Source organism: Scyliorhinus torazame, chromosome 1 (assembly GCF_047496885.1).
Source record: "Scyliorhinus torazame isolate Kashiwa2021f chromosome 1, sScyTor2.1, whole genome shotgun sequence".
Taxonomy (NCBI): Eukaryota; Metazoa; Chordata; class Chondrichthyes; order Carcharhiniformes; family Scyliorhinidae; genus Scyliorhinus; species Scyliorhinus torazame.
The window spans coordinates 61,452,910-61,524,998 of record NC_092707.1 but is presented as its reverse complement, the minus strand read 5'-3'; the positions used below and the strand labels follow the sequence as shown (position 1 = coordinate 61,524,998).

Here is a 72,089-nt window from a genome sequence, read left to right as displayed (position 1 = left end):
ACCACACAGCCCATTTCCTGGTCACCCCCCACTACACCCCCCCCGGCCTTAGCACAACTGTCAGCAAACTATGACGATGTTGGACACTTAATATACGCCTTCTCTCTCCCTCAGCAGCCGCCACGCCGGTTTCACGATTTTTAAAAGCACAAGTGAACTGCGTCGTCGGAAACCCGGCCCATTGGAGGCGGAGAATCGCAGAGGCCCTGGAGAGTACCAGGTCACGCCCGCTATTAATATACAAATGGTGCCTCCTGTATGTGCGGAGTGAAACGCATAGACGTCGTTTTCGAAGTGACGGAGAATCGCGATTTGGTGTCAAATCGGCACCTGTTGCGATTTTGCCGTCGGAAGCTATTCTTCCCCCCAACCGATTTCGGCATCAGCTAACGGAGAATCCCGCCCAATAGATGTGGCTGATGAAAGATGGGAGGGGATTGAGTGGAGCCTAAACACTAGCTTGAACTGGTGGGATCAAATGGTCTGCTTCTGTGCCAAGTCTCCCGTACGTAATCCAGAATAAATAGCCTCACACTCAACTGCATTGAAATCCATGTGTCACAGCTTTGCACACTGTTGTAATGTAGGAAACCTGCTGACGTGTCTGTGCATAGCAAGGTCTCACAAATAGCAAGGTGACAATTGCCCAGACAATCCTTTTTAATGATGTTGGTTGGGGGACAAATATTGAGCGAACACCCATGCGGTTCTTCCAAATGGTACCATGGGTCTTTTACATCTGCCCGAGAGGACAAGAATTATTTCATTTTAAGACAGCAACACTCCCTAAGTACTGCACTGAAGTGTCTGCCCATGTCTCTGGCGTGGGAGTTCAATCCACAGCCCGCTGACTCAGAGAGAAAGCACTACTGAGCCAAGTCTAACAGTGAAGGAGGAGGGCATTTTTTTTTTTACACAGTGAGAAGCTACTCCACCAACGGTTGAAACTGGGGCAGAGGCTGGATCAGGTCCATTGACCAAGGTTGGATAGCTTTGCAGTGATATAGGCCGAAACAAGAAATGATGTGCTTTTGCATTGAGAATTGCATTCACCACATATTTCCTCACAACCTCACTACACAATATAGGAATAAAGAAAAATGTATTAATCAAAGGAGACTCGCACTTTTGTTATCGTTTTCTATTACTGGCATACTTTATCTTCTTGTGTGTCTGCTGGCATTTACGTCTCACTTCCTGGAAACCGTGTAGGACCACTGAAAGAAATAATCAGAGAATTGTGTGACTGAGCTTTAGAAACATCAAAGGCTTGTGCTTCTCCAGGCTGCATCTTGTGCCAAGTAAGGTTCAAAAATGCAGATTTTGTTTACGCTGTGTCTTCCTGATACGGGGCAGAAATAGCAACACAAAGCTCAGAAGCAGAACTTTTGAAAATAAAAATCTTGTAGATCTATTTCTCAATGTCTCCCACTATTGTGATTTGGTTTGTCAGATCAGTGGGATCTCTCTGCTGGAGAGGCGAAATGGAAGTCTGTCTTTTATTTCCATTTATACGTAACGGTGATATTATGGCTTTTACTAATTTAATTTCACGAGACTTATTTCTCTTCATTGTGTAACCCATACGGCACATGAGATAGTTTGGACCTTGCTGCCAACATAAAGGGATGCTTTGAATTTGTGCGTTTTCTAAAGCAAGCGGGCGTTCTGGTTTTATTTACTTCAGCTTCAGAAGTTCTAACATTCGGGAATTTGCCAATCCAAACGCAAAAACAAGCACATGAATTGTGATGTTTGACAGAGCGTGCAGTGGCAAGCACGTTGCTGTGGCTCATGCGACTCAGACTGTGCTGCTATTGTGACTGTGCCGCAATGCAGACTATTGTATTGCTGGGCTGCGGTTTCCAAATAATATTTTGTCCTTATATTTATTCAATTTTTGTCAAATTTCCAAGTCTAGTTCAGCCCAACTCACAGCATCAGAACAACAAATTGCTGCTAATTTTCTGCCTGTACAATGCACCTATGACCCTCCAAAACGTAACAAATGAATGTAAAAGCTGTTGGTTAGCCTGTTGCTTGGCTCTTGGCAATTCAGAATGTCCAATTCACCTAACACCTATTTTGGAACATGTGGGAGGAAACCGGAGCACCTGGAGGAAACCAACATAGACACGGGGAGAACGTGCAGACTCCACACAGACAGTGACCCAAACCAGGAATCGAACCTGAGACCCTGTAGCTGTGAAGCAACAGTGCTACCTGCTGTGCTACTGTGCTGCCCCATACAGTATAGAGACAGTATAGCCAACTTATTCAGCAGTTCTGGAACATGTGGTGACTCAAGTGATCAATATGTTACTAGTAAGAAGCACAAGGTACGTTTGCTGCCATCTATATGAAAGATGATGATGATGATAGGGATTTATTGTTGTGCATTTAGATCTTCAACAAGAGAGAAAAACACATTACGTTTTGCCGACCCAAAATGGTGTTACAGGTATTTTGCAAATGGTGATTCGATTTTATTTGCCACCCAGAGGAATGTCTGTTAATTTGTTGTTGCGGTTAACAACTTCCATGGCTATGGGAATAAAGTAACTGCCAAGAATAGCAAAATCCATGCTCTCTCCAGCCAAAGATCTTGCAGAAATTATTGAAATCCCGAGAATTCAGAGATAGATCTCCGTCCTATGCTTCCTCACTCGTCACAGTCAAAAATAGAGACTGGCATTAATATGATACCTTTCACAACCTCAGGATATCCTTAAATGTTTGATAGCCAATGAAGTATTTTTGAAATAGGGGGCGCCATCTTCCGGCTGTTCACGCCAATGGGATCTTCTGGTCCCGCCAGCGGTCAACGTTCCGCCTCCTGGGCCAAGAAACACACCTAGGGGAGGCCAGAGAATCTTACCCGTAGTCACTGTTGTATTGTTAAGAAAAAGGTTAACCAACTGGCGCACAGTAAGATCCCTCAAACAGCGATGAAATAAATGATCAGTTTTGAGTGTTGGTTCAGGGATGAAGGTTGACCAGGAGACCTCCCTGTTCATCATCGGACACTCTATGGCTACTTGAGATGGCAGATAGGCTTCACGTCCCATCCAAAAGAGGACCTCCAACAATGCAGCACTCCATCAGTTCTGGATAAAAGTGCTGGGCGAGATTACGTGCTCAAGTCTCTTTAGTGGGGCTTGAATCCCTAAACTTCTGTTTTAGAGGGAAGAGTGCGGCTACTGAGTCAAGGCTGACTCAAATTATGTTATTTTTACTAGAATTGGATGACCCCCACCAACTGCAGAAGGCACTCCATACCAAAATGCTAACTTTAAGTCTCGGAAAAGCATTATTGAAAACATGTATTTAAGCTACTTCAGATCTGATCTTTAATGTGCTTTAAGCGTATGAAACAAAATATAGAAGATGCATTCGAATTGGATATTATGCCATGAGTCAAATTATAATCAGGCACATATTGTTGCTGGAATTAATTTACCATAGACTGAAACAAATTTGTTTCTCAAACAAATTGGCATCTTTAAATTCAGATAGCATCCAAAAGTGGTCAATTCAAAATATTCCATTCTTTTTGGCTGCAACTTATTTCAGTCTTGCGGCATGGCTCACCAGACAATATCATTTGTCATTTGTACAAAAAAAATATTATCCTTTGAAAAATACACATTGTGAATGTGCCACATTACAGAATGAGAGGCTTCTTCCATTACTATGGGGCGTCAGCATGAGCTGCCTCAATCTCTCTGTGCAACATCATTCTCTATTCAATCAGATGCAATTCCTAAGCAAAAACATGTGCTAGCGCTTTCTTCATCTCACTGAAACACTCCCTCAGCTGATGAATCAATCCCTCTCCACATTGAACGGCACTTGGAATTTACACTGAGGGCACCAAGGACACAGAATCTATTCTGAGTGGCAACGCCAATGTCCAGCATTAAGAATGGGGTTGGCAGCACCACTACTTGACTGAGCTGGCTGAGTGCTGAAGAACATATCTGCCAGGCTGGGCTTACGTCAGCTGGTAAGAGAACCAACCTGAGGAAAAATCCTACTTGACCTTGATCTCACCCATCTAGCTGTCAGAGATGCTATATATCCATGTCAGTATTAGTAGGAATGATCAACACACAGCCCTTGTTGAGGAGGAGTCTTATCTTCACACTGAAGAAACTCTCCATCATGCTGTGAGACATGGATGGCAGATTCTTAACAGATAAAGATCACGGGAAGCTTGTCTCCTTGATATTTGGCATGATTGTTGGTGACTGATGAGGCTAATTTTTCAACTGTGGGCTCATGAGCAGTTCGGGTACAGAAATCCCTGGTTTTGAAGAGCTCTGCTACAATCAGACCCCTTCTGTTGTCCGCGCCTTTTTTCAGCAACCCCGGTTCTGTTTGTTTTGAACTTGGCAGTTGCTTTCGTAAGCAACTTGTGTGCTGGCTGTCTCTGTCAGCAGCCATCTGCTCCCAGAGACATTGGGCAATGGCAGCAAAGGAGAACTGTCTTCTGAGCTGCTCTTTGAAGCACTCGCAAAGTGCAGCTCAGTCTTGCTTATTGGGACATAGTTCAACATGAAGCACAGCTATTGGCATTCTGGAGTCCTCCGTATGTGATATGTTTCCATAAGACCATAAGACATAGGAGTGGAAGTAAGGCCATTCGGCCCATCGAGTCCACTCCACCATTCAATCATGGCTGATTTCAACTCCATTTACCCCCTCTCTCTCCATAGCCCTTAATTCCTTGAGAAATCAAGAATTTATCAACTTCTGTCTTCAAGACACTCAACGTCCCGGCCTCCACCGCCCTCTGTGGCAATGAATTCCACAGACCCACCACTCTCTGGCTGAAGAAATTTCTCCTCATCTCTGTTCTAAAGTGACTCCCTTTTATTCTAAGGCTGTGCCCCCGGGTCCTAGTCTCCCCTGCTAATGGAAACAACTTTCCTACATCCACCCTATCTAAGCCATTCATTATCTTGTAAGTTTCTATTGGATCTCCCCTCAACCTCCTAAACTCCAATGAATATAATCCCAGGATCCTCAGACGTTCATCGTATGTTAGGCCTACCATTCCTGGGATCATCCGTGTGAATCTCCGCTGGACCCGCTCCAGTGCCAGTATGTCCTTCCTGAGGTGTGGGGCCCAAAATTGCTCACAGTATTCTAAATGGGGCCTAACTAATGCTTTATAAAGCTTCAGAAGTACATCCCTGCTTTTATATTCCAAGCCTCTTGAGATGAATGACAACACTGCATTTGCTTTCTTAATTACGGACTCCACCTGCAAGTTTACCTTTAGAGACTCCTGGACTAGGACTCCTTTGCACTTCAGCATTATGAATTTTGTCACCGTTTAGGAAATAGTCCATGCCTCTATTCTTTTTTCCAAAGTGCAAGACCTCGCACTTGCCCACGTTGAAGTTCATCAGCCATTTCCTGGACCACTCTCCTAAACTGTCTAAATCTTTCTGCAGCCTCCCCACCTCCTCCATACTACCTGCCCCTCCACCTATCTTTGTATCATCGGCAAACTTAGCCAGAATGCCCCCAGTCCCGTCATCTAGATCGTTAATATATAAAGAGAACAGCTGTGGCCCCAACACTGAACCCTGCGGGACACCACTCGTCACCGGTTGCCATTCCGAAAAAGAACCTTTTATTCCAACTCTCTGCCTTCTGCCTGACAGCCAATCATCAATCCATGTTAGTACCTTGCCTCGAATACCTGCCTGGTACAATTAGTGTTGCAAAAGAATGCATTGAATGTTGGGCATGTTGGCACTGTTGAGGACTTAATTGTTTTTGATGTAGATCTGCCATCTGTTACTCATTATAGATCCAAGATGGAGACACTTTAGCAGCCACAGTATCTTTTAAACAGAACCCATGATACTCTGACTGATACAAAAGGGTGATGATGACAGCCACTCTAGATTCTTGGGTTTGGGTAGAGATGCGTAGCAACTGGTTTTGCCAGACACACTTCAAGAAACAGCCAGAGGAGCTGCTAGCTTGGACAGTCTATGTCCTTGTTGACAGTGGCACCATTCATGATAATGGGTATATGGATACTATGGATAATGGAAAATGAGATAAATGGGTAAACTGTTCTGTTGTATTGAGATTGTTGATATGCGGTATATTGTAATTTCCTCTGGGCCGGGGCTGTTTAGCACAGGGCTAAATCGCTGGCTTTGAAAGCAGACTAAGGCAGGCCAGCAGCACGGTTCAATTCCCGTAACTGCCTCCCCGAACAGGTGCTGGAATGTAGCGACTAGGGGCTTTTCACAGTAACTTCATTGAAGCCTACTTGTGACATTAAGCGATTTTCAATTCATTTCATTTTTCATTTGATAGAATCATAGAATTTTACAGCACAGAAGGAGACCATTTGGCCCATAGTGGCTGCACTGGCTCCTGAAAGAGCTGCCTAGCTAGACCCATTCCCCAGCCCTATCTCCATAGCGCTTTAAAATCATTACTTTCAAATATATATCCAGCTCTCTTTTGAAACCTACAATGGAATTCACCTTCATCACTCTCCCACGAAGCGTATTCCAAATCCCAACAATTCTCTGAGTAATGCAGCGGGAGTCTCCGACCCCCCGCCGGGTCGGAGAATCCCCAGGGGGCGGCGTGAATCCCAACCTGCCGCCCCGCCGCCGGCTGCTGTATTCTCTGGCGCCGTTTTTCGGGCGGGTCGGGGTTCACGCCACGCCAGTCAGTGGCCGTTGGCAACGGCCGCCCCCCCGGCAATTCTCCGGGCCCCGATGGGCTGAGCGGCTGCCCGTTTCTGGCCAGTCCCGCCAGTGTGGGTTAGACATGGTCCCACGCGGCGGGACCTGGCAGGCAAGTCGGTGGGAGCGGTCTTCGCGGGGGGCGCGGGGGCATCCGACCCCGGGGGTGGCCACCATGGTAGCCTGGCACTCGATCGGGGCCCATCAATCTGTGGGCGGGCCTGTGCCATGGGGGCACTCCTTCCTTTCTCGCCGGCCCCTGTAGGGCTCCGCCATGGCCGGCGCGGAGAAGAGAATCCACCGCGTATGCGCCAAAACACGCCGGCGGTTCCACGCATGCGCAAACTCACGCAGTCCCTTCAGCGCCGGCTGCCGCAGCACCAACCCCTCCGGCATCCACCTGGCCCCCGGAAAAGAACCGCACTTTCGGAGGCTGTTGACGCCAGAGTCGTTTGCGCCGGTTTCCAGAAAGGAGAATCTCGCTCCAAAGCGTCTCCTCATTTCTTTCCGAGCTCTCTTGCTAACCATCTTGAAATTGTGACTGACTTACCAACTAGTGGAAACAGCCTTCTTTACCCTGCCAAAATTGTTCATATGTGTTGATATGGCACTTCTATTCTCTTTAGGCTAATAGTTAGAGCTAATAGTTAGCTTCAGAAACAATTTTCTATGAGCTGTCTTTCCCTCTCCATGTGCACCAGAAAAGCACAATCATTACAAATTGAAGCTCCATGATAGAACAAAGAAAGAACAATGAACAATTCAGCACATGAACAGGCCCTTCAGCCCTCCAAGCCTGTACCGGTCATGATACCAACCTTTGCCAAGACCCTCAGCACTTCCTTGTGCCGTGTCCCTCTATACCCATCCTATCCATGTGTTTGTCAAGATGCCTTTTGAATGCCGTTAATGTATCTGCTTCCACAACCTCCCCTGGCAACGCGTTCCAGGCACTCACCATCCTCTGTGTAAAAAATCTGCCTCGCACATCTCTTCTAAACTTTGTCCCATGGACCTTAAACCTATACCCCCTGGTGACTGACCCTGCCACCCTGGGAAAGAGTGCCTGCCCATCCACTCTGTCCATGCCCCTCATAATCTTGTAGACCTCTATCAGGTCACCCCTCAACCTCCATCTTTCTAATGAAAATAGTACTAATGATCAGTTCACCTGTGGTTTTTTATGGGTCAGTAATTCTCACAGGTTGAAGAGAATGCCGACAATTTGGAATTGGATGAATATGCCTTTGCCCCTTGAAGCATCATTCTGAGGAAAGCAAAGAAAGTCAGTGACAGAACACATCTTTGCTTAACATTTGAGATCAGGAATCTGCCTGAGAGAACTCCATTCTGCTTGACCCAACCTTTCTGGCCTTCATGTTGTTGACGTAAAATAATGAGGCACCTTGGAGGGCACCTCCATCTAGAGAGTCTCAAACTGTATCAAACCCTTTGGCGAGATTTGCAAAAAGTAGCTTGCAGGTCCATTTATTAATCGCTACACTTCTTCTGGATTTGTCTCAGCTCAGAGGTCATGTAGTTCCGCTGTTGTGTCTGAATCAGCACTGACTTCCAGGAAGTTTTTTCAGCTGTTGTCAGAAGATGCCTGCTTAGAAGCACTCGGGCCACGATTTTGCCTGCAATAGAGAGTTAGGTTATGCCTCTGTAGTTTGAACAGTTCTCTCCTTTCTTTTTGTAAAGGAAAACTATTTTGCACGTCCCGAGACCCTGTGCCTTTCTCCCAGCACTCTGTAAACACATCTGCAAGCTTATCGACGATCACATCTCCTCCATGTTTATAGATCATGGGTGCTGTTGTATTCTAAGGTTCCCCTGATCATGAAGGCACACATAGAACATGAAGATGTAGTTGTAAAAATTACTTATTCTTGACACGCAGAATGGTAACCATGCAATTCTATGTACAAACAATAATGTCTACATTACTATGAAGCTAAGGAGAGATGTGACTGTCCATTGACCGTCCTACTATCAAGTGCCCTGTCTCATCCATCCCTCGTTATATATGTCTGTATGGGTGTCTGGTTCCACCTACAGGCGGGAGGTCATAACTGTCACTACATGTATTGATCAGTGGCTATGTGCACTGGTGCTGTTATATATACATTGGTGCAACTATGTACAGTTAGACATAGATGGGCCTATGCGCATATCACCACAGGCATGATTCTCTGCAAAGATTTCTAAGTGTGGTAGCGAGCGGGAACTGCCGTGAGCTTCCCGGCGCCCAGCCTGGCGAGGCTGGCAACATTAACTGGTCCACTTAACGAGCCCCACAAGCTTCAGGCTGCAAATGAAGGCTCGCCAGCCGATTTGCCGGGACCCTGCTCGCCATCGCCCCGGGATCTCTCCATAGCGAGGCGAGAAATAATTTATCATCACTTAGGCCAAATTTATGTACATTCTTTTTTTTAATCCTAGTTTGCAAGGCAGCTAGGCTTTTTGGAGACAGAGGTGTAATTAAAGCATCATAAAGTAAGATTATAATTCATTCCAGCCATGGATATTATTTGCAAACGTTGCGCTAATGGAATTTTGTTTGTATTAAGAGCGTACTCTGGGGAGTAGATCATTAGAGATATTTTGTGTTTAGCTTTAGTAAGATGATGTAGTTAATGGGAGGAGCCAGGGGTTGAAGCAGTCAGGTGTTGGTTTTTTGAGCTCAGTTTCAATCTGGCTGTGGACAGACCAGCCAATCAGACCCCGTACCAGCCTCAGGCCGTCTCCCCTGATAACAAGAACACGGAGTCCGAGAAGCAAGAGGGTAGCCAGGGAAAGGGTTGGCCCACTGAAGGATAGGCAAGGGAATCTATGTGTGGAGCCAGAGGAAATGGGCGAGGTACTAAATGAATACTTTGCATCAGTATTCACCAAAGAGAAGGAATTGGTAGATGTTGAGTCTGGAGAAGGGGGTGTAGATAGCCTGGGTCACATTGTGATCCAAAAAGACGAGGTGTTGGGTGTCTTAAAAAATATTAAGGTAGATAAGTCCCCAGGGCCGGATGGGATCTACCCCAGAATACTGAAGGAGGCTGGAGAGGAAATTGCTGAGGCCTTGACAGAAATCTTTGGATCCTCGCTGTCTTCAGGGGATGTCCCGGAGGACTGGAGAATAGCCAATGTTGTTCCTCTGTTTAAGAAGGGTAGCAAGGATAATCCCGGGAACTACAGGCCGATGAGCCTTACTTCAGTGGTAGGGAAATTACTGGAGAGAATTCTTCGAGACAGGATCTACTCCCATTTGGAAGCAAATGGACGTATTAGTGAGAGGCAGCACGGTTTTGTGAAGGGGAGGTCGTGTCTCACTAACTTGATAGAGTTTTTCGAGGAGGTCACTAAGATGATTGATGCAGGTAGGGCAGTAGATGTTGTCTATATGGACTTCAGTAAGGCCTTTGACAAGGTCCCTCATGGTAGACTAGTACAAAAGGTGAAGTCACACGGGATCAGGGGTGAACTGGCAAGGTGGATACTGAACTGGCTAGGCCATAGAAGGCAGAGGGTAGCAATGGAGGGATGCTTTTCTAATTGGAGGGCTGTGACCAGTGGTGTTCCACAGGGATCAGTGCTGGGACCTTTGCTCTTTGTAGTATATATAAATGATTTGGAGGAAAATGTAACTGGTCTGATTAGTAAGTTTGCAGACGACACAAAGGTTGGTGGAATTGCGGATAGCGATGAGGACTGTCTGAGGATACAGCAGGATTTAGATTGTCTGGAGACTTGGGTGGAGAGATGGCAGATGGAGTTTAATCCGGACAAATGTGAGGTAATGCATTTTGGAAGGGCTAATGCAGGTAGGGAATATACAGTGAATGGGAGAACCCTCAAGAGTATTGAAAGTCAAAGAGATCTAGGAGTACAGGTCCACAGGTCATTGAAAGGGGCAACACAGGTGGAGAAGGTAGTCAAGAAGGCATACGGCATGCTTGCCTTCATTGGCCGGGGCATTGAGTATAAGAATTGGCAAGTCATGTTGCAGCTGTATAGAACCTTAGTTAGGCCACACTTGGAGTATAGTGTTCAATTCTGGTCGCCACACTACCAGAAGGATGTGGAGGCTTTAGAGAGGGTGCAGAAGAGATTTACCAGAATGTTGCCTGGTATGGAGGGCATAAGCTATGAGGAGCGATTGAATAAACTCGGTTTGTTCTCACTGGAACGAAGGAGGTTGAGGGGCGACCTGATAGAGGTATACAAAATTATGAGGGGCATAGACAGAGTGGATAGTCAGAGGCTTTTCCCCAGGGTAGAGGGGTCAATTACTAGGGGGCATAGGTTTAAGGTGAGAGGGGCAAAGTTTAGAGTAGATGTACGAGGCAAGTTTTTTACGCAGAGGGTAGTGGGTGCCTGGAACTCACTACCGGAGGAGGTAGTGGAAGCAGGGACGATAGGGACATTTAAGGGGCATCTTGACAAATATATGAATAGGATGGGAATAGAAGGATACGGACCCAGGAAGTGTAGAAGATTGTAGTTTAGTCGGGCAGTATGGTCGGCACGGGCTTGGAGGGCCGAAGGGCCTGTTCCTGTGCTGTACATTTCTTTGTTCTTTGTTCTTTGTTCTTTGTTCTTTGGATGCTGAAGAAGCAGGTGTTCTGACTGAAGAAGATACTGAGGAGGAACCTGCGTCAGTTAATCTTTGGCGCACTCTCCGGATGCGAAGGTCTCCAATTCGGTTCACACCTCCAGATCCAGTTCCACCCTCGATGGGCCGTAGACCGATTGCAAAGAGGAAGGAACTGCGTGTCAGTGGGAGCACTGAGGGAGAAATGGGCTTGAGGGGGAGGTATGTTATGGTGGCCACGAATGACACGGGAGATCATCAATATATCTCCCCGTGGGCTTCGCGGAATATGAATTTGCCTATTAAGTGGGCAGTGGTTTGCCCAATAGGAAAGGTATAGTGGGAGCTTGAAACCTGCTGCTGCACCCCAGACCGAATCTCCGTAGGTTCCTGGGCTTGGACGCCAGCTGCGTAAGTGGCACTTTCTCGTTACTGCAATAAAAGGATTTGATGTTGTAAGACTGGCCTTGGCAAGGTTATTACAGCCTCTAAGCCACTTACCATCCTGAATTGGAAATATATCGCCGTTCCTTCATTGTCACTGGGTCAAAATCCTGGAATTCCCTCCCTAACAGCACTGTGAGTGTACCTACACCACATGAACTGCAGTGGTTCAAGAAGGAAGCTCACCACCACCTTACCAAGAGAACTTAGTGATGGGCAATAAATGTGGGCCTAGTCAGTGACACCCACATCCCATGAATGAATTTTAAAAGATATTGTGCGGACTTTGGAAGCGAATCAGGGGAGTCAAATCACAGTATTTTTTTTTAAACAACACTTGCTTCGCCGGAGACACTCAGTTGATTTTATTGTAAGATTAATGTTGTTATTATTTTGGTAGTATCCTGACTCTAATTATTAGTTTTGAAAGTTAAGCCATGAGGAGCAGGCACGTGTGGAGAAATAATTCACTTTTTTGTGGCGATGAGATTTTCAGATAAATTAGCTGACTAGTAATTGTCTACATTGTTTGATAAAAATCTGGAATTAAAAGTCTAATGATGACCATGAAGCCATTGTCGATTGTCGTAAAAACCCATCTGGTTCACTGATGTCCTTTATGGAAGGAAATCTTCCATCCTTACCTGGTCTGGCCTACATGTGACTCCAGACCCACAGCAATGTGGTTAACTCTTAACTGCCCCCTCAAGGGCAATTAGGGATGGACAATAAATGCTGGCACAGCCTGCGACGCCCACGTCCCATGGACAAATGGAAAAAAAAATTGTTAAATGTTCCTGTAACAGTAAGTAATATTATCCTACGTAAGAAAAAAATGAATCTACAGCATCCCTCAGCACATATATGAAACACAATTCAACTCAAGACATCAAATACCTTGATATCTTAAGGAATATCTCTAAGCATTCCTATCTCAATGAACCGGGTGGCACGGTGGCACAGTGGTTAGCACTGGTGCCTCACAGCGCCATGGACCCAGGTTCAATTCCGGCCTCGGGTGGCTGTCTGTGTGGAGTTTGCACTTTCTCCCCCTGTCTGTGTAGGTTTCCTCCGGGTGCTCCGGTCCCTCCAAAGATGCGCAGGTTAGGTGGATTGGCCATGCTAAATTGCCCCTTAGTGCCCAGGGATGTGCAGGTTAAGTTACGGGTTATGTGAATAGGGCAGGGTGGACATGCGTAGAGTGCTAATTCAAAAGGTCGGTGCAGATGGGCCGAATGGCCTCCTTCTGCTCAGTAGGGATTCTATGATTCTATTCTATGATTAGGAGCAAGGGACTGAACTGAAGGAACCACAAATATACGAACATATATATCAGTTACCTAGTCTTGGTTAGCACCAAGATCTGGGGAGTGCCATCAAAATCTTACCCCTCCCTTCTCAAAAGAACTAGACTTGCCACCTTCTGCTCCATTTTTTCCTAAATGTTGGCATGAGATCTTCTCTCTTATTCGCTGGTTCACACACAATAAAGAAAGCCGCTTGCAGCTCTCAGCACCGCATGTTATCCATCTCAAGCCAATTAGCCAGCCTTCCAACAAATGGTCACATTGAGTTTTTCCATTAAAGCAGATCCTGTGTGACTAAGTCCAAGCACCCAAGTATCTTCCTTCATGTATGTACTTCCCCATATCTATGGTGCAAGAAGGAGTGCCCAGCTGCTGCATGAAGTCGAAATTATTTGACCAACGCAAAGTTCATGTTTCTCCAAAATGGTCAGAATATGGGTGGCGTCGGCCATGGAGGCATTGGGGGCAACGGCTTCAATTATGGATCGGCATGTCCAAGGCTTGGGGCATTCTGTGCAAGCGCTGGCTGAGGCCAGCTCACAGGCAGCCATGTGCCAGAGCCACCTGGACACCGCAGTGGTGCTTCTGAGCGTGGCCCAGTCACAGCAGGCCATGGCTAGGAACATCGTCAAATCGGCACCACCACAATTTCAGTGTCATAACCTATTCTCTGCCCAATCGCGTTTCCCGATTCCGGAGAATCCTGCCCTCAGTATAATTTCATTTTGAATTAAATAATAATGACCTATCATCCAGTCCTTGATCTTTTAAATTCCTGCAGGTTTGGGAGCAAATTTTATAAATGGACTTGGGGGGTGGGGGGGAATGTCAATTATTATTTCTCTTTTTAAAAAAATTTAGAGTACCCAATTCATTTTTTTTTCCAATTAAGGGGCAATTTTGCGTGGCCAATCCACCTAGACCGCACATCTTTGGGTTGTGGGGGCGAAACCCCCCCAACCCAAAAAGGGAGTCACTTTAGAACAGAGATGAGGAGAAATTTCTTCAGCCAGAGAGTGGTGGGTCTGTGGAATTCATTGCCACAGAGGGCGGTGGAGGCCGGGACGTTGAGTGTCTTTAAGACAGAAGTTGATAAATTCTTGATTTCTCGAGGAATTAAGGGCTATGGAGAGAGAGCGGGTAAATGGAGTTGAAATCAACCATGATTGAATGGTGGAGTGGACTCGATGGGCCAAATGGCCTTACTTCCGCTCCTATGTCTTATGGTCTTAAACACAGGGAGAATGTGTAAACTCCACACGGACAGTGACCCAGAGCCAGAATCGAACCTGGGACCTCGGCGTTGTGAGGCAGCAGAGCTAACCATTGCGCCACCGTGCTGCCCAGTCAATTATTATTTCTAATGGGAAAAATGTCACACGTTAAATAAAACCCAGTAACTCCACCATAAATGTTAACAAGAGAAAGCAAATTAAAATCGAGTACAGAGAGATCAGCACTATATTCCATACATCACATAACAAAGTATATCAATGCTATTGTCAAGACTTTAGAAACTATGTTCAGGATTAATTATGTATGAGCTGTTCCTAGCGAGAGAGTACAGTATAGAAGTCTATGCCTATTTCACACTCAACTGACTATTTTCCTCTGTTCATTAACTTAAGGTATGAGAATAAAGATGGGAAAATGTTAGTTTTTTCAGTGAAATCAATATCTTGTAAATGGAAAGCTCGGAGCCCAATTTGCTTCCATTAAGACATCGGACTGAGGGAAGTCAGATCCATCTGTTTCAATGTGAGTATGATCCAACGCAAATTAAATATAGCCAGCAATGAAATGGGGGAGAGGGAGTCATCAGGTGGCAGCATTCAGTTACAGAGTCATAGAGGTGTACAGCTTGGAAACAGGCCCTTTGGCCCAACTTGTCCATGCCACCCAGTTTTTACCACTAAACTAGTCCCAATTGTCCACATTTGGCCCATAACCCTCTAAACTCAGCTTTCCCATATAACTGTCTAAATGCTTTTTAAAAGACAAAATTGTACTCGCCTCTAGTACTGCCTCTGGCAGCTCGTTCCAGAATTATTTTTTTTAGATTACACTTCTGGACCGTTTTGTATCTCTCCCCTTAAACCTATGCCCTCTAGTTTTAGACTCCCTTACCTTTGGGAAAAGATCTACCTTATCTATGCCCGTCTACCTTAAAAGATCTCTATAAGATCATGCTTAAGCCTCCTATGCTCCAAGGAAAAAAGTCCCAGTCTATCCAGCCTCCCCTTATAACTCAAACCATCAAGTCCCGGTAGCGTTCTAGTAAATTGTTTCTGCACTCTTTCTAGTTTAATAATATCCTTACTATAATAGGGTGACCAGAACTGTACACAGTATTCCAAGTGTGACCTTACTAATACCTTGTAGAACTTCAACAAGATGTCCCAACTCCTGTATTCAATGTTCTGACCAATGAAACCAAGCATGCCGAATGCCATCTTCACCACCCTGTCCACCTGTGACTCCACCTTCAAGGAGCTATGAACCTGTACTCCTAGATCTCTTTGTTTTATAACTCTCTCCAATTGCCTACCATTAACTGAGTAGGTTCTGCCCCGATTCGATCTATAAAAATGCATCACCTCACATTTATCTAAATTAAACTCCATCTGCCATTCATCGGCCCACTGACCCAGTTGATCACGATCCCGTTGCAATCCCGTTGCAATCCTAGATAACATTCTTCACTGTCCACTATGCCACCAATCTTGATGTCATCTGCAAACTTACTAACCATGGGCGAAATTCTCCCCCAACGGCGCGATGTCCGCCGACTGGCGCCAAACACGGCGCCAATCAGACGGGCATCGCGCCGACCCAAAGGTGCGGAATGTTGGGGCTAGGCCGACGCCGGAGGGATTTCCGCCCCGCCAGCTGGCGGAAATGGCGTTTGTTGCCCCGCCAGCTGGCGCGGAAATGCGGCGCATGCGCGGGAGCGTCAGCGGCCGATGACAGTTTCCCGGCGCATGCGCGGGAGCATCAGCGGCCGCTGTCAGTTTCCCGTGCATGCGCAGTGGGGAGAGTCTCTTCCGCCTCTGCCATGGTGGAGGCCGTAGCGGAGGCGGAAGGGAAAGAGTGCCCCCACGGCACAGGCCCGCCCGCGGATCGGTGGGCCCCGATCGCAGGCCAGGCCACCGTGGGGGCACCCCCCGGGGTCAGATCGCCCCGCGCCCCCCCCCAGGACCCCGGAGCCCGCCCACGCCGCCTGGTCCCGCCGATAAACACCAGGTTTGATTTACGCCGGCGGGACAGGCAATTTCTGGGCGGGACTTCGGCCCATCCGGGCCGGAGAATCCAGCGGGGGTTCCCGCCAACCGGCACGGCCCGATTCCCGCCCCCGCCCAATCTCCGGTACCGGAGACTTCGGCGGGGGCGGGATTCACGGCGGCCTTCGGCCATTCTCCGACCCGGCGGGGGGTCGGAGGATGACGCCCCATGTCTCCTAAATTCTCATCAAAATCATTAATATAAATAACAAATAACAATGGACCCAGCACTGATCTCTGAGGTACACCGCTGGACATAGACCTCTATTTTGAAAAACAACCCTCTACAACCACCCTTTGTCTTCTCTGGTCAAGCCAATTTTGTATCCAATTGGCTACTTCATCCTGGATCCCGTGAGATTTAACCTTATGGAACAACCTACCATGCGGTACCATGTCAAAACCTTGCTAAAGTCCATGTAGACAATGTCGACTGCACTGCCCTCATCTACCTTCTTGGTTGCTCCTTCAAAAGACTTAATCAAAGTCATAAGACATGGGGCGAAATTCTCCTACCCGCCCCGCCATTTCTGCCCCGACCGGCCGGCGGGAGTCTCCGTAACGCCGGCCAGTCAATGGGGTTTCCCATTGTGGGGCAGCCCCACGCCGTCGGGAAACCCCCGGGCGCCGGCAGAACGGAGACTCCCGCCGGCGGAGAATGACGCCCATGATTTTCCTCTCACAAAGCCATGTTGACTGATCCTCGATCAGTCCCGGAATCTGTGAGGGTTCAGCGCCGATTTAGGCGTCGTAGAACGCCACAGTTCCCACGCCGTCATCGGCACTTAGCCGCAAAAGCAGAGAATCCAGCCCATTATTTTTAAACTGTGTCCCCCTAGTTCTAGTCCCTCTCGCCAGTCCGACGGCGTTTCACGATTCTCAGAACCGGCGAAAGCGGTGTGATCGTGATCGGCGCCGCGCTGCCCGGAGAATCACCCGAGGGGGTCCGTTCATCAATGTTCCGGGCTCCCAGGGACTCTGCGGCCCGGAGGGTCCCCCCAGGTCATGCCGGCGCCATTCGAACTTGCTATTTAAAATCGGCAGACAGTCGTGCTGGCTGACGATGCGGGAGCAGGAGGTGAGGGGGTCGGCGTGGGGAGACCTAGGGCTGGCGGGAGGAGCACAGCTCTGGCTGGGGGCGAGGGGGTAGGGCCTCCATGTTCGGGTGGGGTGGGGGGGGGCGTGGGGACGACAGGGCTGCCGGCCTGGAATGGCCTGCCATGGCAAGGTGGCGCCATAGCCACGGCAGCATTACGGCGGCCAGGCTGATGGGCACCAACCCCGAGCGTTGGCTGAACGCAAGGTTGCCGGACGTGAGCATGGGTGCCGAACCCCCCCGGGGGCAGCCCTCCCAGCCGGCGGCACCCACCAACGGGTAAGTCCAGGGCACACCCATGGCAGCCCCCCGTGAGGGCACTGCCATCCAATGGTGGCGCTAGCAGGAGGGACGGGCAATAGTGGTCGGAGCACTGACGGTGTGGGCAGGGATCTGGGTGCATGCGTGGATGTGGCGCAATCAGCCAACCGGGGCAGACATGTAGCCCATGGCTCCTGGCTGTAGAGGGGGCCATGCGCCATCCCTAAACATGTTGCATCCCCCACACACACACACGCCCTGCAGATCATAATTTTGGGGCACCAGCCAGCGATGTTGGCCGCCGTGGCGGGAGCCGCTGCCCTGCATGCAGCCCTGTGGCAGCGTCGGCGCAGGCGGCTCAGAGAGGCGGCCGCAGCAGAGGGACGGGCTGCAGAGGGCCAGGTGGCACCCGCTCAAGCTGCAGGGCCGGCCACCCGATGGGCACAGGAGGAGGGGGACAACGCCGAGGGCAAGGCACAGGATGAGGATACCGAAGTGGATGAGGAGCAGGAGGACATGGTGGTGCCAAGGTGCCGGAGGCGTCCGATCAGGCCTCGTGTTTACCGTCGCCTCATTTCCTTCGAGGGCCTGCCGGACAGGGCATGCAGGAGGAGGTTCCGGATGAGCCGGAAACAGTCGCCCACATCTGCTACCTGATAGCACACCTGGCATCGCGTGGAACAGAGAGGAGGACATGCTATCCCGGTGGCCTTCAAAGTTACGATGGCCCTGAACTTCTATGCCACGGGCTCGTTCCAGGCGCCAAGTGGGGACCTGTCCGGCATCTCCCAGGCATCGGCGCACCGGTGCATCTGTGCAGTGACTGACGCCCTGTATGACATCGTGGACCGGTACATCCAGTTCCCTGTAGACTGCGCCCACCGGGATGCCTGGGCACGGGATTCGCTGCTGTGGCCAGGATATCCTTGGAACAGGGGGCGATCGACGGGGTGCACGTCGCCATGCGGCCACCCGTGGAGAACAGGGACGTGATCATGAACAGGAAAGGGACCCATTCCATGAACATTCAGGTGGTCTGCCACCACAAGATGAAGATCCTGCACGTCTGCGCCCAGTACCTGGACATGTGCATGACGCATTTATCCTGGCACAATCGTTCAACCCCGCAATGTTTGAGGGACGCCTGCACCCCGCTGAGGGGCTGGTTGCTGGGCGGCAAGGGTGACCCCATGTGGTCGTGGCTGATGATGCCTATACGGAGGCCACAGACCGATGCAGAGACCCGCCACAATGAGGCCCATGCAGCACCAGGGGTGGGGTGGAGAGGTGCTTTGGGCTGCTGAAGATGCACTTCAGGTGCCTTGACCGCTCTGGAGGGGCCCTCCAGTACCCGTCGGAGAGGGTCGGCCGCATCGTGGAGGTCTGCTGTGTCCTCCACAAGATAGCCCAGCAGAGGGAGATGTGCTGGAGTAGGAGGAGGAGGCAGAAGGCGAGCCCGAGGATGGGGCCTCCTCTCCAGATGAGGAGGATGGAGAGGAGGGGGGCAATCTACGCGACATTGGGGCTGGATATGGACGCGAGACTGCACAGCACCACCAGCTTGACCAGCGAGCACGCGAGGCGTTGATCGCCGCACGTTTCACCAATTAGGGGCGTAGGGACTCGCTGAGGAGGGGCACTGGCACCACTGTACTGCACCACCTCACCACCCCGCACCTACAACACCACCACCACCCTTAGCTCCCACACGAACACATGCACGACACCCCTCCACTACACATCCACCTGCGGCACAATGGGCTGGGCTCACACGGTTGCTGGTGGGAGCAGGCGTGCTCGATGCAATGGAGGATGATGACAGCCCGCTCTGCAATGAGCTGTGAGCTCAGAATCGTTAGACAATGTCTGACTCATGGCCACATTTACGCCCTCCACCTGGGTGGTCCTTGTCTGCGTGCTGGACACTCCCACCACATGGCCCTGTCGAATCGGTGGTGGCAGGGTGCCGTGGACATCCGGGGTGGGGGGAGAATTACACCCACCTGGGCTCAGCGTTCCATCACCACTCGACCACAGTGGCACTCAGTCCCCCAACCGACCCTGCAGGCATAGGACATAGCACAGGGGCAGCTTGCATTGGTGTAACAGTGAGTTCAATTAGAATTATTACATACACGTGCCCTAGCTCCTATAACTAGCCCTGCACCCGTGCCAACTTGCTAGGTGTCAAACTTCCTGACCTTACGGGCCCTACCATTACGTCTCTGTGCCTCCCCAGACAGTACAGGAGTGAAGGCGGACGGCTGGGACTCCTGCCCTGCGACCTGGCTCCCTGTTGGCGCTCATTTCCTGGGGCGGCCCAGCTTGAATGGACCAGGCTGCTCCGCGGGCGTGCTGGATGGCGTGCTGTCACCCAGGTCCGCCCGCTGCCCACCAGGTGCACCAGGGACGGAACGGGGGGGGAGTCCGAGGTGCCGCGGTTTTCCGGACCCTCCCTTGCAGGAGACACTGGAACGTGCCCCAGAACCTCCTCCTCCCTTGGGGTGCCCGATGGCCCCCGGGCCTCTCTATGGGACATAGAGCCCCGAAGCACCACTGACACCTGGCGCTGCCAGTCCTGGAGGCCCGCTGTGGTATTGACCAGGGTCCTAATGTCAGCTGCGATGGAGCCCAGGGAGTGGGCCATCCCTGTCTGGGACTGCGCCACCTCCCTCTGGGCTTGTGCGACGCCATCCAACATCTGGCCAATGCCACGGATGCTCTCAGCGATGCCTGCTGAGACTGGGCCAGATTGCGGAGCGCGGCTGCAATGTCCAGCTGGCTCTGGCACATGGCTGCCTGTGAGAGGGCAGCACTGTCCTGGGCCACGGATGACGCATGCACATGAAGCCCCACGCCTTGCATGACCTGACCCATGGCCGAAACCGTTGCCCCCATTGCCTCCACCACAGATGCCACCCGTGCGGTGTTGGCCTGGGAGGCAGCCATGACCGGCACCACTCCCTGCTCCTGGACGCGGATGGACTCCTCCACCTGCGTCTGCAGCTGCTGGAAGCCGGCCGTCATCCCCATGTCTACTCCCTGGGTGTCTAACTGCATCGGGTGCATGGGTGGATCTGGAAACTCCAGGAACCCAGGTACCTTCTAGGCGGCAACTGGTTGCTGGGGCTGGGCTGCCCTACGATGGTCTGGCCCCTCGGCTGCTCCTACCTCCACATGCTGTACCGGTACGGCTGTGCGGTGCGCACCAGTGAGTGTCCCAGAAGCCTCATCACTAAAGTGCCCAACCGAGGTGATAGTCTCTGCGATGGTGGATGGTGTGGGAGATAGCAGTGACGTGAAGTCCATTTCCACATCAGAGCCAGAGTCAGGGGTCTCCTGCATCGACCCTTGGCCCGATGGCCCTTGTCTCGCCCCCGTCTGAGGGTCACTGTCCGTCAACTGTGTTCCCGTCCTCTGTGTGTCACTGACCTGGGTCACCGTCCTCTGTGTGTCACTTTCCTGGGTCGCCGTCCTCTGTGTGTCACTGTCCTGGGTCCCCGTCCTCTGTGTGTCACTGTCCTGGGTCGCTGTCCTTTGTGTGTCATTGTCCTGGGTCGCCGTCCTCTGTGTGTCAGTGCCCTGGGTCACCGTCCTCTGTGTGTCACTTTCCTGGGTCGCCGTCCTCTGTGTGTCACTGTCCTGGGTCCCCGTCCTCTGTGTGTCACTGTCCTGGGTCGCTGTCCTTTGTGTGTCATTGTCCTGGGTCGCCGTCCTCTGTGTGTCACTGTCCTGGGTCACCGTCCTCTGTGTGTCACTGACCTGGGTCACCGTCCTCTGTGTGTCACTTTCCTGGGTCGCCGTCCTCTGTGTGTCACTGTCCTGGGTCCCCGTCCTCTGTGTGTCACTGTCCTGGGTCGCTGTCCTTTGTGTGTCATTGTCCTGGGTCGTCGTCCTCTGTGTGTCATTGTCCTGGGTCGTCGTCCTCTGTGTGTCACTGTCCTGGGTCGTCGTCCTCTGTGTGTCACTGTCCTGGGTCGTCGTCCTCTGTGTGTCACTGTCCTGGGTCGCTGTCCTTTGTGTGTCATTGTCCTGGGTCGCCGTCCTCTGTGTGTCATTGTCCTGGGTCGTCGTCCTCTGTGTGTCACTGTCCTGGGTCGCTGTCCTTTGTGTGTCATTGTCCTGGGTCGCCGTCCTCTGTGTGTCATTGTCCTGGGTCGTCGTCCTCTGTGTGTCACTGTCCTGGGTCGCCGCCCTCTGTGTGTCACTGTCCTGGGTCACCGTCCTCTGTGTGTCACTGTCCTGGGTCGCCGTCCTCTGTGTGTCAGTGTCCTGGGTCGCCGTCCTCTGTGTGTCAGTGCCCTGGGTCGCCGTCCTCTGTGTGTCAGTGCCCTGGGTCGCCGTCCTCTGTATGTCACTGTCCTGGGTCACCGTCCTCTGTGTGTCACTGTCCTGGGTCGCCATCCTCTGTGTGTCACTGTCCTGGGTCGTCGTCCTCTGTGTGTCACTGTCCTGGGTCGCCGTCCTCGGTGTGTCACTGTCCTGGGTCGCCGTCCTCTGTGTGTCGCTGTCCTGGGTCGCCGTCCTCTGTGTGTCACTGTCCTGGGTCGCCGTCCTCTGTGTGTCACTGTCCTGGGTCGCCGTCCTCTGTGTGTCACTGTCCAGGGTCACCGTCCTCTGTGTGTCACTGTCCTGGGTCACCGTCGTCTGTGTGTCATTGTCCTGGGTCGCCGTCCTCTGTGTGTCACTGTCCTGGGTCACCGTCCACTGTGTGTCACTGTCCTGGGTCACCGTCGTCTGTGTGTCATTGTCCTGGGTCGCCGTCCTCTGTGTGTCACTGTCCTGGGTCACCGTCGTCTGTGTGTCATTGTCCTGGGTCGCCGTCCTCTGTGTGTTCCTGTCCTGGGTCACCGTCCACTGTGTGTCACTGTCCTGGGTCACCGTCGTCTGTGTGTCACTGTCCTGGGTCACCGTCCACTGTGTGTCACTGTCCTGGGTCGCCGTCCTCTGTGTGTTCCTGTCCTGGGTCACCGTCCACTGTGTGTCACTGTCCTGGGTCGCCGTCCTCTGTGTGTCACTGTCCTGTGTCGCTGTCCTCTTTGTGTCACTGTCCATAAGACCATAAGACCATAAGACATAGGAGCGGAAGGAAGGCCATTCAGCCCATCGAGTCCACTCCACCATTCAATCATGGCTGATTTCAACTCCATTTACCCGCTCTCTCTCCATAGCCCTTAATTCCTCGAGAAATCAAGAATTTATCAACTTCTGTCTTAAAGACACTCAACGTCCTGGCCTCCACCGCCCTCTGTGGCAATGAATTCCACAGACCCACCACTCTCTGGCTGAAGAAATTTCTCCTCATCTCTGTTCTAAAGTGACTCCCTTTTATTCTAAGGCTGTGCCCCCGGGTCCTAGTCTCCCCTGCTAATGGAAACAACTTCCCTACGTCCACCCTATCTAAGCCATTCATTATCTTGTAAGTTTCTATTGGATCTCCCCTCAACCTCCTAAACTCCAATGAATATAATCCCAGGATCCTCAGACGTTCATCGTATGTTAGGCCTACCATTCCTGGGATCATCCGTGTGAATCTCCGCTGGACCCGCTCCAGTGCCAGTATGTCCTTCCTGAGGTGTGGGGCCCAAAATTGCTCACAGTATTCTAAATGGGGCCTAACTAATGCTTTATAAAGCTTCAGAAGTACATCCCTGCTTTTATATTCCAAGCCTGTTGAGATGAATGACAACATTGCATTTGCTTTCTTAATTACGGACTCAACCTGCAAGTTTACCTTTAGAGAATCCTGGACTAGGACTCCCAAGTCCCTTTGCACTTCAGCATTATGAATTTTGTCACCATTTAGAAAATAGTCCATGCCTCTATTCTTTTTTCCAAAGTGCAAGACCTCGCACTTGCCCACGTTGAATTTCATCAGCCATTTCTTGGACCATTCTCCTAAACTGTCTAAATCTTTCTGCAGCCTCCCCACCTACTCCATACTACCTGCCCCTCCACCTATCTTTGTATCATCGGCAAACTTAGCCAGAATGCCCCCAGTCCCGTCAACTAGATCGTTAATATATAAAGAGAACAGCTGTGGCCCCAACACTGAATCCTGCGGGACACCACTCGTCACCGGATGCCATTCCGAAAAAGAACCTTTTATCCCAACTCTCTGCCTTCTGCCTGACAGCCAATCGTCAATCCATGTTAGTACCTTGCCTCGAATACCATGGGCCCTTATTTTACTCAGCAGTCTCCTGTGAGGCACCTTATCAAAGGCCTTTTGGAAGTCAAGATAGATAACATCCATTGGCCCTCCTTGGTCTAACCTATTTGTTATCTCTTCAAAGAACTCTAACAGGTTTGTCAGGCACGACCTCCCCTTACTAAATCCATGCTGACTTGTCCTAATCTGACCCTGCACTTCCAAGAATTCAGAAATCTCATCCTTAACTGTCGATGTCGGCGGTGTGAGAATAGCTGGTGAGTCAGTTTCAGCGGGAGCATTGCGGAAGGAGGTTGCTGGGAGGTAAGTCAACCTTTAAAAGCACTTGTCTTTGCAGGGGCAGGCCAGTCGATTTCGGCGTGAGAACAGCTGGTGAGTCAGTTTCAGCGGGAGCATTGCGGAAGGAGGTTGCTGGGAGGTAAGTCTGTCCTTTAAAAGCACTTGTCTTTGCAGGGGCAGGCCAGTCGATTTCGGCGGGAGTGGAGCTGGCTGGTTAGTCAATTTCAGCAGGAGCTGAGAATTTTTCTTTTTTTTTTAAATTAGTTTTTTAGGCGGGAACAGGAAGCCGACCCGCGGACGTCTGGGAAGACCCTCACCAATAAATTCTGGTGGAGAGGAAACCCGAGACACTACACGTGTAGTGTCTCCCACCCGCCCTCCTCCTCTAACCTAATAATAAAACCCATTGGTCTGAGGTAAGTACCATATTTTATTATATTATTATTATTTTTTATAAAAATTTAATTTAGTTGTTAGCCAGATCTTGGTAGAAAGTTAGAGGAATGGCAGGGAAGGGAGTGCAATGTTCCTCCTGCAGGATGTTTGAGGTGAGGGATGCAGTTAGTGTCCCTGCTGATTTTACCTGCAGGAAGTGCTGCCATCTCCAGCTCCTCCAAGACCGAGTTAGGGAACTGGAGCTGGAGTTGGAAGAACTTCGGATCATTCGGGAGGCAGAAGGGGTCATAGATAGCAGCTTCAGGGAATTAGTTACACCAAAGATTGGAGATAGGTGGGTAACTGTAAGAGGGACTGTGAAAAAGCAGTCAGTGCAGGGATGCCCTGCGGTCGTTCGCCGGAGAAACAAGTATACCGCTTTGGATACTTGTGGGGGGGACGACTTACCAGAGGTAAGCCATGGGGTACGGGCCTCTGGCACGGAGTCTGTCCCTGTTGCTCAGAAGGGAAGGGGGGAGAGGAGCAGACCATTAGTAATTGGGGACTCTATAGTCAGGGGCACAGATAGGAGATTTTGTGGGAGCGTGAGAGACACACGTTTGGTATGTTGCCTCCCAGGTGCAAGGGTATGTGATGTCTCGGATCGTGTTTTCCGGGTCCTTAGGGGGAGGGGGAGCAGCCCCAAGTCGTGGTCCACATTGGCACCAACGACATAGGTAGGAAAGGGGACAAGGATGTCAGGCAGGCTTTCAGGGAGCTAGGATGGAAGCTCAGAACTAGAACAAACAGAGTTGTTATCTCTGGGTTGTTGCCCGTGCCACGTGATAGTGAGATGAGGAATAGGGAGAGAGAGCATTTAAACACGTGGCTACAGGGATGGTGCAGGCGGGAGGGATTCAGATTTTTGGATAACTGGGGCTCTTTCTGGGGAAGGTGGGACCTCTACAGACAGGATGGTCTACATCTGAACCTGAGGGGCACAAATATCCTGGGGGGGAGATTTGTTAGTGCTCTTTGGGGGGGTTTAAACTAATGCAGCAGGGGCATGGGAACCTGGATTGTAGTTTTAGGGTAAGGGAGAATGAGAGTATAGAGGTCAGGAGCACAGATTTGACGTCGCAGGAGGGGGCCAGTGTTCAGGTAGGTGGTTTGAAGTGTGTCTACTTCAATGCCAGGAGTATACGAAACAAGGTAGGGGAACTGGCAGCGTGGGTTGGTACCTGGGACTTCGATGTTGTGGCCATTTCGGAGACATGGATAGAGCAGGGACAGGAATGGATGTTGCAGGTTCCGGGGTTTAGGTGTTTTAGTAAGCTCAGAGAAGGAGGCAAAAGAGGGGGAGGTGTGGCGCTGCTCGTCAAGAGCAGTATTACGGTGGCGGAGAGGATGCTAGATGGGGACTCTTCTTCCGAGGTAGTATGGGCTGAAGTTAGAAACAGGAAAGGAGAGGTCACCCTGTTGGGAGTTTTTTATAGGCCTCCTAATAGTTCTAGGGATGTAGAGGAAAGGATGGCGAAGATGATTCTGGATATGAGCGAAAGTAACAGGGTAGTTATTATGGGAGACTTTAACTTTCCAAATATCGACTGGAAAAGATATAGTTCGAGTACAATAGATGGGTCGTTTTTTGTACAGTGTGTGCAGGAGGGTTTCCTGAAACAATATGTTGACAGGCCAACAAGAGGCGAGGCCACGTTGGATTTGGTTTTGGGTAATGAACCAGGCCAGGTGCTGGATTTGGAGGTAGGAGAGCACTTTGGGGACAGTGACCACAATTCGGTGACGTTTACGTTAATGATGGAAAGGGATAAGTATACACCGCAGGGCAAGAGTTATAGCTGGGGGAAGAGCAATTATGATGCCATTAGACGTGACTTGGGGAGGATAAGGTGGAGAAGTAGGCTGCAAGTGTTGGGCACACTGGATAAGTGGGGCTTGTTCAAGGATCAGCTACTGCGTGTTCTTGATAAGTATGTACTGGTCAGACAGGGAGGAAGGCGTCGAGCGAGGGAACCGTGGTTTACCAAGGAAGTGGGATCTCTTGTTAAGAGGAAGAAGGAGGCCTATGTGAAGATGAAGTGTGAAGTTTCGGTTGGGGCGATGGATAGTTACAAGGTAGCGAGGAAGGATCTAAAGAGAGAGCTAAGACGAGCAAGGAGGGGACATGAGAGGTATTTGGCAGGAAGGATCAAGGAAAACCCAAAAGCTTTCTATAGGTATGTCAGGAATAAGCGAATGACTAGGGAAAGAGTAAGACCAGTCAAGGACAGGGATGGGAAATTGTGTGTGGAGTCTGAAGAGATAGGCGAGATACTAAATGAATATTTTTCGTCAGTATTCACTCAGGAAAAAGATAATGTTGTGGAGGAGAATGCTGAGCCCCAGGCTAATAGAATAGATGGCATTGAGGTACGTAGGGAAGAGGTGTTGGCAATTCTGGACAGGCTGAAAATAGATAAGTCCCCGGGACCTGATGGGATTTATCCTAGGATTCTCTGGGAGGCCAGGGAAGAGATTGCTGGACCTTTGGCTATGATTTTTATGTCATCATTGGCTACAGGAATAGTGCCAGAGGACTGGAGGACAGCAAATGTGGTCCCTTTGTTCAAAAAGGGGAGCAGAGACAACCCCGGCAACTATAGACCGGTGAGCCTCACGTCTGTAGTGGGTAAAGTCTTGGAGGGGATTATAAGAGACAAGATTTATAATCATCTAGATAGGAATAATATGATCAGGGATAGTCAGCATGGCTTTGTGAAGGGTAGGTCATGCCTCACAAACCTTATTGAGTTCTTTGAGAAGGTGACTGAACAGGTAGACGAGGGTAGAGCAGTTGATGTGGTGTATATGGATTTCAGCAAAGCGTTTGATAAGGTTCCCCACGGTAGGCGATTGCAAAAAATACGGAGGCTGGGGATTGAGGGTGATTTAGAGATGTGGATCAGAAATTGGCTAGCTGAAAGAAGACAGAGGGTGGTGGTTGATGGGAAATGTTCAGAATGGAGTACAGTCACAAGTGGAGTACCACAAGGATCTGTTCTGGGGCCGTTGCTGTTTGTCATTTTTATCAATGACCTAGAGGAAGGCGCAGAAGGGTGGGTGAGTAAATTTGCAGACGATACTAAAGTCGGTGGTGTTGTCGATAGTGTGGAAGGATGTAGCAGGTTACAGAGGGATATAGATAAGCTGCAGAGCTGGGCTGAGAGGTGGCAAATGGAATTTAATGTAGAGAAGTGTGAGGTGATTCACTTTGGAAGGAATAACAGGAATGCGGAATATTTGGCTAATGGTAAAGTTCTTGAAAGTGTGGATGAGCAGAGGGATCTAGGTGTCCATGTACATAGATCCCTGAAAGTTGCCACCCAGGTTGATAGGGTTGTGAAGAAGGCCTATGGAGTGTTGGCCTTTATTGGTAGAGGGATTGAGTTCCGGAGTCGGGAGGTCATGTTGCAGCTGTACAGAACTCTGGTACGGCCGCATTTGGAGTATTGCGTACAGTTCTGGTCACCGCATTATAGGAAGGACGTGGAGGCTTTGGAGCGGGTGCAGAGGAGATTTACCAGGATGTTGCCTGGTATGGAGGGAAAATCTTATGAGGAAAGGCTGATGGACTTGAGGTTGTTTTCGTTGGAGAGAAGTAGGTTAAGAGGAGACTTAATAGAGGCATACAAAATGATCAGGGGGTTGGATAGGGTGGACAGTGAGAGCCTTCTCCCGCGGATGGATATGGCTGGTACGAGGGGACATAACTTTAAACTGAGGGGTAATAGATATAGGACAGAGGTCAGAGGTAGGTTCTTTACGCAAAGAGCAGTGAGGCCGTGGAATGCCCTACCTGCTACAGTAGTGAACTCGCCAACATTGAGGGCATTTAAAAGTTTATTGGATAAACATATGGATGATAATGGCATAGTGTAGGTTAGATGGCTTTTGTTTCGGTGCAACATCGTCGGCCGAAGGACCTGTACTGCGCTGTATTGTTCTATGTTCTATTAACAATGGATTCTAGAATCTTGCCAACAACCGAGGTTAGGCTAATTGGCCTATAATTTTCCATCTTTTTCCTTGTTCCCTTCTTGAACAGGGGGGTTACAACAGCGATTTTCCAATCCTCTGGGACTTTCCCGGACTCCAGTGACTTTTGAAAGATCATAACTAACGCCGCCACTATTTCTTCAGCTATCTCCTTTAGAACTCTAGGATGTAGCCCATCTGGGCCTGGAGATTTATCAATTTTTAGACCTCTTAATTTCTCTAGCACTTTCTCCTTTGTGATGGCTACCATATTCAACTCTGCCCCCTGACTCTCCGGAATTGGTGGGATATTACTCATGTCTTCTACTGTGAAGATTGACGCAAAGTACTTATTTAGTTCCTCAGCTATTTCCTTGTCTCCCATCACTAGATTACCAGCGTCATTTTGGAGCAGCCCAATGTCTACTTTTGCCTCCCGTTTGTTTTTAATGTATTTAAAGAAACTTTTACTATCATTCCTAATGTTACTGGCTAGCCTACCTTCATATTTGATCCTCTCTTTCCTTATTTCTCTCTTTATTATCCTCTGTTTTTGTAGCCTTCCCAATCTTCTGACTTCCCACTACTCTTTGCTACATTTAGGCTTTCTCTTTTGCTTTGATGCATTCCCTAACTTCCTTTGTCAGCCATGGCTGCCTAATCCCCCCTCTGATAACCTTTCTTTTCTTTGGGATGAACCTCTGTACTGTGTCCTCAATTACTCCCAGAAACTCCTGCCATTGCTGTTCTACTGTCTTTCCCACTAGGCTCTGCTCCCAGTCGATTTTCGTCAGTTCCTCCCTCATGCCCCTGTAGTTACCTTTATTTAACTGTAACACCTTTACATCTGATTCTACCTTCTTTCTTTCAAATTGGAGATTGAATTCTACCATATTATGATCACTGCCTCCGAAGTGCTCCCTTACTTTAAGATCTTTAATCAAGTCTGGCTCATTACATAACACTAAGTCCAGAATGGCCTGTTCCCTCGTGGGCTCCATCACAAGCTGTTCCAAAAAGCCCTCCTGTAAACATTCAATGAATTCGCTTTCCTTGAGTCCACTGGCAGCATTATTTACCCAGTCCACCTGCATATTGAAGTCCCCCATGATTACTGTGACCTTGCCTTTCTGACATGCACTTTCTATTTCGTGGTGCATTTTGTGCCCCCGGTCCTGGCCACTGTTAGGAGGCCTGTACATAACTCCCATTATGTTTTTTTTGCCTTTGTGGTTCCTCAACTCTACCCACACAGACTCCACATCATCTGACCCTATGTCATTCAGTGCTATTGATTGAATTTCATTCCTAATTAACAAGGCAACCCCGCCCCCTCTGCCCACCTCCCTGTCTTTTCGATAGGTTGTGAATCCCTGGATGTTTAAATGCCAGTCCTGAACCCCCTGCAACCATGTCTCTGTGATGCCTACCACATCATACCTGCCAGTCACAATCTGGGCCACAAGCTCATCTACCTTGTTCCGTACACTGCGCGCAGTTAAATATAGCACCTTTAATTCTCTATTGACCGTCCCTTTTTGTTTTCTTAGTGTGGTGGACCTTGGTTTACTGAGCCTTTCCATACACTGTGTCATATTTTGTGGGATGGGGACTATCGTAACCTCTCCTGAGTTTTGTCTTTTCGTGCTTTTTTGTATTCCTAAGCAGCTACGCTTCCCACTGATTACTTCACCTCTTGGTTCCCTGACTTTCCCTTCCCCACCAATCTTTAGTTTAAAGTCCTATTGACCACCCTATTTATTCTTTTCGCCAGAACACTGGTCCCAGCTCGGTTCAGGTGGAGACCATCCCAACGGTATAGGTCCCCCCTGTCCCAAAACGGATGCCAGTGTCCCATGAAAAGGAACCCCTCTTTCCCACACCACTCTTTCAGCCACATGTTAACTTCCCTTATTCTTGCCTCCCTATGCCAATTTGCACGTGGCTCGGGCAGTAATCCAGAGATTATGACCCTTGAGGACCTGTTTTTTAATTTGAATCCTAGCTCTTTATAATCTCTAAACAGGTCCTCTTTCCTAGACTTGCCTATGTTGTTGGTACCGACATGGACCACAACAACTGGATCCTCCCCCTCCCTCTCCAGTATCCTTTCAAGCCGGTCAGAGATGTCCCGCACCCTAGCACCGGGCAGGCAACATACCATGCGGGACTCTTTATCCTGCTCACAAAGGATACTATCTATCCCCCTGATAATAGAATCCCCTACAACTACAACTTGCCTATTTACTCCCTCCCCTTGAATGGCCTGCTGAACCATGGTGCCTTGGTCAGCTGACTCATCCTTCCTGCAGCCCTGTTCGCCATCCACACAGGGAGCAAGTGCCTCATACCTGTTGGACAGAGTCAAGGGCTGAGACTCCTGAGTTCCTGACTGCTGGTTCCCTTTACCTGCCTGACTTGCAGTCATACCCTGCTGTCCCTGGCCACTGGCAGGATTTAAACTACTTACTCTGACAGGTGTGACTGCCTCCTGAAACACAGTGTCCAGGTAAGTCTCCCCCTCCCGGATGTGCCTCAGTGTTTGAAGCTCAGACTCCAGCTCATCAACTCTGAGCCGGAGCTCTTCGAGCAGCCAACACTTACTGCAGATGTGGTCGCTGCAGCTCGCAATGGGATCTGCCAGCTCCCACATCAAGCAGCTCAAGCACATCACCTGACCAGCCATCACTAATTAATTAATTAGTTTAATTTAAGTTTATGAGTTTAGCTGTGTTTTTTTTTAATTTGGGGCAGATTTGCTATCAACCAATCCGATCACAGCTTCCCTCTGACGTCACTTTTGGAAAAAAACAACAACTGGAAAACAGGAAGTTTCCGTTAGGTTTTTATACTCACAGAGACTGCTCCTCCTCCTCCGAACGGCTCCCAAAATTAGGCCCGAAGAAAGAGAGAGAACAAAACAGGAGGGAAAAAGCACCTTTTCCCACTCTTCACCGAATTACCTCACTGCACCAAATTACCAAATTCTCACTCGGTCTGTATCTCTCTCACTCAGGCTGTGACTCCTTGACCTGCGCAATGCGGTGTCCTGGGTCACCGTCCTCTGTGTGTCACTGTCCTGGGTCACCGTCCTCTGTGTGTCACTGTCCTAGGTCACCGTCGTCTGTGTGTCATTGACCTGGGTCACCGTCGTCTGTGTGTCATTGTCCTGGGTCGCCGTCCTCTGTGTGTCACTGTCCTGGGTCACCGTCCTCTGTGTGTCACTGTCCTGGGTTGCCGTCCTCTGTGTGTCACTGTCCTGAGTCGCCCTCCTCTGTGTGTCACTGTCCTGGGTCACCGTCCTCTGTGTGTCACTGTCCTGGGTCGCCGTCCTCTGTGTGGCAGTGTCCTGGGTGTCCGTCCTCTATGTGTCACTGTCCTGGGTCACCGTCTTCTGTGTGTCACTGTCCTGGGTGGCCGTACTCTGTGTGTCACTGTCCTGGGTCGCCGTCCTCTGTGTGTCACTGTCCAGGGTCACCGTCCTCTGTGTGTCACTGTCCTGGGTCGCCGTCCACTGTGTGTCACTGTCCTGGGTCGCCGTCCTCTGTGTGTCACTGTCCTGCGTCGCCGTCCTCTGTGTGTCACTGTCCTGGGTCGCCGTCCTCTGTGTGTCACTGTCCTGGGTCGCCGTCCTCTGTGTGTCTCTGTCCTGGGTCGCCGTACTCTGTGTGTCACTCTCCTGGGTCGCCGTCCTCTGTGTGTCACTGTCCTGGGTCGCCGTCCTCTGTGTGTCACTGTCCTGGGTCGCCGTACTCTGTGTGTCACTCTCCTGGGTCGCCGCCCTCTGTGTGTCACTGTCCTGGGTCACCGTCGTCTGTGCGTCGGTGTCCTGGGTCCCCGTCCTTTGTGTGTCACTGTCCTGGGTCGCCGTCCACTGTATGTCATGGTCCTGGGTCGCCGTCCTCTGTGTGTCATTGTCCTGGGTCACCGTCCTCTGTGTGTCACTGTCCTGGGTCGCTGTCCACTGTGTGTCACTGTCCTGGGTCGCTGTCCACTGTGTGTCACTGTCCTGGGTCGCCGTCCTCTGTGCGTCACTCTCCTCGGTCGCCGTCCTCTGTGTGTCACTGTCCTGGGTCACCGTCCTCTGTGCGTCACTCTCCTTGGTCGCCGTCCTCTGTGTGTCAGTGTCCTGGGTGTCCGTCCTCTGTGTGCCACTGTCCTGGGTGTCCGTCCTCTGTGTGTCACTGTCCTGGGTCGCCGTCCTCTGTGTGTCACTGTCCTGGGTCGCCATCCTCTGTGTGTCACTGTCCAGGGTCACCGTCCTCTGTGTGTCACTGTCCTGGGTCGCCGTCCTCTGTGTGTCACTGTCCACGGTCACCGTCCTCTGTGTGTCACTGTCCTGGGTCACCGTCCTCTGTGTGTCACTGTCCTGGGTCGCCGTCCTCTGTGTGTCACTGTCCACGGTCACCGTCCTCTGTGTGTCACTGTCCTGGGTCACCGTCGTCTGTGTGTCATTGTCCTGGGTCGCCGTCCTCTGTGTGTCACTGTCCTGTGTCGCCGTCTTCTGTGTGTCACTCTCCTGGGTCGCCGTCCTCTGTGTGTCACTGTCCTGGGTCACCGTCGTCTGTGTGTCATTGTCCTGGGTCGCCGTCCTCTGTGTGTCACTGTCCTGTGTCGCCGTCTTCTGTGTGTCACTCTCCTGGGTCGCCGTCCTCTGTGTGTCACTGTCCTGGGTCACCGTCGTCTGTGTGTCATTGTCCTGGGTCGCCGTCCTCTGTGTGTCACTGTCCTTGGTCGCCGTCCTCTGTGTGTCACTGTCCTGGGTCGCCGTCCACCGTGTGTCACTGTCCTGGGTCGAGTCCACTGTGTGTCACTGTCCTGGGTCGCTGTCCTCTGTGTGTCACTGTCCTGGGTCGCCGTCCTCTGTGTGTCACTGTCCTGGGTCACCGTACTCTGTGTGTCACTCTCCTGGGTCGCCGCCCTCTGTGTGTCACTGTCCAGGGTCACCGTCCTCTGTGTGTCACTGTCCTGGGTCGCCGTCCACTGTGTGTCACTGTCCTGGGTCGCCGTCCTCTGTGTGTCACTGTCCTGGGTCGCCGTCCTCTGTGTGTCACTGTCCTGGGTCTCAGTGTCAGTGGAAGGGCTTTCTTGCCTTCTGCCCTTCCCGTTGTGGTGTGCGTCCCTGGGGTCATCTGGACCTGGCACTGGTCGTGGGCGAGGTACGCCAGACGGGCCGAGACCACCAGCGGCAGGTTCTGGATTACACAGGACAGTATGTATCGTTAGACACGCGGACTGGGGTGAGGGGGTGGAGTGGGGGGAATGGGGTGAGGGGGTGTAGTGGGGGGGAATGGAGGGAGGGGGTGAAGTGGGGGGGGAATGGGGTGAGGATGGTGAAGTGGGGTGGGGGCATGGGCTGAGGGGGTGAAGTGGGGGGGAATGGGGTAAGGGGGTGAAGTGGGGGAGATGGGGTGATGGGGTGGAGTGGGGGGGGAATGTGGTGAGGATGGTGAAGTGGGGTGAGGAGGAATGGGGTGAGGGGGTGAAGTGGGGGGGAATGGGGTGAGGGGGTGGAGTGGGGGGAATGGGGTGAGGGGGTGGAGTGGGGGGGTAATGGGGTGAGGGGGTGGAGTGGGAGGGGAATGGGGTGAGGTGGGGGGAATGGGGTGAGGGATGGAGTGGGGTGGGGGAATGGGGTGAGGGGATGGAATGGGGGGCAATGGGGTGAGGGGGTGGAGTGGGGTGGGAATGGGGTGAGGGGGTGGAATGGGGTGGGAATGGGGTGAGGGGGTGGAGTGGGGGCGGAATGAGGTGAGGGAGTCGGGTGGGGGGAATGGGGTGAGGGGATGGCGTGGGGGTGGAATGGGGTGAGGGGCTGGAGTGGGGGGGAATCGGTTGAGAGGGTGGAGTGGGGTGGAAAGGGGTGAGGGGGTGGCGAGGGGGGATGAGGTGCGAGGGTGGAGTGGGGGGGAATGGGGTGCGGGATGGTGTGGGGTGGGGGGAATGGGGTGAGGAGTGGAGTGGGGGGAATGGGGTGAGGGGGTAGATTGGGGGGAATGGGGTGAGGGGGTGGAGTGGGGGCGGAATGAGGTGAGGGAGTCGGGTGGGGGGAATGGGGTGAGGGGATGGCGTGGGGGTGGAATGGGGTGAGGGGCTGGAGTGGGGGGGAATCGGTTGAGAGGGTGGAGTGGGGTGGAAAGGGGTGAGGGGGGTGGCGAGGGGGGGATGAGGTGCGAGGGTGGAGTGGGGGGGAATGGGGTGCGGGATGGTGTGGGGTGGGGGGAATGGAGTGAGGAGTGGAGTGGGGGGAATGGGGTGAGGGGGTAGATTGGGGGGAATGGGGTCAGGGGGTGGAGTGGGGGGAATGGGGTGAGGGGGTGGAGTGGGGGGGGAATGGGGTGAGGGGGTGGAGTGGTGGAATGGGGTGAGGGGGTGGAGTGGGGGGTAATGGGGTGAGATGGTGGAGTGGGGGGGAATGGGGTGGAGTGGGGGGAATGGGGTGAGGGGGTGGTGTGGGGGGAATGGGGTGAGATGGTGGAGTGGGAGGGAATGGGGTGATGGGGTGGAGTGGGGGAATGGGGTGAGGGGGTGGAGTGGGGGGAATGGGGTCAGGGGGTGGAGTGGGGGGAATGGGGTGAAGGGGTGGAGTGGGGGGGAATGGGGTGAGGGTGTGGAGTGGGGGAAATGGGGTGATGGGTGGAGTGGGGGGAATGGGGTGAGATGGTGGAGTGGGGGAATGGGGTGAGGGGGTGGCTTGGGGGGAATGGGGAGAGGGGGTGGAGTTGGGGGGGAATGGGGTGAGGGGGTGGAGTGGGGGAATGGGGTGAGGGGGTGGAGTGGGGGGGAATGGGGTGAGATGGTGGAGTGGGGGGAATGGGGTGGAGTGGGGGGAATGGGGTGAGGGGGTGGCATGGGGGGTATGGGGTGAGGGGGTGGAGTGGGGGGGAATGGGGTGCGGGATGTAGTGGGGGGAATGGTGTGAGGGGGTAGAGTGGGGGGAATAGGGTGAGGGGTGGACTGGGGGGATTGGGCTGAGGGGGTGGAGTGGGGGGGAATGGGGTGAGATGGTGGAGTGGGGGGGAATGGGGTGAGGGGGTGGAGTGTGGGGAATGGGTGAGGGGGTGGAGTTGGGGGGGAATGGGGTGAGGGGGTGGAGTGGGGTGAGGGAGTGGAGTGCGTGGAATGGGGTGAAGGGTGGAGTGGGGGGAATGGGGTGAGAGGGTGGAGTGGGGGGAATGGGGTGAGATGTTGGAGTGGGGGAAATGGGGTTGGAGTGGTGGGAATGAGATGAGGGGGTGGAGTGGGGGAATGGGGTGAGGGGGTGGAGTGGGGGGAATGGGGTGAGGGGGTGGAGTGGGCAGAATGGGGTGAGGGGGTGGAGTGGGCGGAATGGGGTGAGGAGTTGGAGTGGGGGGGAATGGGGTGAGAGGGTGGAGTGGGGGGAAAGGTTTGAGGGGTGGCGTGGCGGGGGAAATGGGGTGAGGAGGTGACGTGGGCGGTGGAATGGGGTGAGGGGGTAGAGCCAGGCAGGGGAGTCTCACTTGCTGGTGCGCCTCCGATCTGGCAAGGGGCAACCTCCCGGTCCTCGGCTCTGCCAACAAGGTCCAGTGCCCTCTGCTTGTGGACTGTGAGGGGGTGCAGCACGGGTGGACCCCCTCTGGTTCTCTCACGCTCCCTGTGTTTGAGGACGGTCTTATCCTGGGGGGGTGAATGCATCAGAGTAAGGCAGTCCGCCGCATGCGGCGCAGCTGTTGGCTAGATGATGGCATGGGAACATGGGGCACCCGGCCAAGGTCGCTCACATGGGTGGGTGCAGCTCATGTGGGTCAGGTGGGGGGTTTTGCCATCTTGTGGGTTCCGGGGGACTGTGCGCCGCTCGCGCACCTTTATGCGCCGCAGCGCTGCGTCATTGACGTGTACCGCGTATCCGACGCGGTCTGGCGCTGCGCCCCCCGCGTTTCGCACCGTGCCCGTGCTAGCCCCATTTGCGGCCCTGAATCGCTCCTCAAAGCGGCCTGTTCCCGCAGTCGTAAAACGCGACGGCGTTTACGACGGCGTCAACACTCTGCCGCGGGATGAGAGAATCCCGCTCCCGATGTTTCAATAACATCATACTTCTAAACTCCAATGGATATAGGCTGAGCTTGTCCACCCTTTCCTCATAAGATAACCCCTGTCCTCCCGCCCCCCAATCACAGGTATCAGTCGATTCAAAAAACATTTTTTGAATCACTTCTAATGTATTTCTATCCTTTCTTAAATAAGGATCGACTGATACCTGTGATTGGGGGGCGGGGGGAGAGGGGTTATCTGATGAGAGCAAAACTATTCACAGTATTCCAGGCGTGGTGTTACCAAAACCCTGTACAGCTGGAACAAAATGTCTCTACTTTTATTCTCCATTCCCTTAGCAGAAAACAACAATGTTCCAGCCTAACAAAGCCTTACAGAGAAGGGGAGGAAAGAAATTTTTTCTTTGAGCTTCTGATTAAAAAAAAAGAAAAGGGGATCATGCGAGACTTATGCCACAGCACTGCTATTGGTTACATTGTGGGTAATGCTGCAATGTAAATGAGGTAGTCTTTCACAGAGTTGTTTAGCCTGGATATCCTGGGCTGGATTCTACGATTCTGAGTCTAAGAGCTGAAGCCGGGGTGGGAATGGTGGCGTTCTATAATCAAAAAAATGCCGCAAACTCTAGCTCTAGCTGCGGACACGGCCGGAGAATTGCCAGGTCCATGGCCACACAGGCGCACGGGGGTGGCCTGCAGCGGTCGCGCCGTGCAACATGGCGCCGGCCGCTCGAAGACACGATCTGCCAAATAGTGACCGCCTTTGGCCAAGCCCGCCACGCCTGGACCACCCCCCACCAGTGCCCGCAGCCTCCGCCAAAGCCCCCCTGCCCACGGATCGGCTCCCCACCGCCCGACTGTGGTGGTGATGGAATTAGTCCGCAGCTGCCACGTCGAGTTCCCGAAAATAAATACCATGAGTGATCAACGGCGTCGGGAACTCGGCCCATCGGGGGCGGAGCATCATGGGGATGGCCTCAGGTAACGTCCTCAGGCCGTCCTAGCGGCTTGGAGAAAGCCGTTTTGGAGGGGGCGGAGCATCGCAAAAGCATTGCCGCCCCCAACTTCGGTACCAACGTGGATTCTCTGGCAGATCACTGAAAGTGATTTCGGTGTCGGAGACCGGAGAATCCCGCCCCTTGTGTCCTTTAGCTATGCCTCTGGTTGCACCGCCTGACGAGCATTCTCCCATGGGTTCGCTGTAAATCTTGCCCACTCAAACAGGGCTGGTAATGTCCTCATTGCTGGCTGATTCTGATCTTTGCAAGCCATTGGGGAGGGTGTAGAGCCAGAGGTCAAAGTGGTAGTTGTAACCTTTGGACAATTGTACATGTGCAAACTTGCGATGTGGGGTTGTTTCTGACCTTCCGTGAACCCTGTAATTTAGGTGGGTGGGTTCTAGAGCAGTGGAAATCCCAGCTTCACTTCTGCAATTTAAGATTGTAATTTCTTACCCTGCAGCAAGATACATGACCTCATTATAGCGGCAAAGGGCTAGTAAAATCCCTCAGCCAAATAATTAGATTTGATGCTACATTTTCTTTTTTTTCCAATGGGGTAATTTATTGGGAGTAGAAATAGATTCACATTCTCGCAATACTTGGCTTCAGATGTATGCAGGTAACCAGTTACGTGCCATGTACACTGGTTGGCTGATGATATACTAAGTGCCCATATCAAAACAGAATAGTGAATAATAAATATCTGAGAGAATTGCAAAGCAGGAATCCCCCTAACTGGGGCTCAGATCATATCTAAACAGTGTGGGTTAAACTGTCCACAACCTACCTGAATCCCAAAATCAAATTCCAGAGATTCTTTTTATGAGTGAAAATTAGACAACGGCAACAATTAATGTTGTCGTCATATTTGTGTGCTGTTTTTATCTGATTTGGGGGTCCATTTTCTTGCTGACAGTAGCTCTCTGTGCAGCTAATGCACTCCAAGTGTGATTGCGTGCAGACAGGATTACAAATTGTTGTCTGGTCACTCACTGCATGTTATTATTCTTTTAAAAAAACAACTGTTTTCTTTTAATCAACAAATAATAATAGCATGTTAGTGAATGTTGAATCCTGTTCTGCATTGTCATTTAACTAAACATTTTTTGAAAACTTCATCTAAAGGATTGTCAAGGAATACAACTTATAAACGTTCTTGACATGTCAACCTGATTTGTTTGCTGCAGGAGCTATGATATCGCCACGTGATGGTATGTTGTTGGTTTCTCTGCACTTAATCTTTGTGCATTTTCTTCAGGCACTCAACAATAGCTGGAAGGGGCTGGTTTAGCACAGTGGGCTAAACAGTTGGCTTGTAATGCAGAACAAAACCAGCAGCGGGGGTTCAATTCCTGTGCCAGCCTCCCCGAACAGGTGCCAGAATGTGGTGACTAGGGGCTTTTCACAGTAACTTCATTGAAGCCTACTTGTCACAATAAGTGATTATTATTATTAGTGCCTTGGGAGGGTTTCTTACTATAAAGGTGCCATATAAATGTAAGTTGTTGTTGTAGGGGCCTGCTTTTTTTCCATGGGCACAAATCGGAAGTTAGAATGAGAACGCCCCTTGATCATAGAATTTACAGTGGAGAAGGAGGCCGTTCGGCCCGTCGACTCTGCACCAGCCCTTGGAAGGAGCAGCTTATCCCCATAACCCAGTAACCCCATCTAACCTTTTGGACACAAAGGGGCAATTTAGCATGGCCAATCCACCTAATCTGCACATCTTTGGACAATGGGAGGAAACTGGAGCAACTGGAGCAACCCAGGCAGAAAAGGGGAGAAAGTGTAAACTCTACACAGAGTCACCCGAGGCCGGAATTGAACCTGGGACCCTGAAGCTGTGAGGCAGAAGTGCTAACCACTGTGCCACCATGATCTTAAATTGTACTCAAATTTGCCCCGAATCTCATTCGTATAAGGCCAAGTGTAAAACGGGTGCGTGAATCAACTGGAACAATGGGCGTCACAAGAAAGTGTTTCACCTTTAAGTAGGGTAAATGTGAGTTTCAACTCATTTAACCATCAGTTGGAGCATGTCAAACACAGAACCTAAAATCAGGAGAGCTTTAAATGTTTAATATGGCTGGTACTCATGCTATTAACCAAACAGAAAACACAGAACAAGTCTCAGCGAGGATTATTATTTTTAATGTTTTTTTAAATTGGAATAAAACACAAGAAAAAAAATGGCTCTTTGCTGCTCCGTCTGTAAATCTTGTTGGAATATGAGGATTCAAGCACAATGTATCATCCTGGAGTACAGGGCAATATGAGGGTGGGGGCAGGTGTCTGGGCGGAGATGCGTTCCAGCAAAGCGATGAAAGACTGCAGAGGAAGAATGAGGAAATGTGGGCGTATCGTACTTCGGCACGTATCTCGGTTATGCCCATTCTTTTTTCATTACTCACCTAATGAAGGAGCTGCGCTCCGAAAGCTAGTGATTCGAAACAAATCTGTTGGACTTCTTACTGTGCCCACCCCAGTCCAACGCCGGCATCTCCACATCATTCTTTTTTAAGGATGCCTATTCAGTTTGCACCTTGGATGTTCCTGTCACTGGGCATAAACACAGAGGAAATTTACAGACCCCTGGGCGTTTGTCTCCAGCACCCGCCTATTGTGCTTGACTTTTTTTGAAGTTATTAAGTTGCTTCCGTATTCTTTGTCAATTTATCCCGCGATTTATAGCGAGATGTATCCACAATGCTTAAATGTTGATACTCCAATGCTTTCAAACAAAGGAGTTGGCATTTGAATGCAGCCGGCACGAAAGATTTGGTGGTTGGTTGTGTGTGTGGCGGGGGTGGGGTTGCTGCTGGCGGGTTGTGTGCAAGTTACCTGCCAATTGTGAGACATAATAAGAAAGTTGTGGGACTTTTGCAACCTCGTCATTTCTTATTGTGACGGAGTGGCAAGCAACGGAGAAAGTGCTCAATTCCTCACTTTCTCCAGGAACTGTGGAATGAGTTTAATCTAATCTAAGAGAGTATGTCTGTGCCTCGGTTTTTCTCTCTCTCTCTCTCACTCTGTGGAGTGTGGGAATAGAAGTGAGACAGGAGGACTGAAAGCTGCCTCCTGGGCCAGGAGCAGTGGGGAGCCGCTTAGATGCCACTGATCCGAAGCCAGTGAATATAAAGGGGATTAAGAAATGTTCTTATTTGCAATTCACAGAAGATGCACCCTGTTGAACCGTCTGTAATATTTCAAACCCCGATTTTATTTTTTTGGGGGGGAAGGAAAAATAAGTCGAGCTCCTTCATTGTGTCAGAGCCCTCTGCTACTTTTTTTTGTGTGTGTGGCTACATTTCTTTTGTTCGAAACGGCAGCTACTTCTTTCTGTGTGAAAGTCTCTGTGTATCTGTTTCAACTTTGCAACATTTGCACAGCCCCAAGTGGAGCAATGTATCGATTCCTATTGTAACCTGTGGGTCTGTTACAAGCAGGAGAGGTGGCTATTTACACCTCCCCCGCCACACTGCTGTTTTCCTAACAGAAGGACATTTACTCCTGGCTCATTTTGGGGGGATTTAACAAGGTGGGGGTGACATTTTGAAATCTGGAGGTTAAAAAAAAAGATAATTTCGCCAACCCACCTCGGCCAATTCTAGGCTCGACATTCTGTGCGTGTGGAAAGCAACTTTTAATCAATTGAGTTGAAGCAAATATTTAGAATGTTACATTCTAGCCAATCGCAAAATACGATTTTTTTTTGCAAATTTTTTTTTAAAAAGCATCGTAGATTTAATAAGATTTCCACTCATTCAAACTGCTCCCTTGCGAGAAATAAAATGCAAAGTGCTTTTTTAAATTTCATTCACGGTTAAATATGTAAATAAAATGTCTAAAGTCATTCTTCAAAGAACACAAAAGAAGAAAAGATCAGCGAACGACAGCCATAAAATTCCTGCAATTCTCCGTAACACCAGCCGCCGGGGGTCCGCCTCTGTCGGAGCGATCCAGCGGGGATCCTGCTATTTGCACAGGTTTCAAATCCGACCCGAGAAAAAAAATCTCTTTTCAGCTTCAGGCATCAAAGAGCCTTTTCATTTATTAGCAACAGAATTATCTTAGTCATTTACTGATTCTTCTCTCTCTCTCTCTCTCTCTCGCTGCAGTAGGTAGGCAGCCGATTGTTTTCCAGTTCAACTGACTTGCTAAGATAGCAAGCTATTAAAAAAAAAGATAAATACTCTGGGGGAATATGGAGCTTCACAAATATAACATTGCCTGAATAAACATGCCGTTGTTTTTGTTTTAAAGAACAATAACAAAAGGCTCTCGTTCAGGAACTTTTTCATAACAGTGAGAATCCAGATTTTTTTTTTACCAGGGCAAAAGATCTTTGATTAATAAACTTTAATAGTAAGTTCCCAAGTTTGCAAACTGAGTGTATTTTTGCTCCTGTGAATGCGGGGGGGGGGGGGGGGGGGGGGTATCAGTTCCAGCGTTTTTAAACTTCTGGAAAGTTAAAGAGATTCCGATTCTGGTTAAAATGGGGAGTTTGTGGGGGGGATTATTTAACAGCTTCTGGCCGTTCCCGTTTACCTCTCGGTCCATTTATGTCTACCCATCGTCTGTTTAAACCGCTGACATCCAGTGAAGAGGTCTGCACTTTCCACTAAAGCAAGTGTTACCAGAAAATAATAAACGTGGTCCGGAGAGAGGGGGTGGGGGTGGAAATATTCCTTTCTGCGTTGCTTTCCCTAATAGAAAAGTGGCGGAAATCCACCCGGCATCAGATGAATGGCAATGGCCCAAGTGCTTGTTTGGTCGATCTTTTTGATGATCACCCAGCCACAGCTTCCCTCCCCCTCCCCCTGGCCTTTTTTTTTATTGTTGAACTGCTCTTTTTTTTTGTGCCGGAGTTTCAGACGGTCCGCCCACTATTAGCTCACTTTGCAGTTGCCAGTCAGAGAGCTGCCTGTGTGTGTGTGTGTGTACACACTGAGAGTGTGTTTACTTCCTTTCTACCTGGGTCCCACTGCAGAGAACACAGCAGCGCTCGGAAACAAGCCCTTGAAGTTAAGGCGAGGGGAAATACATTGCCATCGGCTGCTGTTCGGGACTGGTCTGTTTTGTTTTATTGGGAGGTGAGGCGGATGGAGACTTGTGGCCGATCCTGAGCACCACTCCCCTCCTACTACCCCCAGCCTGCGCAGAGGGGGTAACTGCCTCTCTCCCCTCCAAGCCAGCACTCAGCCAAAGTTTGGATGTAGAAGAAAGTTCACCCTCGCCCTCCCCCGCCCTTCACGCCGGATTCAGTGGCGGGTTAAGTTTGCAAGGAGGGCAGTGTGTGTGTGGATGGGCGGGGAGGGCGGCTGGCAGGAGAAGGAGACTCGGACGCCTTTAAGATGGGCCGGTTGGAAGAAGTCAATCGCCTGTGCGCCCTGAGCCTGTCGCTGAGCCTGTGCAGCCTGGCCATCAGCTCGATGGAGTCGGAGCGCTCGGAGAGGGAAGCCCGGTGCCAGGCCATCGACATCCCCATGTGCCGGGACATTGGCTACAACATGACCCGCATGCCCAACCTGATGGGTCATGAGGACCAAAGGGAAGCGGCCATCAAGCTGCACGAGTTCGCCCCCCTGGTGGAGTACGGCTGCCACAGTCACCTCAAGTTCTTCCTGTGCTCGCTGTACGCGCCGATGTGCACGGAGCAGGTGTCCACGCCGATCCCCGCCTGCAGGGTGATGTGCGAGCAGGCTCGCCTCAAGTGCTCGCCCATCATGGAGCAGTTCAGCTTCCGCTGGCCCGACTCGCTCGACTGCAGCAAGCTGCCCAACAAGAACGACCCCAACTTCCTGTGCATGGAGGCGCCTAGCAACGGCTCGGAGGACGGCCCGCGGGCAGCCGGCAGCGCGCCGCCCCCCGTCTACAGGCCTCACCTGCGGGCCGGCAGCGGCAGCCCCGAGCTGCCCCCCTTCCCGCCGGACAGCCCCGGCCAGGCGGCCTGCGACAACTACGAGAAGTTCCACCGGGTGGAGAAGAGCGCTTCGTGCGCGCCGCTGTGCTCCCCCAATGTGGATGTGTACTGGGCCAGACAGGACAAGAGGTTCGCCTTCGTCTGGATCGCCATCTGGTCAGTGGTCTGCTTCTTCTCCAGTACCTTCACCGTCCTCACCTTCCTCATCGACCCCCAGCGCTTCAAGTACCCGGAGAGGCCCATCATCTTCCTCTCCATGTGCTACTGTGTCTACTCGGTGGGCTACATCATCCGCCTCTTCGCTGGAGGGGACAGCATCGCCTGTGACCGGGACAGTGGCCACCTCTATGTTATCCAGGAGGGTCTGGAGAGCACGGGCTGCACCATCGTCTTCCTGGTCCTTTACTACTTCGGCATGGCCAGTTCCCTCTGGTGGGTCATCCTGACCCTCACCTGGTTCCTGGCGGCTGGGAAGAAATGGGGCCACGAAGCCATTGAGGCCAACAGCAGCTATTTCCACCTGGCTGCCTGGGCCATCCCTGCCATCAAAACCATCATCATCCTGGTGATGAGGAGAGTGGCCGGGGATGAACTGACCGGCATCTGTTATGTGGGAAGCATGGATGTCAATGCGTTGACTGGGTTTGTGCTCATCCCGCTGGCTTGCTACCTGATCATCGGCACCTCCTTCATTCTGTCTGGATTTGTGGCGCTTTTCCACATCAGGAGGGTCATGAAGACCGGCGGAGAGAACACGGATAAACTGGAGAAGCTGATGGTGAGGATCGGCGTTTTCTCCGTGTTGTACACCGTCCCTGCTACTTGTGTCATCGCTTGTTATTTTTACGAGCGCCTCAACATGGATTATTGGAAGCTCTTGGCCACTCGGGAGAAGTGCAAAGCGGCCAACCATTCCAAAGCTCTGGACTGCACCATGAACAGCTCCATACCAGCAGTGGAGATTTTTATGGTCAAGATATTCATGCTCCTGGTGGTGGGGATCACCAGCGGCGTGTGGATTTGGAGTTCCAAGACTCTGCAGTCTTGGCAGAACATTTGCAGTAGGAGATTCAGAAGAAGGGTCCGCAGGAAACCTGCCAGCGTTATCACCAGCAGTGGCGGGGGTTCCTATGGAAAAGCCCACCCTCCCTTGAAAGCACACGGGAAATACGAACCCGCACTCCCACCAACTTGTGTTTGAAATGATTGTTGCCTCAAATGTAAGGCTGTTTCCCGCTCTCTCTCTCTTCCCCTATGTGCAGGGCTGGTCCGGAAGTCAAATGGCCTAAAAACGGGGAACACGCAGACAATGAACAACTAACCCCCCGCTTAAAGTGAAAACGTTAAGGAGAAATAGTTTCCATTTCTGGCAGCACCGCTCACTTGGGCTGGGTGCGGAGGTTCAAAAAAAGGTTAAACTATCAGAGGAACCTGTGACACCTCAAACATTTGGAGCCCCAAATCATCCCAGATGTGTGTGTGCTCCCATAATCTGCACTCTGCTGTAATTCTGGATTGACTAACAGTTCAATGGTCATATTTCATCCGTCTCAGTAACTATTTACCTTTAAATTGAAGCCTTCAGGGATAAGTAGGGTCTCTTCAAAAGATTCAGTATCTTGTGGATAAGCAATATTCTGCCAAAAGGATGGGCAGTTTTAACAATGTGCAATAGTTTCTTTCTCTTTCTCTCTTCAACAATCAGCTGCAGATAAAAGGCTTACAAAGAATCTTCTTCTGACAAAAGAACTTAGAGGTATGGGCGACAGAAGTTCTTTAATGACACATTTTGCTTTCTGATGGAAATTAGGCCAGTGTCAGACAAGTTGAACTGATTTGTAAACGGGCGATTCAAAGAGACCCACGAAGCTTATCGACTCGTCTTATTGTAAAGCTAATTCTAGCCATGAATAGATCAACAAGCACTAGATAAAACAAAGAGTTTGTGTGGACAGGGAGCCCCTGTGATCTTGTAGCTCTTCACGTGCTTTGTGAAGCACATTGAGACCTTTGTACATACTTGTAAAATATAATTGTCGTCAAGTTTGTCTATTTTATAAAATAAAATGTTTCTTTAGTTTGGCAAGAAATCTGTTGAATATGTGACAATTCTAAAAAGGCCACATGTTTCATGGCACACTCTTAAAACGGCAGTGCCCCGGGATAAAATGCAAAGCTGCCGCCTGCTAAACTTGATTTATTGCTGCTACACGAAGGCGGAATATTAAAGAAAGTGCAGGTCAGACCTGTTATGAACAGAATTTGTGTGACCTTAGTTAATTAAAGTTGTAAGTGAATGGTGCCACGGTGATGTCGCATTTTATATTAACTATAACATAATGCATACTTTAAAATGCTTTAAAAGGGATAGTGTTTTACTAAATACCGCAGTCAGCCCAGCTCTAAAGTTAATTAATCAATGTTGATTTATATTACTACTCTCAACGGGTTGCTTAGAGCAAGATTCGCTAGCCCAGCACTCACCAACTGCAGGTTCTTCCACTTCAAAAAAAAAGATATTAGGGTGAGGACCAGCTCCAACAAATAACCTGTTAACATATTCTGTCATAAAGCTTAAAACATCAACATATAACCAACCTTTTAAAAATTGTTCTTGTAAGGGTGGCATTTTCTGATATATATTGAAAGTTTGAGAGAACTGGTGATTGTTTTACCCTCTGGAAGGGCTTACTGTGTTTTAACTGAAGCAATTTGGCTGGTGGAATGCTCCACTCAATGACACAGTAACAAAACTCACATGTATTATTATAATTGGATTTGCAACAAGGGAACGGTGAATGGTCGGCCAGAAACATCTTGATTTAATCTTCAAAAAGCACAAACTTCTGTGAAGTCCTTGTAATTAAAGAGCTGGCTTGTCATATCATTCTAAAATGGTTTAAAATACAAGAGTTGCAGAAGCTATCAGATGAATGTTAGGAACAATCGGTGGTGACTCTTTGATTTAAACTTGTCAAGCTTAAAATGTCAAACTTGCCACTTGATGGCAGGGAAATCAAAAATGGGAACTTCAGATAAAATGTGAGGGCAAAGGAACTGGCATTGTCAGATTTTCCCCCAAACAGAAGGTTTTATGGAGTTATAGATAGCATGCTAAGGACAAATCTGAGGCCTTATCTCTCACCAAATTCCTCCCCGCTCTTCCCGAAAGCAGTGTCTTTATATTTCCAGCCTGTGTAAATATATACATTGAACTTGACAAGCTAGTTGAATTGAATGAAAGAGACTGTTGTCTGAGTTTGTTTTGGGTCCTTTTTTGCCTTCTAGTTTGTTTGGATCAAATCAACTTATCCTACTCTGACCTATGCCCTTTCAAAAATGTTACTGTTTACATGGACGATTGAGGGAAGGGACTCTTTTGTCGAAGCAGGTTCTGAATTGAGGTAGCGAGCACACCAATAAAAAAACGAATTGGGCCAATCTTCCAACTAGTCCGCAAGAAAAGTTTCATTTTTAGCCGCAGCACCGGGAGGGACATGAATTATCTTCACCGTTGCAGGATACATTTGTATTGCTGCAGCCCGAGTGAAACCTGCGGTCTTATTAATTATCGTTCAATGATAACAAATTATGTACAGAGTTTTAATGAGGCGAAAATCTGTTCCATGTTGCGTGCTGTAAACAGTCAGCTTTTTTTTGGAGGCCAATCATTGTGATTAGACAGTATTTCTGGTTCCTTTGATCAAACGTGACAGGCTCTGCAGATCTCTCCAGCCCTGTGGCCTGAAGGCTCTGAGCAACACCTGTTTGGAAATACAGATCTGCCAGAAGCCAGCTGCCTCCCTCCCAGCGCTGCCAGATCCTGTCTGAAAAAAAAAACTTTTTTGGTGCAACTTCAAGCAGGTTTTCATTACCTCGAGAAGCTGCTCGCTCCGTGTTAAGGCAGTTTGCTGATTTACCATTCCGTTCAGACCCCAATTCCGAAACCAGAATCGCGAGCTGGATGAAAATTTAATTGTAAACAATTGGTCTGACAGCACGAAAGGGAGGTGGCCATTCTGAGCAGAATTCATTTGTTCCAGCTTTGCCTTGTAAGAAAATTCCAAAGAAAATAAGTTCAAACTTTAAAGGACCGTCACACATGCAAATAAGTGGCAAGTTATTTTACTTGCATACAAATGCCCGAGTCCTCATGAGATAAATGATAATGAAACAGATCAGTGCATCAGCTGTAAGTGTCTTGAGGGCGATATAATTGCAGACAATCTTTGTCCTTCCCCCAAAACGTTTGCTATCGCTACGAAGACCATACCCCTTTAAGACAATAGCAGACCACAACTGCATGGTTATTTTATGGACTAATCTCGTTGAAGTCCAATATTTTGTGACAACTGGCAACGATTTTTGCACATAAAGAAAGCTGGTTGTAAACAAATTAATTTTTATATATTTTTTGTAAAAACTGCAATTCCAACACTTGGATCAAAAAGTGCCGGCTTTTCCACTTGTACCTGGGTCCTTTTGGTTGTTTTTAACTTCACTGGTACAAGTGCCTTCAACATTGAAAAATGAGACAGCTTTCATCACGCAAATAGGTTTAAAAAGTAGAATATCGGCACAAACCAAGCCAGTAACATATGTATACTTAAACGCAATAGTTCTGTGTTACTTTTCAAATAGAATTTTATCCTTTACTGCTATATCATACTGCTGGGATAGGTTTAATTAAGCCTCATAGAAGATTAAATATAATTAAAATAAAGTAAAAGTGAGATCAAATTTCAGTTCACTCTCTGATTTGATGTTCCTTCATGACAGAACTAGTTAATATTTTCATTTGACTCCAGTGTGAACAGTGGATGTTTATTGCCTAGCTTAGGATGCCTTGAAAATATGGCAATTCTTTAAGCCACATTAGCAGGCACCAAGAATTAACTGCACAAAATGGGGCTAGAATCACCCAGGCCATATCAAATAGAATTGTACAGTTCCCATCCCTGAAGGACAATAGTGCACCAGTTGGACTTATTATGCTTTTCTGCTGCCAATCCAGAAATTACTCGATTTAGTAAACTCAGTTTATAACCGTTTTGAACTCATAACCTCTGGGTTTCTACTCCAGTACTGTAAGTAATATGCTACCAAGCGGAGAATAAATATTGCCGAGTTTCATTGTCTTTTCAGCTCCCATGTGTTCCTTGTTCTCCATCTCTGTTGGTGAAAGTGATTAATGCAACGGTGCATTACGCTGAATGCCAATGTCCTCCCATTATATCAGCTAATTGGATGTTACCCATGTGTGAATCTAGGTAGTGAATGTCACGACAATTTGGCCTTGTGAGGTCTTGTTTTGAGACTATAAGACATAGGAGCAGAATTAGGCCACTCGGCCCATCGGGTCTGCTCCGCCATTCAATCATGGCTGATATTTTTCTCATCCCCATTCTCCTGCCTTCTCCTCATAACCCCTGATTCCCATGTTAATCAAGAACCTATCTATCTCTGTCTTAAAGACATTCAGTGATTTGGCCTCCACAGCCTTCTGCGGCAAAAAGTTCCACAGGATTCACCACCCCCAAACTCTAACTTCCTTAATGTCCATATACACAGTTTTCTTCAGGGATGACCTGGAATGCAAGCCACAGTTGATTTCTCCCCGCCATCCTCTGCACCACCGCCACCATCATCTTCTACCCTGCCTAGTTCAGGGACTGTAAAGAACTTCTTTCACTCTGCTACTGACCATGGGGCTTTGCTGGTTTGAGTTAAACAAGAGTCTGCAAGGCTAAATTATCTGCTGACATTCGCTACCTAGATTTACACGTGCAATGTCCAATTAGCTGATATGATGCAAGGAAATTGGCATTCAGGGTATTGCCCTGTTGCATTAATCCCCTTCACCAATAGAGATGGGAGAATTTTTTTTTTAAGAACACTAGTTCGAGGGCAGCACGGTAGCATAGTGGTTAACACAATTGCTTCACAGCTCCAGGGTCCCAGGTTCGATTCCCGGCTTGGGTCACTGTCTGTGTGGAGTCTGCACGTTCTCCCTGTGTGTGTGTGTGGGTTTCCTCCGGGGGCTCCGGTTTCCTCCCACAGTCCAAAGATGTGCAGGTTAGGTGGATTGGCCATGCTAAATTGCCCTTTGTGTTGGGTGGCGTTACTGGGTTATGGGGATAGGGTGGAGGTGTGGGCTTGGGTAGGGTGCTCTTTCCAAGAGCCGGTGCAGACTCGATGGGCCGAATGGCCTCCTTCTGCACTGTAAATTCTATGATTCTAGTGTGACATAAAACAACACATGAAAGCTGAAAACACAATAATGAATATCTTTCTAACTCTGCAAGTAGCAGTTAGTATATTGCACTTGGTCAATCATAATGGAGAAATGGACAGGGATGCATTATTGGATTCGCAGTGATCAGCAACAGATCAATGTCCTTGCATCGCTTAACCCAATTTCTCTCTTCACAGACACCATCCGACCTGCTGAGTATTTGCAGCATTTTCTGTTTCTTCAGATTTCAAGCATCCATGATATTTTGCTTCCTTGTTACAGCAACAAATGTGTTCCTGTTCTCAGGCGACTTAATCGCTTATTCTGATGGGATTGGTGCTTACAAATATTGTGCAATTTTCCAGAAGCTTGAAACTTTATTATAAAACAATACTAGTTCAGTTTTCAACTTTGAACCATGGGCAGTGACAGCACAGATACTGAACTGCCACACAATAAAGTTACTGTAAGATTGTTCTAATTTATTTTAATTTTTGATTTTTTAAAAATCTATTGCTAAGCATTTAATCACATCAGATTATAATTATTGCCACTGGTGTTAAGCATTTACATGTGTTTTTAATTACAGTTTATAATCTGTGAATGATGGGTTAACAAACGTATTTAACGAACAAGCAAGTATCGGGTCAATGTTATCCTATGAAGACCAAATGAAGTACCGACAAAAGATTCACAGAACACTGCTTGCTTCACTCTAATGGCCTGGAAAAGAGCATCTTTCATAATGCTGCCGCAAAAAATGAGTAAAAAGGAAATAAGAAAGATGGGACTATTTACAGGGCATCTTTCATGACCTCAGAAGATCTCTAAGGCTATTTTACAGTTAATGAAGTATTTTTGAAGTGTAATCAGTGTTGTAATTTAGGAAATGCAACAGTAAAGTGCACATAACAGGGTAGCACAAAAAAAAATGAAAATAGCCAAATAATCTCATAGTTTTCTAAAACTTGTATGGCAGGAAAAACAGGCATGATTTCATTTTGAGCTCATCAATCCTTTCAACGGCTTCTGCTGACGCAGTGTGAAAGGTGCTGCTAGGAGCTGTCAGGGCGGGAGTTCAGTGTGTGGCCGATGGTCTGATTCGATGACCACAATCACAATTTGAATTGTTCCTCACGTTCCACTTGTGGAGCACGTGGCCACATCTTCCCTGACCCGCCGTCAAGCAGTTGAGGGTTGTTGTCAAGAGATCCTGTGGAAGGTAGAACCTGGGACTTCACCACTCGGGCCAGTTACCTGGCTGCAGTTCACAGTGAACCAGGAGGTGTGCCATCGAGAGGTGGAAGCTGTTGTCAGTGTGTAGACTGTAGAGTGTGTCCCATTAGGGGCTATGGGAATTCAGAAGAATATGTGTTATTTTTTTTCAGGTTCTGTGTCAGTGGGAGTGGGTTGTTTATTGTCAGCCGATGGGTGTTCTTTGAGGAGGATGCTTCCCCTGCGGACATCAGGAAGTTCAAAGTGTGCTGACACAGTAAGCCTCTCAAACTATGTTGGTCTCAACGTCCCAGAAATAATCCTCATGACTTCCTAGAGGCGGATATCTACCATATTCGTGTGGCGGCTCCCGAGCAGCAGCACTTTACTGTTGGGTAGACTGGGGAAAATGAAGCTGTGTGTCGGCTCTGGCAGCCCAGGTGATGCCCATCAGTTTCTGTATGAGATTAATTCTCATCTTGACCTTAGCTCTGGTGTTCTGCAAATGCTGCCGGGTGGTCACTGTATGGTCAAGAGTAACGGAAAAGTATTTTGGCGTTGGGTCGTGGGTGAGTAGTCAGACATGAAAATGAAATGAAATGAAAATCGCTTATTGTCACAAGTAGGCTTCAAATGAAGTTACTGTGAAAAGCCCCTAGTCGCCACATTCCGGCGCCTGTTCGGGGAGGCTGTTACGGGAATTGAACCGTGCTGCTGGCCTGCCTTGGTCTGCTTTCAAAGCCAGCGATTTAGCCCTGTGCTAATCAGCCCCTTGGAACTGGACGTGAAGGTCTTCCCTGGCCTTCAGGTTGTTAGGATTGGACGGGAGGCTGAAACCACAGTCCTGGCCGAGCTTGGCCTATGTCTCCATTTTCTGAAGCGGGCTTCCAGAGAGGTGATGTTGGCAAAGGGATAACCATTGGCTAAGGTGAAAGGGATAATTCCTCTGATCCTTTTCAAAATAGTAACATGAGATATTTTCATCCACCTGAGAAGGTATATGTGAACTTGGTTCAATGCCTCATCTGAAAAACAAGCCCTCCAACAATATGCCACCCCTCCTGGACTGAACTGGAGCGTCAGCCTATATTTTGTACTCCAGTCTCTGGAGTGGAGCTTGAGCCCACCATGGTACAGGGGGTACCACTAGTACCAGTCCACGACAGCAACTGTTCTTACAGCATCTTTAGCATAATAATCTTTATTATTGTCACACAGCAATGAAGTTACTGTGAAAATCCCTTAGTCGCCACACTCCGGCACCTGTTCAGGTACACTGAGGGAGAATTCAGAATGTCCAATTCATCTAAGAATCACGTCTTTTGGGACTTGTCGGAGCACCCGGAGGAAACCCATTCAGACACGGGGAGAACGTGCAGACAGTGATCCAAGCCGGGAATCGAACCCAGGTCCAAACCCCCCCAAAATGCTTCACAGGAGCATTATAAAAGAAAGTTTGAAATTGAGCCACATAAGTTGATAGTCGGTCAGTGGCCAAAGGTTTGGTCAAAGAGGTAGATTTTAAGCATCGTCTTGAAGGAGGAAAGAGGTAGAGAGGTTTGGGGATAATTCTGAAGTCAGGTTGAAGGTAACTGAAGGCACGGTCATCAATGATGGCGCAACTATAATCGAGGATGCACAAGGGTCCAGAATTAGATGAGTGCAAATGTGTCAGAGCGTTGTGGGGCTGGAGCCATACAATTCATATTTTCAACAACTTTTTTAAAAAAAATTTAGATACCCAATTCATTTTTTCTAATTAAGGGGCAATTTAGCGTGGCCAATCCACCTTCCATGCTCAGCTTTAGGGTTGTGGGAACAGAACCCACGCAAACACAGGGAGAATGTGCAAACTCCACACGGACAGTGACCCAGAGCCGGGGTTTTGTGGGTTTCGCCCCCACAACCCAAAGATGTGCAAGGTAGGTGGATTGAACACGCTAAATTGTCCCTTAATTGGAAAAATGAATTGGGTACTCTAAATTTAAAAAAAAAGAACAGCAAGCAGTGGGCAAAAGGTCAGAATAATTCACTGTCCGACTTTCTTAACCTTCATAAGCGGCTGAGTTTCTTCTTAAAGTTGATGACATAATTGAGATCCTTCGATTTTCTTTTTTTAAAAATAAACTTAAGAGTACCCAATTCATTTTTAACAATTAAGGGACAATTTAGCGTGGCCAATCCACCTACCCTGCAAATCTTTGGGTTGTGGGGGCAAAACCCCCGCAAACATGGGGAGAATGTGCAAACTCCACACGGACAGTGACCCAGAGCCGAGATCGAACTTGGGACCTCAGCGCCATAAGGCAGCAGTGCTAACCACTGTGCCACTGTGCTGCCCAAGATCCTTCAATTTTCACCAGACAAGTTATTATCCGTATTTCATTATCCTAAATGTACGCAGACGAACTATAGAAAAAGTCGCAAAATATTCTATTCTTCCCCTCCTGTCTCACAAGTGGGGATTTCGATGAAACAATGTCCCTTATTTGAACTATCAAGACTGTATCACTATTTAAACTCGCAGAAAGGATGAATAGTTTCAGTCTTCAATGAAGATTATTTGAAATCATTCTAAATACAGTGGAGGTTATGTACAACAGTTACATTCCTCTTTATAGGCTGAGTATCCCATTCCTCTGGCATGATTTTGAGTCATGAATGAAATGAAATGAAAATCGCTTATTGTCACAAGTAGGCTTCAAATGAAGTTACTGTGAAAAGCCCCTAGTCGCCACATTCCGGCGCCTGTTCGTGGAGGCTGGTACGGGAATTGAACCGTGTTGCTGGCCTGCTTTGGTCTGCTTTCAAAGCCAGTGATTTAGCTCTGTGCTAAGCAGCGTGTTTTCCAGACTAATGCAAGGGGATTGATAAAGACAAATCTATGAAAAATCAAGTTTCGTGATCCTAAGGTATACCAGCTCACGATGGAATGTATACGATCTCAGTGACATTCCTTAAATCAGGGCCTGTATTTACAGGGGAAGCACTCCATTCCAAAATGCAGACACAGCCTTGGTTTCATAAAGTACTACTTACCTTTTCTGTATTATAGAGTACAGCTTGGAGCTGTTTGTAATTAACGATTTGTCATTTTGTTTTGAAGCAGAGTTCACTCACTGAGGTAATATTTTTCAGTAGCTGTTATCAGCTTACACTGATCATCTATTTTGGGCTTTAATTATTTTAACTAAGTCCTTCTTCAGGAATGTTTTCCAACGATGCCCAAGCAATACTGAGAAGGGAAATCTAGTTTACATGACTATGAGCATTAAATTACCTTCTGTATGCATAATACAGTAGTACAAATGTTGCAGCTAGTTTTAAATTTCAACCTTTTTAAAAGTATATTTGGAAGGCATTAATAGGAGGTTAATGTCTCATAATCTTCACTGTGTGACTGCTGTTATCGCAGAAGTACATTGTGCAGGTGTGCCTTTGGGAAGTCACCAAATATACGTTCAGTTAACTTCACATTAAAACCTTTTGGTTCCAGGTGACGAGTGAGAATATTTTCTAGAAGTGATGACGTCTTGCTGAGATTCAATTGCATCTTTCAGTACTTCACCTATTATTCATCTATGAGTGCTGACGATGAACATCGGTAGATTAATTCACTCTTGGCAGACCATGAAAGTCGAGCCCAATTCTGACTTCACCTCATATCCACACACGCACACACACTTTCCGCCAGGTTGCTAGATAGCAGTCAGGTTTGGGAACTCTGGCTGATTTTCCCACTCTGCTCATTGACACTAATTGTTGCTTGATAATAATTGAAGCTTAATCTGTCACTAAGATCAGCATTAATCATATTAGTTGATACGATTCAACCTTGATCTGATCAAGGCCTCAACTCCACTTTCCTGCCTGCCCCCCAATATAACCCTTCACTTCCTTGTCAATCAAAAATCTATCTAACTCAGCCTTGAATATATTCAATGAGCCAACATCCACAATGTTCTGGGGAAGAGAATTTCAAAGATTAATGACACTCTGAGAGAATAAATTCCTCCTCATCTCCATCTTAAATGTCCTATATTCCCCCACAAGATGGAATATCCTCTCAGCATCTACCCTGTCAAGCCTCCTTAAGATAATAAGGGCAGGATTCTCCGTCCCGCCCGCAGCGGGATTCTCCGTCCCGGCAGCCGGCCAATGGGGTTTCCAATTGTGGGCATCCCCATGGCGTTGGGAAATCCGCAGGCGTTGAGTGCACTGCCGGCGAAATGGAGGAACCGCCAACAGAGAATCCAGCTCCATGTATTTCAATAAAACCACCCCCTTTCATCAAAATGCTAATGAGGCCCAATCTGCTCAGCCTTTTATCATAAAATAAACCCTTCATCCCAGCAATCAACCCAGTGAACCCTCTCTGAACTAACTCCAATGCACTTATATCATTTTTAAGGAGTCCAAAAATGTATGTAATTCTCCAGGTACGATCTCACCACAGCCTGCATAGTTATAGAAAATTCATTCAACGGAGTTCTCCATTGGCCGCCGCCAAAATCTGGAAATGCGACTGAGCGGAGAATCGGTTCTGATGACGAAATTGCAACGAGTGCCAATTTCACACCAAATCACAATGCTCCATCCCCTCGGCAACAGCGGCGGTGCGTTCTGGGACGCACGTACAGTAAACCCCGTTTGCATATCATTAGCGGGCCCGAACTGGTATTCTCCGGGGCCTCTGCAATTCTCCGCCTCCGATAGGCCAAATTCCCGATGGCGAGGGTCACTTGTGCCTTTAAAAATCGTGGAACCAGTGTCATGGCTGATGAGGGAGAGAGAGGAGATAGGACATGGAGAGACACAACCAGGGGCTGCCGGGCTGGACACTGGCCAAGTTGGCTGGGGTGGGGTAGGCCCCGCCCGGGCCGGAGAAAGCGAGGGTTGGGACAGGGGAATGGGCCGTGTGTCTGGGGTGACCTCCTTCAGTACTGGGGCAGTGCCCAGACATGGAACGCCATTGCCGTGGTGTGCAAGGCAGCCATCTTGTTGTGCACCCCACTTACCATCCACCTTGGTCCCTGGTTCTGCAGAGTGACACAGGCCATATGGGTGACCCCAAACCACCCCACACCCCACCCTCCACCACACCCTCTGCCATACCCCCTACCACCCAACCGGCCGCCACTCGCCGGTGGGGCATCAGGCGCCGCACCCAGGACAACGCTCACTGTAGACATCACAACATTGTGCATGCAGAGGGGTGGCGTGCTGGAGGAGGAGGATGAAAAATGGTCCTCGTCCAATGAGGAGAATGCAGGGGAAGGGGAGTATGGGCAGGACTTGGAGCCCAGGCAAGCATGTGAGGGTGCGCGACCTGTGCGCTAGGGCAAATATGCACTGGACAGTCTGATCGCCTCCAGGTTCACCAACTTGGGGGATAGGGGAAACTGGCCAGGGGCATGGACATCGCATCCCACCCCTACCCCTTCCCTTCTGGCCACCGCCCCACCTGCAACCCCCTCCATGATACATACCTGGTTGGCAGTAATACCGGGTATGGTCCATGGGATGGAGGATGATGACAACCCACTGCGATGAGCTCTGTGCTTTGCATCGTATGATGACGTCTGACTCCTGCCATGGCAGCATTTTCCACAATCCATTTAGGTGATCCCTGCATTTAAACTGGCCATTCAATCACATTGGCCCATCTGATCCCTGGGATGATGGGGACGTTCAGGGAGGACGGTGGGGAGCCCAGGCCACCCAGCCGGTGGCACAAGAATTGAACGCCTTTAAGGAGCAGATGGGGGGTGCATGGTAGACCCGTGGAGGTTCAATCACCCGAGAGAAAAAGAATCCTGCTTCTCCTAATATAATATGTGATATAATAATCTTTATTGTCACAAGTAGGCTGACATTAACATCGCAATGAAGTTACTGTGAAAAGCCCCTAGTCGCCACATTCCGGCGCCTGTTCGGGTACACGGAGGAAGAATTCAGAATGTCCAAATTACCTAACAGCACGTCTTTCGGGACTTGTGGGAGGAAACTGGAGCACCCGGAGGAAACCCACGCAGACACGGGGAGAACGTGCAGACTCCACACAGACAGTGACCCAATCCGGGAATCGAACCTTGGAGCCTGGCGCTGTGAAGCAACAGTGCGACCCACCGTGCTACTGTGCCACCCAAAACCCCACATGCACAAGGCCCACCCGCGTATAGACTTCTCTGTCGTAGGGAAAAGGATGCTTCCAGGGGTAACAAAGGCGGAATGCTCTGCAATGGTAATCTCTGACCCCCACCCACCACATTGCATGGACATGAGCTTGGAGAAAGGCCGGGCCCAACGTTTCCCATAGAAGCTGGACTCAGCTCAACTCGCCGATAAAGAATTCTGTACAAAAATATCCCTCAGCATTGACGGTTATGTAACCGGCAAGCAGAATGGGATGTCTCACCCTCCACGTTCTGAGAGACCGAAGGTGGGGTCAGGGGTGAAATCATACCCAATAGGGCCCTTAGGAACAGGAAAGAAAGGGCAACCAAGCAGCAGAAGATACTGGGGGTGGATCGATGGTACTCCACAGCCCCAACTGTAGAACTGTTGGCGGAGAGGAAAAAGCTGCAGATGGAATTTTATCTGCTCTCCACAGGAAGGCAGTGCGCCAGGTCTGCCAGGCACGGGGGGCCTTCTACGAACATGGAGACAAGGCCAGCCGCATGCTGGCACACCAGCTAAGAAAGCAAGCAGCCACAAAAGAGATAGTGGAAGTTAGGGCCAGAAACGGTAGGATGGTAGCAGATACAAACTCGGTTAACAAAGTCTTTGCAAACTTTTACCAAGGGCTATACACTTCCCAACCCCTGGAGGGGGTCTCGGTGATGGAACAGTTGCTCAACAGACTGGACATACCGTTGATGGGAGAGGGCAGGAAACAAGGGCTGGAACCACCGCTGGGGCTGGGTGAAATCGTAGAATCGGGACCGGATGGGTTCCCGGTAGACTTTCACAAATGATTTGCAGCAGCGCTGGCCCTGCACTTGTGGGAAATGTTCAACGATTCACTGTTGAAGGGGGCCCTGCCGCCCACACTGGCACAGGCCATGATTTCATTGATCCCCAAAAAAGGACAAAGACCCGACAGTCTCTCTTAAACACTGACGCGAAAATCCTATCGAGAGCAATGGCGAGGCGCCTGGAGAGTTGCCTGCCAAACGTGATCGCTGAAGATCAGACAGGGTTTGTCAAGGGCAGACAACTAACAGCCTGCTGAATGTAATAATGACCCCAGCCGGGGAGAGGACACCAAAGGTGATCGTCTCCCTGGACGCTGAGAGAGCCTTCAATCGAGTAGAATGGAGGTACCTCATGGAGGTATCCCATGGAGGTACTTGAACGTTTTAGCTTTGGAGCAGGGATCACCACGTGGGCGAAGCTCCTGTACAGCGCTCCTACGGTAAGCGTGCGGACAAACGTCAGCAGCTCCAAATATTTTGGCTGCTCAGGGAAACGAGGCAGGGGTGCGCGTTATCCACTCTCCTGTTCACACTGGCAATCGAACCGCTGACCATCGTCGTTAGATCGGCAGAGTGGTGGACGGGCATTCGGCGAGGAGCCAGAGAGCACAGAGTATCGCTCTATGCGGGTGACCTGCTCCTCCATGTGTCAAACCCCCTAGCCAGCACGGGAAACTCCTTAGGGAGTTTGTCACAAACCCAACCTGGGAAAGAGCAAACTCTTACCGGTGAATCCGGGAAGAGTGGAGCTAGACGAACTACCATTTAGAGTTCCTCAAAACAAGTTCAGGTACCTGCCGATCCAAGTGGCCAACACCTGGAAGAGGCTCCACAAATGGGACCTCTCCAGCCTGGTGCAGGAGATGCAGAAGAATCTGCAAAGATGGAACTCATTCCCTCTTTCACCAGCAGGAATGGTACAGATGGTGAAAATGAACATGCTGCCTAGGTTCCTCTTCGTATTCAGATCATTCCCAGTCTTCATCCCAAATCCTACTTCACCAGGGTCGACAAGTTAATCATAGCCTTCGTCTCGGGGAGAAAAGTTCCTAGGGTATGCCTGGCCATCTTACAGCGAGGGAGGCCTGACCCTACCGAATTTCCTATTTTACAATTGGGCGACAAACGCAGAGAGGGTGAGGTGTTTATTAAGGGAGCCGGAGGTGGACTGTGTCCATATGGAGGAGACCTCCTGCATGGGGATGTCTCTCCGAGCTTTGGCCACAGTCCCACTCCCAGCCCCGCAACGCACACAGTCCAGGAGCCCAGTGGTAGTGGCGACAGTAATGACATGGAACCAGTTCAGGCGCCATTTCAGCTTGGTGAAATGTCCATAGAGGCCCCCACCTGCAACAACCACAGGTTCACACAGTGAGGATAGACGCCATATTTGGGACGTGGAGGGAGGACAGAGGGACATTGAGAGTGAAGGACATGTATGTGGACGATAGACTGGTGACCTTGGGGGAACTCTCAGAGGCTCAAACTCCCGAAAGGGAACAAGCTCAGGTACCTGCAGCTGCGCCACTTTCTCCGCAAGGAGGCAAAAACATTCCCCCAAAGACCCAGACACACATTTCTGGACACCATGGTAAGACTGGACTGGTTAGGGGATGACAAATGTGGCGACATCTACGGATGACTCACAGAAAAGTTCAGGACCCCACTGGACGAGACCAGACAGAAATGGGAGGAGGAGCTGGGCGGAGATAGGGGGAGAACTCTGGATCGAAGCGCTGCACAGGATTAACTCCACCTCCTCATGCACCAGGCTAAGACTGATGCATCTCAAGGTGGTGCACAGAGAGCACCTTACTAAGACACACATGAGCGGGTTCTTCCCGAAGGTGGAGCATAGGTGCATACGGTATCGGGGGCCCCGGCCAACCACACCCATATGTTCTGCATATAGCAGAGAAGCTGAGGAGATTGTGGAGGCATTGGTGGTTGATAGAAATCAGATTTTGTGGTTAGCTATAGATAAGATATGAATGAAAATCGCTTATTGTCACAAGTAGGCTTCAATGAAGTTACTGTGAAAAGCCCCTAGTCGCCACAAAGGGACAATCCTTTAAAACAGAGATGAGGAGGAATTTCTTCAGCCAGAGGGAGGTGAATCTGTGGAACTCTTTGCCGCAGAAGGCTGTGGAGGCCAAATCACTGAGTGTCTTTAAGACAGAGATAGATAGGTTCTTGATCAATAAAGGGATCAGGGGTTATGGGGAGAAGGCAGGAGAATGGGGGTGAGAAAATATCAGCCATGATTGAATGGCGGAGCAGACTCGATGGGCTGAGTAGCCTAATTCTGCTTCTATGTCTTATGGTCTTATGGTCCTACCCAGATTCAGTGAGTTCTGGACGGCCTTTTTCAAAGCCTTGTCTAGGCTTGTGTGTTTGGAATGGAGCCGTGCCTTTCTGTGGCCGTCTTCATGGTGTCAGAGCATCCAGAGCTGTAGACAGGGAGGGAAGGGGGTGGAGGGTGGGGGGGGGGGGAGGGGGGGTGGGGGGCGGGGGGAGCGCGAGCAGATAGGAAGGGAAAGCCAGGGGGGGGGGTGGGAGGGGTAAGAAGGGGGTGGTGGAAGGGAGCACCGCCTTGATGAAAGGGAGCTTACATATAGCAGAGAAGAAACGGTGAGGAAAGCTACTCACAGGAGGGGCCACGGATCTCTCCCACATGGGTCAAACCGGGGAAGTGGACCATCCTAACCTCCCTGAGAACTCAAGGGGGGAACAGGACATCCATCCCAGCAAATGAAAGTAATCATAAATGACGTAAAGAATCCGTCGCTCCATCTGGATCTGTAAAGACTTAATTACCTGCAAAGACTCGCATTCAAAGTATCGTATTGTATCATTGACTTTTTCTATATATGTGGTTGTGGAACCCACCTCTTCATTCGCCTGAGGGAGGAGCTTCACTCCGAAAGGTAGTGATTCGAAACAAAACTGTTGGACTTTAACCTGGTGTTGTAAGACTTCTTACTGTGCCCACCCCAGTCCAACGCCAGCATCTCCACACCAGACAATTCTGGTTCTTGAACCATTGGATTTGAGGCACTACTGTAATATGATAATAATATGCTATTCAATAACAACAATGGTGTCTTATATAATGTTTACAGTTATATTTAGCAAATATGAAGTTGGGAATAAGATTTTTTTTAAATACAGAAAATCTTCAATGAAGAAAAGTGTTTAAAGGGGACCTCTCCAGCACTTAACACCCTGAATCTCTATTAGCTTTTCAAACACTACAGAAGAATAATTTTCTGTGTTTTCAAGAAATAATTTTAATGACATAATAAAGTCAGAGGTCTGTTTGCAGATTGGTGCAGTTCTTTACAATGACGCTCTTAAAATACGAAGCAATGACCATGAATCTTGTGCAAGGCTTTTACTGGCAGGGTCGTTCTGACCAGCGGAGGTCTTCCATTTCACCTCTTTGAAGACTAATGAACTGCCATTTTTTGCATGTGGTAACAATATGTAAAAATTGGATATTGAATTTCAGGCAGAAAAGCCCCGTAACAGATTCTATAAATAGTGCACCTGGAAGAAAATGGGAATCTATGTCATGCAGTGCACTATTTGTGGTCTGTAGCAAAATTGCTTCTGCAGTGCTCAAAGGGCTAAACAATAACTTATCCAATGTTGTTGGTGGGCTATGTCCTTGGCAATGTTTGTAAACCGTCTCCAAACATCTGAGACTTTCCCATTTACTGCACTTTCTTTCTGAAAGCTGTCTTGTGGAGAAAAAAGTTCATGCCAGTACGGCCAGTCGTCATAGCGTTAATTTGTCTCCTGGCTGTGCAGATGGTGCTGGAGGTGATACGCATTCCAACATTTTCCCCCCTTTTATGCCAGTTTCCTTCTTTAAATCAACATTTGAAACAAGAGTCAGGCACAAAGATGAGTTATTAAACGAAATCCGACGATTGTTGTTTGCCAGCCTGGTGCATTGCTGAATTTTCCAAATGAGCATTTCATTTGTTTCCTAAAGCACCACTAATGTTCACTGACTTTCAAGCTCCATGTTGGCCCACATCTGTTAAAGATCTTCATCAGTAGCATAAGACAATTTGGAATCCTGGACAGTAAAGATCGAATTGCTTGTTTTATTCCCACTGTCTTGGTGAGTAAGCCTGTATTGCTTTAACATTTCATTCAGGTACTGGTGACACCCGGCTCCATTGTGTAATATGGAAACCTGGCTGTTGTTCACAGTAACGCCGGATATCATTGTGCTTGTGTTACTGAAGATGACTCTTTTAACCTAGTTCTTTGTGACAGTTTGATGTCATTGGCCTCTGAACATTCGGGTATTTTTGCTCTGGTATGCAGCGAATGGAGGAAGAAGTGAATGTTTGGCTCAAGCTGCTCTCCTGGAACGCACTCCTCGGAAATTCCATTCATGTTGCACCTCAAGTGGGCATTCAGTTGGCAAGATGGCTGCCACTTCCTGCTACCTTGCTCCAAGTTCAGTAGTTTGCCCTCCAACACCCCACAACCGCCTTACTTACGAATGGCTTGAAAGAAAACTAATATAAAAAAAACCAGGAAGAATACTTGTTTCTTCAAACATACAAATGTGGTTTCATGGGGCAGCACGGTGGTGCAGTGATTAAGATGCTGAGGGCCTTGGTTCGATCCGGGCCCCGGGTAACTGTCTGCGTGGAGTTTGCACATTCTCCCCATGTCACCCCCACAAGCCAAAGATGTGCCGGTAGGTGGATTGGGCCATGCTAAATTGCCCCTTACTTGGAAAAAAATTAGAATTGGGCACTCTGAATTTATTTAAAAAAACAAACGTAGCTTCATGAATTTGTTTCCTTTCATGACAGATTGTGTCCATCATTCAAGTGGAAGCTATGGAACATTTGCTGCACAAGAGGATAAGACTGTGATAGCAGTCAAAGAAGGTAGAGATTTCCTTCCCCTACCTGCCCCTTTGCTCCGTGAACAAGGAAGCCATCTTCCTTTGTGGAATATTCATGTCTTATCTGACTCGATATAAATCTGCAAAGTGCATGTTGTATTTCAATTTAATGGCAACGTTTGAAACAGTCGATGGAACTGAAGCCCATTAAAACTGATGCCTTGCACCAAAAGTACTTAAATGGCTGTTTGATTAAAAGCTGCTTACACATATTCTGATTGGCTATTTGTAAGGTCTTAAGGGAAGAAATCCAACTCCATTCCTGTCAAGTGCATAAAACGCCGTTCTCCATTGTTGTGCCATAACCTGCATCAGGTGTAATGCATATAAGGACCTGGCTTGATTCTGGAGTAAGCTCCTGAAACAGCCTCTAAATCCTGCTTTGTGTATCTCCAAGCAACAGGAGACACCGTGTGTTGATTTGATACCGCTGTACTGAGATTCTTCCTCCACAGCTGTGTAATGGGATTTCCAATATTGGCAGGCAGTCGTGTAAATGCTGTCAACTCAGCCCGAACCAGAATCACTGTAAGCGCACAAACCTTCAACAGCAGAATATTAAGATTTGACTCAAGTGTGTTCACAGAATATAAATAAAACAAACTGTTATCGTTTACACTTGTGTTTGATCTGAGCCTAAACTTCCTTTTCCTGACACTGCCTTTAGAAGTGACTTGGCTGGACTCAGTTTGCATGGCTGTGGAGGAATGTTGAGGGAGCGGAGCTGCCTGGTTCTCACAGATGCCTCTCAGCGGGACCACTGCAACGTTTTCATCTGAATATAGCGGCGGTGGTGTATGACAGATGTGTGTGTGTGTGTGAGTGAGTGCAGCAGAGGAGCTCTGTGTGTATCTGGCCCTTTCCCCTCCCCCTCTTGTTGCACATGGTAGACAGAACAGATGGCGAGTTGAATGAAGGAGGCAGAAGGAAACGGACACAGGACAGAGCAGCTCACTCTGACCTCTGATCGTCAGTGGAAATGTGGCATTAAAATATCTGGACTTATATCGGGTAAAGGACCCTGATTCAAATTCTTCTGCACTCCTGTTATGCGATCCACCCTATTTGATTGGAAATTACAGCACTAAAGTGTTGGATGGAAAAAGATTGACGTGCTGGATAGTTAAGCCCTATTCAATCCCACAATCAAATCCCAATGCTATTGCACAGCAACCACTTGATATGGCCCACATGTTGAGATTAGATTTCAATCACTGTACTATTTTTGGTACACTTGATGGTCAGTTTTGGCGGCCCAGCAGAAACTGGCAAAAGGTAAGCCGAAGGACAAAAAGAGCCACTGTGAGGGAGAGAGGAGAGGTAGTTACTACCCCAATTTCCAGGTAACTCACTCATTAGCATGCAGTTGACAACCTGCCAGTGTGAAATACGTTTCCCTTAGGTAGCTCACTGGTGACGAGGTGGGAGATCTGCTGCTGTTGAAGGTTCCAACAAACTGAAAGGAGCAGTTTTATTGTGATTTGGCCATATTAACACTGTGGCTACCAGGGCAAATCAAAGACTAGGAGTTCTACAGTGGGTAACTCAGCTCCTGACCCCGCCAAAGCCTGACCACCATCTACAAGGCACAAGTCAGGAGTGTAATGGAATACTCTCCACTTGCCTGGATAGGTGTAGCTCCAACAACTCAAGAAGCTCAACACCATCCAGGACTAAGCAGCCCACTTGATTGCTCCCCCTTCCACATTCAAACCCTCCACCACCGTCAAACAGTGGCAGCTGTGTGTACTATCTGCAAGATGCACTGCAGTAACTCACCAAGGTTCCTTAGCCAGCACCTTCCAAACCCACGACCGCTACCATCTAGAAGGGCAAGAGCAGCAGATACCTGGGAAGCCCACCACCTGGAGGTTCCCCTCCAAGTCACTCACCACCCTGATTTGGAAATATATCGCTGTTCCTTCACTGGCGCTGGACCAACATCCTGGAACTCCCTCCCTAACAGCACAGTGGGTGTACCTACGCCTCAAGGACTGCAGCAGTTCAAGAAGGCAACTCACCACCACCTTCTGAAGGGCATCTAGGGATGAGCAATAAATGCTGGCATAACCAGCGATGCCCGCTAGCCATAAATGGATTAAAAAAAGGATCAGACAGAAACGAGACAATGGAAATCTGGAGGAAGATGTTTGGGAACAAGAAGGGCCCCGAGGTTCTTGAATATTTCCGTGGAAATGCACATGGGGCTGGTTCATGAGAGGAGGGCGATTGCTCTTGCCCTCAGATGGTCAGTATATATCAGGGTGGATTGAGGAACGGGTATAGTGAAGGGTGACACAGCTGTGGCTGTAATCAGCATTGACTCCAGGTACTGGCTGCAGTGAAGAGAGAAATGTAATGATTTAAACAGGAGCAAGACTCCCCTTCCCTGCTCTCATTCCTTCAGCACCACTTTGCAGGACCTCATATTTACCTCTGCACCATCAACCTTTTCCTTTCCCACTCTTATGGTTGCCCATTAGTCAGTCGAGCAGACTTTGGGCTGGATTCTTCCGCCCCGCCCGCCGCAAGAACGCCACGGACAAGACGCTGACAATGGGAAAATCGATTGACCTCGGGCGGGATTTTCCGGTCACCGGGCGAACGTGGCCGGAGAATCCCGCCCTTTATTGCACCATCTTTATGTTCCACTCACTCCCTCAAAAGCTGCTACTCCTCTCACAGCTATCTGATTCCAGTGTTGGTATGCCTCACACTTGTGAATTTGAAGGTCAATCGGCTGAGCAACAACCTAGCCTCACATTTCAGTAAAATACTGAGTAGGTGCTGCACTGCCGCAGGCGCTGTCTTTCACATTAACCTGAGACTATCTGGCCTATCAGGTGGACATAAACAATGGAACTATTTGAAGAAGGACCGCACTCCGAGCTAACATCTACTCCTCAACCAATATCAATGAAACAGAATAATTACTTATTCTTCCTGCACCTGTTCCTGGGACCTTGCCATTGAAAATTGGTGTTTTTCCACAGCGACTACACTTTGGAAAAATAATTAATTGGCTTTGAGACACTTTGGGGCATCCTCACACTTATCATGCCAAGCACGAGTACAAAATAGATATCCTGCAAGACTTTGTGTGGTTGAGGGCAGTGCACAGGGAGGATTCATTGGGGGAACAGGGAGAAATAGAGGTGACATAAGAGCTAACAAGTGGGTCTTCTCACAGCCCAGCTCTCATCGCAGTTAACAGTTGGACGTGTCCCACTCCTCACCCTCTTCCATGCTACAGGCGTCCCTTCATTATAATGTTGACATTCCTCAAATAGTGGACTGTGTTACACAAAGGTATGCAGCATTAAGGATATGATGATCAGACTGTAAACTCTGCGGTGTGCCCAAGAAAGCCATCAGTCCTATCCAGATATTTGAATGGTTGTCTCAGGGTTCCTATTGTTTGCTTGATGAGGGTTTTAATTGAAGCATAATTTTAGTGGAGGTCTGTCGCTGACCGTGACTTCCTAATATCCTGAGCCAGATGTGAAGGAAGTCACCCATTTTTTCTAGGTAACTATCATTAACTTGCTTTGCAGGAACATACGGTGGTTGACTGGCATAATCCAAAAGTTTCATGACGGCAGCCAGCAAAGTAAGCACAATCGTTCATGAAATGTCACATATGACATGCCAGCTACACGTTAATGAACTGGTGACCTTTCTAACTCATGGAAGTGATTGTGCTGTGTAAAAGAGGTCCCAGCGTGACAGGGATTCACTCAATAACCCCCATAGGTTTGAGTGGATCCTGCAATCTGAGTAAACCCAAAGCCCAATCCTGCTACTCCTGAAAGTGCTAGATCTGTTTGCTTTCCCAAAGAAGGCATTGATCATCTGTTTACTATATGCCACGCATGTACTGCTGGCGGAATAATGGTGCTGACGTCATCCCTAATAATCTAGACTTTTCCATACTATTGGAATTAAATTTAGGAATTTCAGTTTGTGTTCAGGAACAATATAAATTTAAGATTAGTAAAACATTTTCAATTGGTAAGAAAACAATTGAAAGGATTTATCAGTGTAATCTGCAATATAAAGGCAATCTTCATTAGAATAAATACTTGCACATGAAAATGATGGAAAGATAAGACACATGTTGAACATTGCAATGGGGTCACCTCATAGATTAAAGTAATAAGTAATTTAATGTATCACAGATTATGTAAAACACTGACGAGTTTCACTTAAGTCTCTAGTTTATCCAGCCCTGGATGGCCCCTTTCTATATAGGTAAACCCATGCTATATTTTTTTATGTGCTTCATCTGGACTGCCTCAGATTGAATGGCTTGATTCTCCTTCCATTGGAATGAAGTCAAACTTTTATGGGGTGAAGGTTTCACTCCTTCCTTCCAACCAAAAATGTTGGTGATGACAAAAAAATAAACAGTCCCTGTCAGTGCTATTTGAATTTGCTTTGGATTTTGGCTCTGGCCTTGACAGAGGTTATCCAGTGCAGTATGTTTGAGCTGTATGGACCATCCTCATTCCTTGGCCAAGGCTGTAAAACCACACGTGTGACTTTGAACTACAGTATATGTAAAGGTGCACATCTGACACATGGGCTGCTCTGACCCTGCTGCCAAATCCATGGACGGAATGAACAGACTGAATCAGCAACAGAGGAAAGCTGGCATGATTCTAGGAATGTTCAGGAACATAAAAGCATCTTGCAGCTTCTGTGGTGGATCGTGTGAACAGTGAAAGCATAGTGTTGAAATATATGGAGGAGGAAGTTTTATTTATTTAGAGTTGCAAAGCCAATATCCTAGGTTCAACCCCAAGTCAGAATTGAGCTAACTCACCTGGAGCAGCAGTGTGTATGACACAGTTAGCTGTAACACACTTCAGGGTCAAAGAGAGAGAGCAAATCTCCCAAACCCCCACCCCAGCGACCTCCTGGTAAAAAGTACGCTTGTACGAATATTGCATTAAGACAGGATTATGCTTCCCGGAGATGGACTCCACAGTTGAATAGGCTGTTCACGGTGACTGTATCATTTCATTCCCGCATAAAGATTGAATGGGTCGGATCTCAACGGGTACGGAACAATGTCGTTGCCCGAATCACTCCTTCCCAAGGGAGGAGGAGAGAAAATGGTGAGCGGATGAGAGTAGCGTCCTGTTGAAAATGGCACTGCATCTTGGGTCACTGTCTGTGCGGAGTCTGCACGTTCTCCCCGTGTCTACGTGGGTTTCCTCCGGGTGCTCAGGTTTCCTCCCACAGTCCAAAGATGTGCAGGTTAGGTAGATTGGCCATGTTAAATTGCCCTTAGTGTCCAAAAAGGTTAGGTGGGGTTACTGAGTTACGGGGCTAGGGCTTAAGTAGGATGCTCTTTCCAAGGTCTGGTGCAGACTCGATGGGCCGAATGGCCTCCTTCTGCACAGTAAATTCTATGATTCTGTGATCTTCCCAGCAAATCAGCATAAAGTAAATTTGCCACAACCGATGATGCAGTGCTAAGGAGATCATCTGTTTTATTTACCTGGTATTGTGTCTTCTTCTTAACGTTAAGCAAGTCACCTTAAACATTAATGGTTTAATGAAGATTATAGACAGCCTTGTAGAACTGCTGAATGTACGTCACTAACAACCCATGACAGAAGGTCACTAATTGGAGGTCACGATAAATGTTAGTGTAGTTTAGCTACTCCACTGTAAATCTAGCCCAAGGCTTAAATCAGGGAATAATATATAGTTTACCCAGCAGTCATTGGGCTGCATGTTTTTCTGCACTTTTCTCAGGATTTTCTTTCACTAATCTTTACCAACAGCTATTTGTGAACCAAAATCAGTGTGGCTTTTTAATAAAAATTTTTTTAGTAGCTATTAAAATATTTAAACAGTTATCAATTCATACAGAGCTGCTACTTAACATCTATTGATTTCCAAACATAATCTTTTGTAAGATGATTTTTTAAAAATATATATTTTTATTCAAATTTTTAACATATTTTCAACAAAACCCCCCCTTACAGAAAAAAGAAAAACAAAGAACACATAAATAAACATCTTACATCACAAATTCCCCCAATATACAAACCCCCCATTAAGCAATAATAAACACAGTAGTAAACACAAAGTACACCCCCCCCCCTCCTCTTCCCCCCCAGCCGCGCCCCCCCCCCCTCCCCCGCCGGGCTGCTGCTGCTGACCACCTCCTAACGCTCCGCTAGAAAGTCTAGGAACGGTTGCCACCTCCTGAAGAACCCTTGCACAGACCCTCTCAAGGCAAATGTTATCCTCTCCAATGTAATGAACCCTGCCATGTCACTGATCCAGGCTTCCACGCTCGGGGGCCTCGCATCCTTCCACTGTAGCAGAATCCTCCGCCGGGCTACCAGGGACGCAAAGGCCAGAATACCGGCCTCTTTCGCCTCCTGCACTCCCGGCTCGTCCTAAACCCCAAATAGTGCTAACCCCCAGCTCGGCTTAACCCGGGTGTTCACCACCTTAGACACCGTCCTCGCAATGCCCCTCCAGAACCCATCCAGCGCCGGGCATGCCCAGAACATATGGGTGTGATTTGCTGGGCTCCCCGAGCCTTCCACCCCAAAGAACCTGCTCAGCCTCGCCCCTGTCATTTGCGCTCTGTGAAGAACCTTGGGTGGAATTCTCTCCCCCCCCCCACGCCGTGTGGGCGAATCGCCCGGGCGCCGCGCGAGTCCCGCCACGCTGCCCCGATGCCCGCACACGATTCTCCCACCCCCCCAAACCGGCGCGGCGCGAATCACGGCTGGCCGCTGGGAGAATCGCCGCTTGCCGTTGGTAACGAGCAAGCGGCGATTCTCCGGCCCGGTTGGGCTGACCGGCCTGCCCAACACGACAGGTTCCCGCCGGCGCCATCCACACCTGGTCGCTGCCGACGGGAACAGCACGGGAACGCTGGGGGTGCGCCGTGTGAGGGGGGGGAGGAGGTTTCCTACACCGGGGGGGGGCCTCAAAAAGGGTCTGACCCGCGATCGGTGCCCACCGATCGGCGGGCCAGCCTCTCTGAAGGAGGACCTCCTTTCCTCTGCCGGCCCACAAGATCCATGTGACATCTTCTTGCGGGGCGGCCGCGGGGAGGACGGCAACCGTGCATGCGCGGGTGATGTCATTTACACGGCGCCGATTCTACGCGGCGCCACTTTTACGTGGCGCCCAGACCCGGCGCGCGTAAATGACGCGGCCTAGTCTCCTGCCCCCGGGAGGCTAGGAGCGGCATCCGACGCCGGAGTGAAACACTCCGGTTTTCACTCCGGCGTCAAGACTTAGTCTCCCGGTGGGAGAATTGCGCCCCTAAATTGCATCAGGCTAAGCCTGGCGCAAGAGGAGGAAGAATTAACCCTACCCAGGGCTTCCGCCCACGTACCCTCGTCTATCTCCTCCCCAAGCTCCTCCTCCCATTTACCCTTTAGCTCCTCCACCGAGGTCTCCTCCTCCTCCTGCATCTCCTGGTAGATCACCGAGACCTTGCCTTCTCCAACCCACACCCCCGAGAGCACCCTATTCTGGATCCTACGTACTGGACACAGCGGGAACTCCCACACCTGCCGTCTTACAAACGCCCTTACCTGCATGTACCTGAAGGCATTTCCGGGAGGGAAGCCCAAATTTTTCATCCAGCGCCCCAAGGCTCGCAAACGTCCCATCTAAAAACAGGTCTCCCATCCTTCTAATTCCTGACCTGTGCCAGCTCAGGAACCCTCCATCCATTCTCCCCGGGACGAACCGATGGTTCTCTCGGATCGGGGACCAAACCGAAGCCTCTACCTCACCCCTGTGGCGTCTCCACTGCCCCCAAATTTTCAAAGTCGCAGCCACCACCGGACCCGTGGTGTACCTTGTCGGCGGGAGCGGCAGCGATGCTGTCACAGCGCTCTCAGGCTTGTGCCCACACAGGACGCCATCTCCAGCCTCTTCCACACCACCCCCTCCCCCTCCATTACCCACTTATGTATCATCGCCACATTGGCAGCCCAGTAGTACCCACACAGATTAGGCAACGCTAACCCTCCTCTGTCCCTGCTCCATTCCAGAAACACCCTTCTCACCCTCGGGGTCTTTTTCACCAACACAAATCCCATGATGCTCCTGCTGACCCACTTAAAAAAGGCCTTAGGGATCAGGATGGGGAGGCACTGGAACACAAAAAGGAACCTCGAGAGCACCGTCATTTTCACCGAATGCACCCTACCCGCCAGGGAGAGTGGCAGCATATCCCACCTTTTAAACGCCTCCTCCATCTGCTCCACCAGTCGCATCAAGTTGAGCTTGTGTAGGGCCCCCCAGCTCCTGGCCACCTGGATCCCCAGATACCGAAAAACTCCTTTCCGCCCTCTTCAGTGGAAGCTCGTCTATCCCCCTTCCCTGGTCCCCTGGGTGTACCACGAAGAGCTCACTCTTCCCCACATTGAGCTTATACCCGGAAAAGTCCCCAAACTCCCTGAGGATCCGCATCACCTCCGGCATCCCCCCCACTGGGTCCGCCACATACAGTAACAGGTCATCGGCATACAACGATACCCGGTGTTCCTCCCCCCCCCCACCGGACCAGCCCCCTCCAGTTCCTGGACTCCCTTAGAGCCATAACCAAAGGCTCACTTGCCAATGCAAATAGCAAGGGGGATAGGGGGCACCCTGCCTCGTCCCCCGGTACAGCCGAAAGTATTCCGACCTCCCCTGATTCGTGGCCACATTCACCACCAGGGCTTCGTAAAGTAACCTAACCCAACTAATGAACCCCTCCCTGAACCCAAACCTCCTCAACACTTCACAAAGGTACCCCCACTCCACCCTATCGAAGGCCTTCTCGGTGTCCATCGCCGCCACTATCTCCGCCTCCCCCTCCACTGTAGGCATCATGATTACGTTAAGGAGCCTCCGCACATTGGTATTTAGCTGCCTTCCCTTCACAAAACCCGTCTGGTCCTCGTGAATCATCCCTGGGACACAGTCCTCAATTCTGGTAGCCAACACCTTCGCTAACAGCTTCGCGTCCACATTGAGGAGCGTGATTGGCCTGTACGTCCCACACTGTAATGGGTACTTGTCCCGCTTCAAGATCAGCAAGATCAGCGCCCTGGACATCGTCGGGGGTAGGGCCCCCCTCCCTCGCCTCATTGAAGGTCCTCACTGGTAGAGGGCCCAGAAGGTCCAAGTACTTCCGGTAAAATTACACCGGGATCCCATCTGGCCCCGGTGCCTTCCCCGCCTGCATACTC

The 72,089-nt window shown here is 49.4% G+C and overlaps 1 protein-coding gene across 1 annotated transcript; it reads left to right on the top strand.

The window, feature by feature from the left end:
* Window positions 1-42,469: 42,469 nt before the first annotated feature.
* fzd10 (frizzled class receptor 10) lies at window positions 42,470-45,589 on the top strand. Its single transcript, XM_072495735.1, has one exon. The coding sequence runs from the start codon at window positions 42,931-42,933 to the stop codon at window positions 44,698-44,700; it is 1,770 nt and encodes a 589-aa protein (XP_072351836.1). The 5' UTR covers window positions 42,470-42,930; the 3' UTR covers window positions 44,701-45,589.
* The last annotated feature ends 26,500 nt before the right edge of the window (window positions 45,590-72,089 follow it).

Bases quoted from the DNA above. Each gene is read 5' to 3' on its own strand.
- fzd10 (XM_072495735.1), top strand. From the start codon at position 42,931: ATGGGCCGGTTGGAAGAAGTCAATCGCCTGTGCGCCCTGAGCCTGTCG.